We start from the raw sequence: 69,160 nt of genomic DNA, 5'->3' as shown, positions 1-69,160 counted from the left end.
TTCCCAGGGCTGGGTGTCTCTGCCCTGGGGACCATGACCTGCCCTCAGCCAGGTGTCATCTCAGGGGCTTTTACTGCAAGCTGCACCATTTTCTTATAGAAACACATTTTTAACAGAATCATGGAATTGTTTAGGTTGGAAGAGATGTCTAAAATCATCAGATCCAAATATTTCCCTAACGCTGACAACTGCACCACTAAACCATGTCCCCAGGTGCCACATCTCCACATCTTTCAGAATCCCTCCAGGGATGGGGACTCCACCACTGCCTTGGGCAGCTATGCCAGGGGCTGACAGCCCTTTCAGGGAAGAAATTATTTCCAAATATCCAACGTAAACCTCCCCTGGCACAGCTTGAGGCTGTTCCCTCTTGTCCCATCCCTGTTTCCTGGGACAGAGCCTGACTTCCCCGAGCTAGACCCTCCTTTTATTGCAGAGAACAAGAAGGTTCCCCCGAGCCTCCTCTTCTCCAGGCTTTGCTCTTCTCATGGCCAGAGAGCTCAGAGTCATGGGACTGTGAGAAGGGGAGGGATTGGAGTGCCAGACTTGCAGGGGTGAGTACAAGCAGAGCCCCGTGCTGGCTCCAAACCCACCAGCTCAGACCATGCCCATGGAATTCCCCACCTAAGGAATTGTGTGGCTGCTATTGGGACAGCACAAATCCACCCCCAGCACTCTCAGAGCACTGGGCTCTGCTCCAGGCTGCACCCAAGCTCTTGGGGCAGGGCTTGAATGTCTCAGTGCCCTTTGAAAAGGCTAAAGAACAAAGAACTCAAGTGGTTTGTTAATTCACTCATCAGTCTCTGTGCCTCCAGAGTGACCAATGTGACAGGAGATTCTGGACATCCCCCACAGCTGCAGACCCTCACTGTGGGCAGATGTTTGCTCTCTCTGTGCTTGGCATGACCTGCAGAAACACAGCCATGGGTGGGTACCTGGCATGGGAGTTGGGCTGTGCAGACAGCAACCTTTGCTGTTGTGCTCTTGGAGTAGCAGCTTCTGGACTTTCTGAGGCTGTGGCCACATCTGGGCCACCCTGGGGATGAACCTGTCATCCCAGTGCGTCACCACAGTGCTGAAGGCTGAGGTCCTGTTGGGCTGCACCAGCAGGAGCAAAGCCAGAACGCTGGGGTGAGGTCCTGTTCCCCGGTCTGGGGTGACATTTCTGGGGCCCTGTTTGGGACCCTCAGCAGAGGAGAGGTGGACAGAGCGGTCAGGGGGCTCAGGGGCCTTCAGAACATAACCCAGGATGGGGAACCAGGCTGGGCCAGCTGGCAGAAGACAGAACTTGCAAGAGGTGACCCATCTTCCACTGCTGGCAAGGGCCAGTTTGGAGCCAGGCTCCCACCAGAGGTGTGCAGGGACACTGCAGAGGCAAGGGACACATATTGCAAAAAGGGAAATCCCAAGTGGATGTGAGGAACGTGGTCCTCACCACAGGGGCAGCACAGAGCTGCAGCAGCTGCCCCAGGGAGATGGTGTCTCCATTTTGGGGGTTTTTAAAAACGGAGTGAGCCAGGCCCCAGCCAACCTTCTGAAGCTCTGCAGCTGCCACTGGACACTTGTGGCTGGACCAGAGGCCTCCAAATATCCCTTGCAGCCGAAATCTGCCTGTGATCCTGTGTTCCTCTGGTTCCTAATGCCAGTCTGAGCCCAAAGACCATTTCCAATTCCATGGACTGTGGCACAGGATGATTACAGGTGGGTTGCTTTGACCCCATCTGTCCATGGGGCAGTCTCAGCTCTGCAGTGTGAGAAATACCCACGCTCCCCTCCTGGGGCTGCTGGTGGGTTTACAGGGGACCTCATTTCTTTCCAGCTGGGTGGAGGTCATCCATGCCCTAATCCCAGCTCTGCCTTCTGGTGCTCTCCCCATTTTTGTTTCCCTTTCTGAGGGCAGGGCTCGCTGTGTGTATCACTTGCAGGAAGATGTGTTTGGTTTTGTTCTCTGGTCCTTTCCTTCACTTTGCCTCTGGGCCATGGCTGGGTTTTGCTCTGATGGTTTTGTTGCACTCTCTGCCTGTTTCCCTCAGAAATAGGAGCCAACTTAGAGTCACCACAAAATCATTGAATGATTTGCTTGGAGGAGACCTTAAAGCTCCTGTTGTTCCAATTCCCTGCCACAGGCAGGGACACCTTCCACCATCCCACATTACTCCAAGCCCCATCCAGCCTGGCCTGGGGCTCTTCCAGGGATCCAGGGGCAGCCACAACTTCTCCATCCTTGTTCCTATCCCACGTGCATTCCTATCCTTGCTCCTTCCCACGTGCATTCCTTGCATTCACTGGTGCTGAATTTAACCTGCAGTTGTATTTAACCTGCAGCTCATAGCTGGATTCATCCTCCAAATCCCAGCAGCTCTGTGATCTCTGGCCATCCAGGTTTCCCCAGGAGGAGAGGGAGGGCAGCACATCCAAGGCACAGCTCACCTCGTCCAGGGGGAAGCACCTCAGGCAGGGCAGCTGTGCCTCCCCAGGGCCTGAAGGGTCGTGAGCAGCTCGAGAAGAGGCTGTTCTGGCTGAGGAACTGGGAAGGGGCTGGCAGCACCTCCTCCTCCTCCTCCTCCTCCTCTGTGAGCAAGGCACGAGGCTCGGGTGGGTGTGATGGGAGCACAAGTGCTACAGTGCTGAGAGCAGATTTCCAGCTTTGTGTGCTGAAAACTCACTCCAATAGACTGATACTGCAAATCCCCCAAACCTTGCCCTCCCCACCAGCACAGGCCAGCCCTGCTCTTCCTGCCTGGGTCACCTCCCTGGCCTTTCTCAGGAGGTGCCACCTCTGCCCTCCCCAATCCTGTGGCACCACGGGCAGGCAGGGCTCAGTAGTTCAGTGCTTTCACCACTGGGTTCCTCAGACCTCCAGAGCTAAATCCGCCTGGTTCTGGTGATTCGCTCCTGCTTGTGATGGATGGTTCAGTTTGAAATGCTTCCCAGATCCCCATCCCCAAAGAACTGCTCTGGCACTGGGACCTCATGCAGCTCTCCCTGTGAACGATGATGCAGATAATTCATCTGTGTGACCTTTTCCTCACCGAGAGTTTCTCTTACATCTTCACCATCTCTTGGCCCTGCAGACTTTTTGGCAGGCTCTTTGCTTCTGATGTATTTGAAAAAGCTTTTATTACCAGCTTTTACACCATTAGCAAGCTGCTCCTCCAAGTCGTTCCTGGCAGGATCTGCCAGGCTTTAATTTTTAGCTCACTTGCCTTTGTGCCATCCCATTACATGCACGTGGAGGGGGGGAGCTGGTCCCAGCTAAGCTGCCTCCTGGGCCTGCTCTCTCCCCTCATCCCTGAACCACTGGTGCTCCTGGAGTAAAAAACACGGATGAAACCTTTTTATTCTGTTGCAACATTTGGTGCCTTTCTTAAAGATTCCATTTCTGGAATCAGGTAACTCCCTGGAAAATTCAGCTTTTGTTGTCACTTTTCCCAGCCCAGAACCGAGGAGACAGGGAGAGATGAAAGGTGAGGGTAACAGGAGCTGCCTGGAAGCTGGTGTGGGGAGCTGGTGACTGGGAGCAGGGGAGACAGGGATGCTCATCTATGGGGATCAGAGATCAGCAAGATTCAGCAGTGAAGTCCCCTGACAGGGGAGCTGGGATGTGTTATGGGAGCTGTGGGACCAACTGCAGCTTCACAACACTGGGCAAAATCCAGCTGCTGTGGGATCCCCTCTTCTCTCCAGGCAGGTGATCCCTGCTCTGTGTGTGGCTGGGTGATTTTTCATGATAAATCCCCTGTTTTGTGCAGCTTTCCTTGGTGCAGACCTGTTCACAAGTCCAGGGTGGAGTCCTAGCAGCTTTGGCCCTGCACACACAGCTTTGGGAAGCAGCTCATGGTGGTGGTGGTTTCCAGAGGAGCTTTCCCTTCCCTGGCCATGGGTAATGGGCACGGGGTGCCCGTGTCCCAAGCTGCCACCATGCCCACACTGCCTGCAGCACATCACCCTGCCCTTGAGCCCCTCAGACAGCACCACTGGATGAAACCCTGCAACATTTCAGCCCTGAGGGCTGAGCAAGTGGCCGAGGCTCCACAATCAGCAGGGAGGGACCCCTCCATGTCCCCTACAGCGCTGGGAATGGCTCCTGGCTCGGTGTGCCAGTGACATCCTCCCTGCTCTGCATCCCCTGCCACAGCCCCTGTGGAGGGAGGAGAAAGGCTTGGGAGTGCAGAGCTTGTCTGAATGGCTCTGGGGTGCAGATGGCTGCTGACAAGATGCTCGAGGCAGGCGCTGGCAGGAGCTGCCACCGGCGTTTGGCAGCACTTGTGTGACACTGCCCAGAGCCACCGGTCACCTGAGTCCTTCGGGGCGCTGGGGGGACACACTGCAGTCAATGAGCAGCTCTGGGTATTATTTAACAAGTCAACAGCAGCAGTTTTGGGAGTTCAGGACCCTCTGATCAGACTGCAGATAACAGCAGGGGGACAGGCAGGTGACAAGGCTCCCAGCAGCACAGCCCTGTGCTATCTGCTGAGCTGCTGCTGGGTAGCACTGTTGGTGTTTGAAGATTTTAATGACACAGCTCGTGAATGAAAATAACCCCTCCAACCCAAAATTTGCTGCTCTTTCCATTCTTAGAATTGAAATTTCCGCTATTGGCAAGGCATGGATCAATTTTTCACACAAGTGTAAAAATCTGGACTGGCTTGTGCTGGGATGTGGCTGAAGGCTCGGGCCTGCCAGGGCCTTTATGTAGCATCCAGCCTTGGGCTGGCAGCAGAAGAGATGTCTTGTAATGCAGTAATTTATCCCAAATTTGCTGCCCCCAAGACACTTTCTTCATTTACATTTCTCAGGGCCTGAGACAGTGAGGTGTCCTCAATTGCCAGGCCTAGATGGGAATTGCTGTGTCTGACCAAAATGGGAAAGCAGCAGCTCACACTGGATATGGAGTTTGGAGTTATACACTAAAGAACTGCAGGATTACAAATAGATGAAAAATATAAAAGCTGAAATCCTAAGGCATCAGCTTTGGGATGGAAACATGCCCCATGCTCAGAGCCACCTGCTCCTGTCGAGTGCTTGGGGCTCCTGGGATTGGAAACCCAGCACTGCTGGCAGCTTCTCCCGGTGCTTGTGGTAAACTCAGTGCTCATAAATCCCTGGGGTTGTGGTTAAACCTCCATGGTGTTATTTAGATGCATGTCAGGGGTTCACAGGGACATATCCAGGGAGATGAAGACACTGCCTCAATGCTCTCCAAGGGGAGCTGCTGATTTTGGACAGTGTTGTGAGCATTCTTTGTCTGAACAATTGAAATAAGGGATGTTAAATTCCAGAGCTCCTGATCCGTGTGAAGCTAAGTGAGCAATCACACACAGATATGTAATTTTTCCTTCTTTGGCCTTTTAGACCAATTTCCTCCATAAACCACCAAATGTTATCCCCTGACCGATGCAGACCCTCAAACCACCTGCTTTGCAATCTCTGGTGAACTTTTAACTGTGTCCTTGGTCCTGAAGAAGGTGGTGAATCCCCGCACACCCGCTTTGTCCATCACAATCACCCTTCCAACCTGTTTCCTCCCTCGTACCCTCTGCACTGCAGGTCTCTGGGGCTCCCAGGGCTGAGGTGAGCACACCTGGAGCTGCTCTCTGGGGTCTGGTGGTTCGTGCTCTTTGATACTGAACATTCTGCTCCAGCTTTGGCTGTGAGGTCTCAGGGAGCAGTAAATGAAAGGATGAACAGGATATTCCCAGGAGGAGAAGGAGATGAGCCTTCAGCATCCTCCTCCTGTCTTTTCCCAGCTTGCTTCCCCACCTCCTGCTGCTCAGCAGCTTTGGGTGAGGTCCCAGAGCCCGAATCCCTTCCCACCAGCTGTCCCTCCCTGGCTCAGGGGAACCAGCACGTGCAGGACTGGGAGAGGAGGGGGTGGCATGGGGGGATTTGGGACAGCACCATCCAGCTGGGGGACCCCTGACCACGACAGGACCCCCACCTTGGTTCAGACTGAGCCCTGCTTGGCCCAGGCAGCAGGGAGAGCCACGATCTGCAGGGCTGGAGGTGCCCAGCTCTCCCCCAGCTCCAGCAGCCCTCCAAGGAAGGACTAGAGCAGCTGAGCAGCCCCCACGGCCCGGCAGCAGCAGGAGAGGTCGGGGTTCGGCCCAAGAACAGCTCCAAGATCTGTGTTTAGATCTCCCTGGGGGAGAACACACGACCTTGAACATTTTGGTTTGATCTGAGGAAGGAGGAAGGTGAGAAACAGCATCTGAGCCAGCAGCAGGGTGAGCCTCCCCTGGGAAGGCAGGTGTGGAATTAACTCTCACCTTGCTGCCGTTCCCCTGCCAGGTGTTCCTGCCTGCTTGGGGTCTGGGGGGTGACAAGGCCCTCAGTTCAGAAAGGAGAATAATTAACAAGAAATAAAATACCAACGAGCCCTGAAAATCACCTGCAAGATAATAAAGAGAAAACAAATCTACCCTTTTTCATTGAGAGCTCTTCTTAGCTCAGCAGATTTATTGTTGCCTTTGTAAATTTTAAGAACTTGCAAGGCCACTGTGCTGGCTTCCATTACATTAAAACTTTTGCTTTTTATTCCCTAATTCAGAGCAGAGGAGAAACTAAATCAGCAGGCAATGAAAGGTTTGCAGTTGACAGGTGCTGCTGTGAGAGGAAATAGGTTTCTCTTGCAAGGTGTCCCACTGGGCACCAGGCAATGAGAGAGGGGCTGCCTCCCTCTGCTCCTCTGGGGAGTGGGGGGAGAAGGTTCCTGCAGTTTTTGGGGTCCCTGGAGTGAGACCGTGCTGTGAGGATCAGCTCCAGCATTCCCACATCAGACAATGTGCATTTTCCAGGGCACACTCTGGTGTTGGGGATGCAGCTGCTGAGTGCCTGTGGCTCAGTTTGTGGGCAGTGTTTGAGTGTTATCTGTGTGTGTGGTGAGGTGGCTCTGCATGAGACAAGAGCAGCGCTCTGTGCTCCCACAGCTGTGGGCTCTGATCCCTCCCAGGGGTGATGAGACCTCGGTCCAGCAAGGACAAGGTGGTGGAAGATGAGCTTGGCCACTCACCTGCCACAAGACACTTCTGCCAGGCTTCATCTACGAGATGGACCAGCAAAAATCCTTTCCCTTGAATGTCTTGCAAGCTTTCCCCACATGCCACTGTCTGGGAAGGACCTGGGTGGCCTCAGAAGGATGCTCGTGGTAGTTCCCACACCCTGCAGCAAACACAGGGCTACCACACTCCATCCCTGCTGTGTGACACCGCAGTCACTCTGCTTGTCCCTTACACACTCAGTGGTGACCCAGGGCCCTGTGGGCATGTCCAGCATCTTCCATGGCCTTCAGAAGACCTAGGCCATGGCAGTGCAGAGAGATATCTGGGCTGCTGGAGCAGGATGGGCTTTAAGGTCCTTTCTAACCCAGTCCACCCAGGGATTCCACAGTTCCATGCTCCAAGAGGCACGGCCATGCTCGGGGCAGCCAGAGCCATGCTGGGGCTCTGAGTCCTGGGCCTCTGTGTTGCTGGCTCTGTGCACTGGTTTTCTGTGGGTAATTCATGCAATTTGCTGATCCTGGTGGCAATCCAGTGACTTCTTCGTTCATGACAGATGAGGACCTGTCAGTCTGTGCTAGTCTTACAAGCAGGAGGCATCAGATCAGCAGCCTGGGGCTGGCAGATGTCCCTGCACACACACACAGGGGGCTAGCAGTGCTGTGCCCCCAGCCTGTCCTTGGGGCTGCCTCTCCCCACTGCCCATCTGACCAGGACACCTTGTTCCTGCCAGCTCTTTGCTTTGCAGGCCAGTCAGAGGTGTCCAAAGCAAGCAGAGATGTTCTCACCTCTGGCACCAATGAGGCTAATTCCTGTGAGATTATATTTGGCCAGGACTCAGGGGAAACTCCCAGCGGGGCAGGTTCTCCATCCTCCTACACCCCACACACTTTTTCCATGTGCCAGACACCAATGGGCATCCTGACACTGCCTTGTCCTCCTCCAGGCTCTCCTCCCCTTCCCAATAACCAACCTGCAGCCAAACAGCTCTGGGGCTCATCTGAGGGCTCTGCTGAGGAGTGTTCAGAGACAGCCCTTCTTTCTTTACAAAGGAAGGATATTTCACCTGGAAAACAGGTTTTCCTGACCTGGCAAAACTAGTGGCCCCAGTCCTGCAGGTGTCTTCAGTCTGGCATTACCCACATGCCGCGGGGACCTGCCAGCACCAGCCGAGGGTGATGCCCGGGCTTCGGGTTTCGTCAGGATGGAGAGGGAAGCGAGATGGCACAGGCAGGGGTTGTGCAACCTTGTGGAGTTACTCATGGTCAGATGCAGCATCAGGAACCTGCTTTGCACGAGGAACTTGACTTGCTAATGAGGCCTGAATCTGGGTCAGGCATTTCCCACACTGGGGATGGGTGGACACGGGCACCGGCAGCGCACCCGGGCACCTGGAGACAGGGCAGAGCACCTGGGCACCTGGAGACAGGGCAGAGCACCTGGAGACAGGGCAGTGTACCTGGGCACCTGGAGACAGGGGCAGAGCACCCGGGCACCTACAGACACAGGCAGAGCACCTGGATCATCTCTGGCTGCCACAGCCATGGGTGAATTTCTGCAAGGAGCCTCTTGGCTTCTGCCTCCTGCCAGTTTCAGCAGGCTGGGGTGTGTGTCTCTGCTGCTGCTGTGAATCTGGCCCTGAGATCATCACAGAAACTTGGCTTTCAGCTGGAGGTGGCTGATGGGGACAAGTCCCTTCAGGCCCTGGCTCCTCCTGGCGACCACGGCCGCCTTTCTCCTGGGAGCAAAGCGAAGTTGCTTTGGAGATGGTACATTATTTTCTTTAACACAGATCAGCCAGACAGGGCGCTGCCCTTCCCGAGGTCATCCTGGGGTGGGGAAGAGGTTGACACCAACCAGACCATGGTCCACACCCCAGAGGCCCTGCCAAGAGCAGGTCTTGCCCCAGGAGAATGGAGCTGACACCTCTGAGGTGGCTGCCTGGGTCACCCCAGTGCTGCCAGGGTGAGAAATCTTTCCCTGGCCCCTACAGATGGCTGCTTTCCACATGCTCCAGAGGATCCTGCCATGCTGTAGAGATGCTCCAGCACCCAGATTTGCTGAATCCCCAGTGCTGCACCACGGGGCAAAGAGGAGGCTCCTGTGCATGATGTGGTTTGGGTGTTTTATTCCAGTGTCGCTCTGTTCTTTGACCAAAATTTCCAAGATTGGGCCCAGCAGCCTGTTTCATTTGTATGCATGCCCGGGCTCTGGATGTGAATATGAAAATGGTGCAGCAAACAGAGGTTAAAGCAAGTGGTAATCAGATCTTATATCCCATGTGCCGATTGGGATGCCCTCGCCTGATTTGCAGGTTACCCTCGCCTTGTTGTCCTTTAATTCCTTGATCCAAGCAGCCCATTCCATGAAAATCAATGTAAATAACACTCCTGTGGTTCTGCCTCTCGCCATCAGAGCCCAGCACTTGAGTCAGAGGGTCCAAAAATTGCTCTCAGCCATTTATTTATTTTTTAAAATGAATCCAGCCTAGAGCAGGATTACATGGATTAGCAGCTGAGCATTTCCCTGCCTACAGAACATGGCCAGCCAGACGGAGACACGCTGACAGGAGTCCTGTCCTGCAAATGTGACATGTATTTCCATGGCCTCCTGGCTGCTGGCATCTGAGCCCATCTGCTTGGCTGATCCGGGCTGTGCCCAGCCAGCTTGGCCCTGGCCAGGAGCTCCAGGCTGGGCCAGAGGGTGCTGCCTGCAGGGGGGTTCTCCTTGCTGATGGTGTGGATGCTGATGGGGGTCATGGAGCAGAGAGGGAAACCTCCTTGGAGCAGGGGTGCAGGGAGGTGAGGGCTCTGGCAAGCAGCTGGTGCCTTTACTGGTCAAGGACATGGCCTTTTTCAGCAGGGAGGTTCCCCCTGCTGAAAACCCTGCAGGTTTGGGGTAGGGGATGAAGCAGGGAGCTACCAGGACAAATCCTAGGGCAGGAGTGATGGACTGGGCTACAAAATTGGGCTACAAAATGTGGGTACAGAATTGGGCTATAAAATTGCTATATAAAATTGGGCTACAAAATCTGGGTACAAAATTGGGCTATAAAATGTCTGTGTAAAATTGGGCTACAAAATTGGGCTACCAAAACTACACTAGTGTTTTTCCAGGCCTTAGAAGACACTGGAGCTCCCACCGCCTAGAGTGGGAGCATCCCCAGGACATGGTGTCCAGCATGAGGGACTGTGGGAATGATGGGTAGGGGACCCCCCCACGCACACAGAAAAACCCCAGTGGGTCCTGCATGGAGGGACACAGCCCAGCTGCTGTCGGTACAACCCAGTGACAATCCAGAGAAGAGCCTCAATCCTGAGCAGCCTGAAGGGCTGGGCTGGCTCTGAGCCCCCCAGAACAGAACAGGAGCTGGAGCCCTCCTCATGCTCACCCCATGCTGGGTGACCCATGTGTTGTCCTTGTTCCCTGGAAAGGACCTGTTATGTAACCAGGTTTGGGGGGGTCTGTGATTCTGGGGGCCAACCAGTGAGTGCTCTGGTTCCTGGTGGTGCTGGGAGCCTGTCACGGAGCTGGGCAGGGCAGGGTGGGCACACAGGGCAGGACAGGCAGGTGGGCAGGACTGGCAGGTGGGCAGGGCAGGGTGGGCACACAGGGCAGGACAGGCAGTGTGGCAGGCACATTCTTCTGTCTCTTAGGATTTTTTCATAGAGGAGCACAGAGAGAAGAGAAAACAATTTCTATTTCTTCTCTCTGTGCTCCTCTATGAAAAAATCCTGAGAGAGAGAAGAATGTGCCTGCCACACAGGCAGTGTGTGTGCACAGAGAGGGAGAAGCTCTTGGGAAGGGCCATCCCCTTCCTCCAATGCTGAGCACCAGGAAACACTTGTACTTAATAATAAATAAATAAAAATCGGTAAGTGGCAGAGTAGGCTGTCCTGGGGCCCTCTGTCCCTGTCCCTGCTGTGGGGAGCTGCCTGGATCCCACAGCTCTGCCAGTGCCAGCTCCCTCTGCTCCCTGCCTGTGCCCGCTCGCCTGGCACCGGCCGAGGACCACGGCAAGGCGGGGAGGTGCCCAGCCTCAGCCTCGTGCCAGGGAAGCCCGTTTGGCTAAACAAGTTTTCACTGACACCTTTTTTTTTTTTTTTTTTTTCCCTTCAGTGGAAGCCTTCCAGCGATTTTTCAGTTGCTCTCCGCCGAGTGGAGCGCGGCCAGCTCCCTGCCCGCTGCTCGCCCGGAGCAGACAGCTGGCTCCTGCCCTGAGCTGGCCTCCAGGCGCCGTGCCAGCCAGGCAGGACGTGTCTCCCACGCTCCCACGCATGCCCGTATGGCGAGCGGGTGCCAGGCAGCTGCACAGCCCTGGCACAGCCGCCAGCTCCAGCCCCGGGACGGGCACTGCTCTGCCCGGGGAACAGCAGGGTCTGGCCCAGCCCCTTGGCTGCAGCTGCCCTGGGTCCCCTCTGTGAGCCCAGAGGCAAAGAGATGGCAGTGCCAGGCTGTGCAGGTGCTGGTCACCTCCCTGCTCTGCAGTGCTGACCCAGCACTGGGGCTCTGCATCCCTCTGCCCACTCATCCACACCCCAGCACTGCCCTGCAGCCCTGGCCCTCTCTGCCAAGGAGCTTCCCAGGACGTGTCCCTGGGGTTAAAGACTCATTTTCTAGCGGGTGGAGCAGAGGTGAGATGAGCAGAGGCTGCATGGAGGAAGGCAGAAATAACTCTGACACGTTTGATGGTGTCCCTTGTCAGCACAGAGCTGGGGGTTCCTGCCTTGCTCCTGCCAAGAGTGACACAGGATGCTTCTGCTGGCTGAGCACAAGGATGGAATAGAAGTGGGCAGAAGGAATGGAGCATCCTGAAATGGAAAGGACTCCAAGGATCTTCCAGTCCATCCCAACAATCCTGTCCGTCGTGTCCCTGCCCAGACCCCCCAACAACCCCACCCTGGGCATCCCTGGAGCTCTGGCAGCTTCTGGGCTGTGCCCATTCCCTGGAGAGCCTGGGCAGTGCCCAGCACCCTCTGGGGGAAGAACCTTTCCCTGTTCTCCAGCCTGACCTGTCCTGGCCCAGCTCCAGCTCGGGTCCTATCAAGGTGTGGACGTGCAGGATCCTGTGATTCACTGAACGAGCACCAAGGAAAAGAAAGTGTTGAACAGCTTTGTCATTCCAGACACATCGTTCCTCCTCCACCGAACCAGGCAGGAGTGCGTGCTGATAATCTGGGATCTCGTAATTAAATACCCTGCAGCCTGAATATGGATAAGAAGGCACAGTTATGGTTTTGTGGACTGTGTCACTTGTGGCATTTCTGTGGGTTGCAGTTGCTTTGCTTTGCAACTTAAGTGCTCGTGTAGCTGCTGCATGTGGCACACTATCAATCATGGGTGTGAAAAATCCCCCAAGCCACCAGAAAATGGAAACAATCTTGAATGCTCCTGAAGTGAAAGCACAAAGCCATTCCCAAGACATTCCTTCAACAGTGAAATGGCTTTTTAAGGAATTCAGACAGAAGATATTATAAGGGGAAAACTATACAGAGAAAGAATACCACCCCACCTGCAGCAGCACAGTATGACAGGAAAATAGAGGGTGGAGGACTCTGAAGGTCTCTCGTTCAAGCAGGATCAGACCAGGCTGCTCAGGGATTTTTTTCCATGATCAGTCAGGTCCTGAAGGCCTCCAAGGACAGAGGCTGCACATCCTCTCTGGACAACTTGCTGCCAGGTTTGACCTTCCCCACGGTGAAACATTCCCACCATATCCAGTCCAAAGTTGTTCTGGTTCATGTCTGCTGCCTTTGTCCTCCTGCTGTGGACAGTTGTGGAGATCCTGGGTCTGCCTTCTTGCTGATCTCCTTGTAGATGGCTGTGGAGGTCCCCCCTTGATGCTTTCTCATCCTCAGTCTGAGCAAACCTCATTGCCTCAGCCTCTCCACACAGTGGAACACACGCCAGCCCATGTGGCTTCCTCTGGATTCCCCCTGCTCTGCTGAAAGCCCCAGGCCCAGGTGAGGTATCCAGCTGTACCAATGAGTGTGAGTGGAGGGAGGTGTGAACTCTGCTCAACACCTCCAGCCCTGCAGGCTGGGTCTCCAGGAGTGGCCTCTCACCGTGTGCAGGTGAGGACGTGGCCACAGCGAACCAAATGGGAGATCCTGAGGGCAACTGATGGAAATCCTGGCAGAGGAGAGCTAAAAGCACTGTCCTGGAGGCTGGATAGACAGAGCAGCAACCAAAAGTATCAATGCCACTTCCAGAGGAGGTGACAGCTTTCTTAGAGCTCCTCCTGAGGGGCATTGGAGGGGCAGCTCAGATCCCTGCTCTGGGACAGGGACAGCAGCCAGGAAACAGCTGGAGCTGGGCCAGGGCAGGTCAGGCTGGAGCTCAGGGCAAGGTTCTTCCCCCAGAGGGTGCTGGGCACTGCCCAGGCTCCCCAGGGAATGGGCACGGCCCCGAGGCTGCCAGAGCTCCAGGGATGCCCACGGTGGGGTTTTTTGGGGGTCTGGGCAGGGACAGGGGTTGCAATCTATGATCTCTGTGGGTCCTTTCCATCTCGGGGTGTTCTGTGGTTCTCTGGCAGTCCAGGGAGATCATTTGTCCTCTCTGGGACAGCACCAAAACCACAGCACCTGCCACCCCCCTGAAAAAACGCCCTGGGGAAGTGTGAGGTGGCAACACCATGCAGGGTGGAGATGCTCAGTGTGGGGAAATCAGCTTTGCTGCAGCTGCTCTGTGGTAGAGAAAGTGCAGCACCACCCTCCCGTCCCCAGGCGCGGGGCCAGCGCGTCCCAGCACGAACAGGCAGCTCCCAGCACATGCTGGGGGTGTTTACTGGGGGACACTGCTGAAAGACTGCTGAAAGAGCTTCTTGAAGAGCTTCCCAACCCTTTTGTGCCTCCTCAGAGGTGTCTGCCGCCACTGACATTGCACCCAAGGGACTGTGCCCACTGTGGTGGCCGGGGACTCAAACTGCAGTAGAAGTGCTTTGGGCAGTGCTGGCTCCACGGTCCCGCAGGTACTGCCAGGACTCTGCTTGCAGCAGCTGAAAGGGATGGTCCAGGGGGTCACTGAACAGCCCTTGTCATCAATTTAGGGCTAATTTAGAGCTAATTTAATGCTGAGATCTCAGCAGCAGCTGTAGGGGGTGAAGTGCTTGCCCCCTCCTCGCTGTGCCACATCCGTCGCTGTTATGGGAGCCCTGGTGCCGATGTTCCCCTGAGCCAGCACAAACTGGGCTGCTGCAACTCTGCTGAGCCCGTGAGCAAACCCCTGGGAGTGTAATGGCAGCTGGGCTGCAGACAGGGGGCTTGGGGAGGTCAGTGCAGAGCTCTGCAGGGTGGGGCACAGTACAGTGCTGGCACTGTCCCTGTCTGGGGCTTTGGATGCCACCTGCAGCAGGCACAACCCCTTGGTGCCTTCCTCTGGTGCTCTACAGCTGCTGAAGGCCTGTGGATAGCTGTGGAGATTCCCACTGCTCTCCTTCAGAGCCCTGTGTGCCTCTGTGCTCCCTGTAGCCCTCACACCATGCAGCAGATGATCTGCAGGACATCCTGCTCCCAGAGCTCGCCGTTTGGATCCATCAATGGGTTCCCTGGGATCCCCTGGGAGTGGGGCAGGTTCTGCTGTAGGGACATCACAGAGGTGTGAAATGCATTGCAAAGAAAGAGGACAGTACCTGTGGCATGGGGTTCTGCCCTGGCTGTGTCAGTAACCCTAAAAAGGCTGCACTGGCTCTGCCAGATCCATCCTATTGTGAGAAATAGGGGATTGGTGGGGTTTTCCTTTGCCTTTTGCGAGAGAAATGTGGCAGTTCTCAGGTCCTGCCAGAGGACATTCAGGTCGGATATTAGGAAAAGTTTCTCCACTGAAAGAGTGGTCAGAACTAGCACAGGATGACCAGGGTGGAGTCACCATCCCGGAAGAGCTCAAAAACCCAGCAGATGTGGCACTTTGTTACATGGTTCAGTGGGCATGGTGGGATTTGGTTGAAGGATGGACTTGACGGTCTTGGAGGATTTTTAAACCTTAAAGATTCTGTGGTTCTCCCCTGACAGGATGAGTGACCTCCTGGCACGTGCCACCAGCTGGGAGCTGCCCATGCTTGAGCCCTGCTTCCCCTGAGTGAGGACACGGCTCACAGCAACCCTGTTCACAGAGAGGGATTTTCCTGTGGATTCCCATCCTGAAGTCACCTGACACAAGCGAGGGAGCATGTGGGTGTTGGGGTGGAGGCACAGGACGTGCAGGAGTGGTTCAGCCCGTTTGCTGGCGAGAGTAGGAGTGGGGATGTTGCCCTGCTGTGGAAAGGCATGGCAAGATTTGGAATGAGAGGTTTTGCAGGATTTGTGACGTTCCTGTCCTGCTCCTGGCTGCTGTGGGACACAAAGGGCTCTCTTGGAGTGCAGGGACAGGAGGGCTCTGCTTCCAGTGGGGGCCTGATTCTGCTTCCAGAGGGAATCCAGGGCAAGATCACCTGCTGAGCAGGGGCTCAGTGCTGCTGGCCCAGGTGCTGGAGAGGGCAGGAAAGGCTGAGGGAGATGCTGGGACAGGAGTTCCGGCGTGTGCTTTCCCTGCCAGCTTCCCATCTCAACTGCTAAGCCAGTTTGGCCACAGTAGTCCAGTTCCTTCCTCTTTCTCCTGGGCCAGTGGTGCTGCAGTGTTTAAATCCAGATTTACCTGGAATAGAACAGTTCATCCCACACTCGCTGCGGCTTAAAGAGTTCATAGAATCACAGAATCTCAGACTGGTTTGGGTTGAAAGGGATCTCAAACGCCCTGCCATGGGCAGGGACACCTTCCAATAAATCAGACTGCTCCAAGCCCTGTCCAGCCTGGCCTTGGACACTTCCAGTGATGGAACAGCCACAGCTTCTCTGGGCAGCCTGTGCCAGGGCCTCTCCACCCTCACAATAAAGAATTTCCTGCCAATATCCCATCTAAACCTACTCTGTCAGTTGGAAGCCACTCCCCTCTGTCCTGTCACTCCAGGATGATCATGAGCACCTCAGCAGGGCAGTGACTCCATCACCTTTCCAAAGCAGGAAGGGTTTCCCCAGGGCTACACCCCTGGAAAGAGCCCCAGGCAGGGCAGGACATGGTGACCATGGCACCCACGTTTCCTGGCCCTTGGCTGGAGCCCATAACCCAGAAACAGCTGGCCACCAGCCCTGTGCGTGGGAGAAGGGCGGGTGGAAGGAGGAACACGGGCTCAAATCCAACAAGAAGGATTCCATCTGAGTCTGGCTGGAGGCAGCGCTTCCCAGAGGTTGGGTCAGGAATCCTGGATCCTCCTGACCCTTCCCTGGGCTGTGAGATGCTCAGGGCACATCTCCATGTGCCTTGGTGACAGGGACCCAGCAGGAGCTGCACGGGGCTGGTGCATGGGCAGCTGCAGGGCGGAGTGAGGAGGAGCTCCAGGGGTCCTGCACAAGGGGCTCTCCTGTCACCCCCCCGTGCTCCAGCAGAGCCCACCTTGCCATGGCCCCCTGCACTCTCTTGTAAACTACACCAGGCTTAGGGGAAACTGAGGCAAGAAGGAAAGGATGGACTTGGGATGGCAGAAGGTCTGAATTGCTGGAAGCAAGAAGCAACTAGCAGGAAGTGACCCGGCTGTCCCGTCCCCACAAGGCTGTCAGGGAGCAGGTGACCACATCCACCGTATCCCCCTGGGCAGGGCGGGACCGAGGGCCGAGGCCGGGCTGTTTGCAAGGCTGTGCAGAGGAGCTGGTGCTGAGCAGCTGGTGCTGAGCAGGGCTCCGGCTTTGAGCCACGTGTCGGCCGGGGCGGGGGCCAGGCTCGCTCCGGGCTGGCCTTTCGGGATGTCCAGGGAGCGGTGCCTTGTGCGCGGCTGAGCAGCCGCGGCGGAGGATGCTGCTGGGAGCGTCCGGGGAGCTGAGCTCTCCTCCGGCGCTCTTGGACAGCGCGGAGTTTCCTCCTCCCCGTGGGCAGAGGCCGGGAACGGCACGTCCTCGCTGGCCGACCTCTCCGGCCGGGTCAGCAGGTCCCCGCTGGCCAGAGCCGCAGGAATGCTGGAGCACAGGCCGTTCGGATCCCGCGCTGCTTGACTTCAACTCATTTAAAAATATCCTCTGACAAATACCTGCACAAACAAGGGAAAAAAACAAACCCACCTCACCCTTATTAAAAAAAAAAAAAAAAGAAAAAGAAAAAAAAAAAGGGAGCTGTAGTTTTCCACAGCACTGAGTCTTTGCCTCCCAGTGCCTTGCCCGGCAGCGCGGGGGTCGCAGCCCCCTGTGCCGGTGCCTTTGCCGGAGGCTGGAGCGGGAGCGTGTCCTGCCCAGCGGGGTGAGGCTCCGGAGGTGGGAGCACCCGCCTAAGGCTTCCCGGCAGGCTCTGGCACCCGGCTGCGCTGAGCTCAGCCTCGCCCCGCTCCTCGCTCCGGCTGCCCGTGCTCCAGCCGGGCCGGGCACCTCACCTCCCTCCCACCGGCTGCAGGGAGCACCTGGCTCCCCTGGGAAAGGTGGGCTCCCCTGGGAGGGGAGTCCCTGACCCCAGGCTGCGCCTTTGGCAGGTGAGGGATGCTCCCCGGCTTGAGCCTCAAGCCCAGGTGTGTGGTGTGGGAGCAAGAAATGCCTGCTGAAGCTCTGGCTGGGTTTCAGAGCGCTGGCAGATACGGAGGATAAACTCCCAAAGCACCCACGGGCTGCCCATCCGACGGGGAAAAGGAGGGGAAGGAGTGGCTCAGCACAGGGAGAGAGCAGCCCGGTGGGAGCTGGGCACGGGGTGCAGGGCTGGGAGCAGGCCGGGCACTGGGCACAAGGCTCGGCTCTGTTGGCTGAGCTGGAGGCAGCCCCAGTGGGCAGAACCCCCTCTCTGAATGGCCTGGGCTGCACACAGCAGCTCGGGAAGGGCCACAGGGCTGTCCCTGCCATGGTGTCCCTGCCATGGAACCTGTCGCTGCCATGGTGTCCCTGCCATGGAGTGTGTCCCTGCCATGGTGTCCTTGCCATGGAGTGTGTCCCTGCCATGGTGTCCTTGCCATGGAACCTGTCCCTGCCATGGAACCTGTCCCTGCCATGGTGTCCTTGCCATGGAGTGTGTCCCTGCCATGGAACCTGTCCCTGCCATGGTGTCCCTGCCATGGTGTCCCTGCCATGGAACCTGTCCCCGCCATGGAACCTGTCCCTGCCATGGTGTCCCTGCCATGGAGTGTGTCCCTGCCATGGTGTCCCTGCCATGGTGTCCCTGCCATGGAACCTGTCCCTGCCATGGAACCTGTCCCTGCCATGGTGTCCTTGCCATGGTGTCCCTGCCATGGAGTGTGTCCCTGCCATGGTGTCCCTGCCATGGTGTCCTCGCCATGGTGTCCCTGCCATGGAGTGTGTCCCTGCCATGGAACGTGTCCCTGCCATGGAACGTGTTCCTGCCATGGTGTCCCTGCCATGGTGTCCCTGTGATGGAATGTGTCCCTGCCATGGTGTCCCTGCCATGGAACTCAGCCCTCCACCTCACAGAGGAGTCCTGAGGCCCTGGGATACCCCCAGCCCTCTGTGCCCCCAGCTCAGGCCTGTCCCCACTGTGGGCTTTTCTCGGGCCATGGCCTCACTGACTGCATCCTTGCCTCTGGAAGGACTGCCCCATCCCTGCCCTGTCCTGCCAGGTGCTCCTGCTCTCCCAGCAGGGCTGCCCAGGGGAAGGGGGATGCTCAGCACCTGCTGGGGGGTGTGGGCATGGGCATGGGCATAAACCCACTGCAGGTCCCCAGGAGTGCAGGGCCCTGGCCAACCTCCCCTCTGGTTTCCTGGGTCCCGTGCAGTGCTGGTACAGGGATGCTGTCAGCTCTCTGTTGCCTCGGGCATGTCAGACCCACCTGGCTCTGGTGTTCTGGTAGGGCAAGACTCTCTGGGTCACTGCAGGAGCCAGGTTTGAGCCTCTGGTGGCAGTGATCTGCCCCTTGCAGCAACGTGTCACCAGGGAATGCCTGAAAGTGGCCATGCTCACGTTGTCCCCACAGCTTCCCCCACCCCTCACCCCACACACTGAGGACACCACATTCCCTGACCACAGAAAGTGGCAGCGCTGCCTTCTGCAGATGCTTCATCCCTGCCTGGAGCCTTTCTCTCCAAGGGGCACAGGGAGATGGCCGGGCTGTGGCTGGCACAATGTGGCAGTGCTGGGGAGGAGAGGCAGCCCAGTGCTCTCCTCCAGAGCTTTCCAGGGAAGCAAGAGGGAGCCTTGGTCCTGTCTGAGTGGCCTCAGGGCTGGCTGACCCTATCTAGTGGTCAGCATGGCTGGGAGAAGGTCCTGAGCACTGCACCTGGGTGCTGGGTGCTGGATCTCAGCTTGTGGCAGAGTAGGATGAGGCTGGATAGCTGCAGAAAGGCATGGCAAGATTTGGAATGAGGGGTCTCTGGGGGTCTTGAAGGATTTGGGGCATTCCTGTCCTGCTTCTGGCTGCTGTGGGACGCAAAGGGCTCTCTTGGAGCACAGGGACAGGAGGGCTCTGCTTCCAGAGGGAATCGTGCTCTTGTTAGAGCAGGGGTGCCTGGGGGTGACAAGCAGGTCATCCTGGCTGGGGACAAAGCCTGTCCCGGCTGGGAGAGCTCTGTCCTCAGTGCAGGTGTGTGTGAGTGCTTCATGGAGCACTGTGTGTGTGCACAGACAGGTACACGAGTGTGGGCACTCATGAACCCATGGATGTGGGTGTCAGCAAGTGTCCATGTGTGTTACACTTGTGTCTGTGCCTCTGCCTGTGCTCCTGTGTCCTGCTCTCCTCCCTTTTGGGCAGGGAGGGTGAGATTAACCTCCAGATCCTTCCTACCAGCATGTGCTCCCGCTCTCTCCTTTGGAAATGGGAAATTTTCTCATTATTTATATGAGAAAATATGGAAGCGCCTTCAGTCCCTGCTCAGTGACCTTCAAAACCATCCAGCAAATTGGGCTTGGACGCCGAGCCCGGCCAGATGGCCCTTCTCAAACACGCTGGCCGTGCAAACGGGGTTTTACTCCTGGATGCTGCTCCTGCTCCGAGGCAGCCTCGTGAAACGGCGCATTCAGTCTGTGCTCCGGGAAGGCAGCCACGCCGCCCTGCGCCGAGGAGGAGGCGCTGGGGCTCTGCCAAGCCGCCTGGGGAAGGACAGAGCTGGCAGCCCAGAGGCTTCAGGGTGGTAATTGAATTGTGAAGGCCGGAGTTAAGCAGGGGGGATCCCAAACTGGAGGGCAGAAGGCTGGATGTGGGCACGGGGGGCTGCCAGCGCTGGGTCCCACTGGGATGGCTGTGGAGGTGGAAGGTGCTGGAAGACACCTCTGGTGCTGGTGGAGAGGAGCCCTGGGATGGCAGGGAACGGGGCCAGGGCAGCAGGGACTCCTGGAGCCCAGGAGAGGAGAGAGAAAACCAAAATACAGCCAGGGAAGGGAATGGTAGGGAAGGGAAGGGAAGGGAAGGGAAGGGAAGGGAAGGGAAGGGAAGGGAAGGGAAGGGAAGGGAAGGGAAGGGAAGGGAAGGGAAGGGAAGGGAAGGGAAGGGAAGGGAAGGGAAGGGAAGGGAAGGGAAGGGAAGGGAAGGGAAGGGAAGGGAAGGGAAGGGAAGGGAAGGGAAGGGAAGGGAAGGGAAGGGAAGGGAAGGGAAGGGAAGGGAAGGGAAGGGAAGGGAAGGGAAGGGAAGGGAAGGGAAGGGAAGGGAAGGGAAGGGAAGGGAAGGGAAGGGAAGGGAAGGGAAGGGAAGGGAAGGGAAGGGAAGGGAAGGGAAGGGGTTAAAAGACCTGTCAGAGCTGAGCCTCTCTGGAAACATGGGAGACAGCTGGAAAAGATTTAAATATCTCTTTGCTGTGTGTCTGGGAGCTGCGGGTGCCAGAGAAAGGTAGTCTTATTTCTGATAATATCTGGTCTGACACACTCAATGTGTTTAACAGTTTTCAGTTCACTCAGGCAGATGAGCCTAACTAGGAAGCCACCACGCAGGGATTCCAGGATGCTTCATTAGCATGCAATCTGGAGAGGAGTGCTCTGCCTCTACATGCAAAGGGAGGCTGGAGGTACTGCAGAAGCTGTGACTGAGGGATCCATCCCCCAAATTCAGGGCTGACCAAGCCTCTGGCACGGATGCCATCCTGCAGGGATGTTGAGCACCCTGGTGCAGTGCCTGGAGGGCTGCTGGGGCTGAGGGCCCATTGTCACACCCCCACACTGGTGACCAACCTCCCCAGTGGCACTGACAGCACCACCTCCCCCAGGCACTCCTGCTCTCTCACCCGTCACCCCCCTCGTCTGTCCTTGGTCACCAGTGAGAGGCACTGGGGGAGGTGGATGATGCTGGTGGGTTTGCCTCCAGGTCAGCAGCACCAGGAACATGGGGAAACACTTCCATACAGACCTGGGAAGTGGAGGGGGGCCCTGAAGGAGCTCAGCTGCTGATAAATGCTTCCCAAAGGGATTGGCATGGCCCTGCTGGAAACCTGAGCCTCATGCCCTCACCTGTGGGACACCAGTGCGAGGAATCAGCAATATCCCCTAAGGTCTCTTGCCCAGAGGTCCTCCCTTGGCTACTGGGGGGCTCTGCCTGAGGTGACAAGGACTGTGACAAGTGCCTGTGAGGTGTCAGGGTGATGCTGAGCCCAGAGGAGCTGCTGCAGCCTGTTGCAGTGGAGACAGGGAATGGTGTGCTGGGCTGCAGATTTCCCTGCCCTCGTGCTTGGCCATGGTGGCTGTGCCAGAAGGGGAGATCAGAGGGTGAGTGAACTTGTGGCACGACATGCACCATTTTCTATGCAGCAAAGGGATGTTTAATCACATGGAATTGCTGCCAAGAATTAGCATTGAAAACTATTATTAGGCATTGCTATTATTAAAGAACAGATTTCTCCCTCCCTAAATGCTGTTCTGGAGCAAAATCCAATACCTGGAGTGGGCACCAAAGGGTGATCGGAAATTTTCTGCCAAAGGTTGGTCAGCAATTTCCCACCCAACCACATGAAAAATGAAGCCATCATCTACATAAGACTATTCTTAAAGTATCTATTGGTTTTCAACAAAACTCCAACCATTCAAAATGCAATTATTTGAGTTTTCAGCTAAAAAAAAAACCAACTCTTGAAATTTTCCCAAATAAATGTATGAAAATTTAATCCCAGTGTGACGTCCTTGCTTTGACACAATGTGACCTTGATCCTGTCCATGAAGAGGGGACAAACCCTGCTGCTGCTGGACACCTGTGCCTCGTGCATGGACTGAGGGTTCAGCATCAGTCCTTGTGTGACGGTGGAGAATCCAGCCCTGAGGTGCATCCATCCCAGCCCATCCCTCCGTTTCCCAGCAGGATAAAGGCAGATTGCCTTCCTGGTACACTTCTGGGGAGCGAGGCAGGTGCTGGTCTCACCTGGAAACCTGTTCTCTGCACGGGGCTGAGGGACTCCCTGGAATGGCTTTCCATCAGAAAACAGGGGTTTATTGGAATCAAATCTTTCCCTGGGAACTTGTCGATCTCGCTGCCATTTTCCTGGGAAGAAGCCTCGCAGAATCACTTTGACTTTCTTGTTTCAGCAGTGTCAAAATGTTTATTCCGCTCATGTCAAAACACGAAGTTCATTTCAGGAAAGTAAAAATATTTCATTTTGACTTTATCATTTCCTTCACTTAACTTCCACTTTATGTTCCATGAAAGTACTTTTTAATAGGCACTGCTTGAGATCTCCTCGCGCCACCACATCCCGGGGAGGAAGCGGCGCGGGAGCGTCACACGTGGCATTTCCACGGCCCAAATTAGCATCTGGGGGAATTTTCATTTCACAGGACGTGCTGCACGTGTGGCTCTGCCTCTCAAAGCAGAGCAGGCGCCTTGCACTCTGCTGGGGCTGTCTTGGTGCTTCCTCCCACTCAAGGACTGCTCAGCTGCTGCTTGTTGGGGCTCTGCCCTGGACCCCGGAGCTGCTGGGATGGTGAAGGGGATGGGGGCTTCAGGACAGCCCCCAGGTGTCAGTCTAGGGAGCTGGGAAGGATAGAGGGTGTCTGCATGGGATGTTGTGGGAATCGGATGGAGATCCTGCTGTTTTTCACGGCAAGAGTGATAAAGTTCTGGAATGGCTGCCCGGGGAGGTGGTGGAGTCACCATCCCTGGGTGTGTTTGAAACAAGCCTGGATGTGGCACTGGGTGCCAGGCTTGAGTTGAGGTGCTGGGACTGGGCTGGACTTGATGGTCTGGAAGGTCTCTTCCAACCCAGGGATTCTGTGAATTCTGTGGTTCTGTGATTCTGTGGTTCTGTGATTCTGTGGTTCTGTGATTCTGGCCTGGTGGCGTGGGATGGGAGGTGGCACCAGCACCAGGTGAGGACACCAAGCCTTGGCTGTGCCCAGAGGTGCTGGGGGAGATGGGGCTCAGCCTGAACTCTGTCAGGCCTGAGACTGCGACCCTTCCCAAGGATGTTGGAGATTTGTGTACTCAGACCCCGCAGCATCAACTGCCCATCACCTTCTTCACTGCTGCAGTGATTGCTGGGGTTGGACTGCTCTGCTCTGCTCTGATCTTTCATCTGGCCCTCTATGCCCATGCTCATCCCAGCCCTGGAAAAGCAGGGCTGGAGCAGCAGGTGAGAGGTGTAGGAGGGTATTGACTCAGAAAGATCCCTGAAATTCCAGGTGTTACCCCACAGAGCCCCCCCTGGCATCTGGGATCGGGCAGCTGGGAGCAGGGGGACCCTGGGGTGTGGGGGACAGAGGTGTCAGCTTGGTGCCCCCCAGCTCTGCCCCCTGGCCTGTCAGTGCCCACGGGGGGCATGGCTGAGCAGCGGGGCTGCAGCTCCAAGGGGCAGCTGGCTGATTGGAGATGCTCCTGCCCGCTGCCAGGAGGGTGAGTGATCATTACCCAGGTGCTCGGGAAGTGGGGCTGAGCCAGCCCCGTGTTTCTGCTGGGGGCAGAGGATTCACCCTCCCCCTCTGGGCATCCCAGAGCTGGGTGTGCCTTGCACGCAGGAATGGGGCCACCTGCACCCAGGAATGCGCTGCTCTGCATCCATGAGTGAGGAGGTCAGGGATGAGCCTTGGGCAAGCCAGGGATGGGATGGGAGCAGCTTTGGTTGAGAGGAGCCACAGAGCTGTCCAACCTGTCACCTTCCCCACCAGCAGCCATGCCTGCCTGGAGGGGCTGGCCCTGCTGTACAGGTAGGGAAACTGAGGCAGCAGGTGAGCAAGACCAGCGTGTTTCTGCAGCACTGGGAGCTGCTAAAGCTCCAGGGTGACCTGGCAGCATGGGCAGGGAGCTCTGAGCGCCATCCCCAAGGGGTGAGGAGGCTGAGGGTGAGGGCAGGAAGAGGCACCTGCTGCAGCAGAGGACGAACGGAGCAGCACCGGGAGGGAGAGGCACCCACGGGAAGGGCTCTGCAAGGCTGGGACCCTCTGCTCCGCTCGGCCCTGAGGAGCTGGGCTGGGAAAACAAGGCTGGGAGAGAGGGTGAGAAATGTGGGAGGGCTTTGACTAAGAAAGGCAAGAGTGAGGGAAAAAACATCGCTGGGCTCCAAGTGGGCAAAAGGCTGCAGAGAGAGGAGGGAACAGCAGAGGAGGGAGGTCATGGGTGTAAACCACAGCGAGGGAAATTTGGGATAGATCCCTGGAGGAATGCTCTGGGGAGGAGGGAGGCACAGGGCACTGTCAGTCAGGGGATTTTGGGGTCAGGTCTCTCCTGTGGGTTGCTCTGGTGCCAGCCTGGCTGAGCCTCCCCAGACCAGTGACACCAGGAGCTGTGGGGCTTGGCCAACAGGTCCCCAGCTGCCTGGCAGGGGGTCAGGGAACACAGCCCTCCAGGCCCCCAGCTGCTGGGATGTGCCTCCAGGGCCAGCTGGAGCCTCTGCAGCCGTCACTGTCACAACTGTGGGTTGTGACACAGAGCACTTGTCAAGTCCCGCCTGTATATTGTATTATATTTATTACATTATATTGTATCTATTAGATTATATTATACTTTATTATATTATTAGAGCTGTCAGGCCGAGCACTTCCAGGCTGGAACCATCAGCTCCTCAGTTGCTTGGGTAACCTCAGGCTGTCTCTTTGGGCCAGGAATGGGGCTGCAGGAACAGGATTGCACGTCACTGTGGTGTGGAAGAGCTGTTACAGGAACAACTGGTGGCACCAAGGGTGAGAAAGAGCAAAAGGATGCAGGGACCTCAGTGACAGCGTTACCCAGGCATGGCTGGTGGGCAGGGACGGGTCTGCAGTGGGGATGGGCAGAGCAGGCAGTGTGAGGCAGGAGGGTCCCGGAGGTGGTGGGGAAGGGACGAAGGCGGGGGACACAGTGCTGCTGCGGACACCTCTGTCCCCAGTGCGTGCAGTGCCAAGAGTGTGTCCCCAGCGGATGCGTGGGGAGGGGGATGTTGGGGTGCAGGCAGTGGGGTGGATGCAGGGGGCAGGGCTCAGGGGAGTGTCCCCATGGGTGCTGGGTGGGCGCACGACGAGGGGTTTGCACCCTCGTGGGTGTCGGGCTGTGCGTGGCTGGGCAGCGCCGGCAGCGCGCCCCAGCCGGAGGAAATAGCGCTGTCCTGCCGCCCTGCCGGGCCAGGGGGGTCCGAGCCCTGGGTCACCGCATGCCCGTGGGGACAGCACCGGGAAGGCACCCGGCTGATGGGCCCGCGGGCTGCGGGCACGACAGGCCCCGAGTAGACTGGGATCGGGATCGGGATCGGGATCGGGATCGGGATCGGGATCGGGATCGGCATCGGCATCGGCATCGGCATTGGGATCGGGATTGGCATCGGGGTCGGGATCGCCCCCAACGTGGGCGGGGGGCGTGGCCCGTGCGAAGGGGGCGTGTCCCCTCGGGGGGCGGGGCCCGCTCGGTGTCTCCCCGACAGCGCTGCGGGGGCGTGGCCGAGGCGGACGGGGGCGTGGCCCGTAGTAAAGGGGCGTGTCCCGCCGCGCGGCCGCGTTGCCCGGGGTGACGCGCGGATGCAGCCGGCACCCGTGACGTCACCCGAGGGGCGGGGCCGCGCCCCCCATTCATCCCCCCCGCGCGCGGAGCGTCCCGCCGGCGCCCATCCAATCAGCGGGCGGGGGGGCGTGGCCGCCGAGCCCCTCCAGCCAATGAGGCGGCGGCGGCGGCCCGGGGCAACAATGGGGGGCGCCCGGGGCGCACGTGGGGCCGCGGCGGGGCCGGGCGGGGGTCGCGGCCCGGGCCGGGCGGGGGCAGCGCGGTGCCGGAGCGCCGTGCCGGGGCTCTCCGCTCCGCTCCGTCCCGCCCCGCCGCTGCCCCGCGAGGCGCGGGGGCACTCCCCTCCCCCGCCTTTCCCCCGCCCCTCCGGGCCCTCCCCCTGTGTCACGGCGGCGCCCGCATTCGGGAACGGGCACGGCGGAGGGAGGGAAGGAAGGAGGGAGCGAGAGAGAGAACGAGAGAACGAGCGAGCGAGCCGCGGCCGCCCCAGCATGTGGCCCGCCCGCGCCGTGGCGGCAGCGCGGCGGCGGCGGCGGCGGCGGGCAGGTGCGCGGCCGCTGAAGCGGAGCGGGGGGGCGTAGGGGCGGGAGCCGCCCGCCGCCGCCCTCGCCGGCGCTGTCAGGTGCGTGCCGCCCGCCAGCATGGCTCCGCCGCGCCGCCGGACCTAGCGCCGGGCCGCCCGCGGGAGACTGCGCCCGCCGCGCCGAGGGCTCCCCACTATCTCCGTCCCGCTTCTCCCCGCTTAGGTGCCCCGCCGCCCGGCCCCGGAGCCCGCCTGTCCCCGGCCGAGGATGCCGCCCGCCGCCGCTCGCTCCGGTTCATCTGTTGCTGCCTGACCGCGCCGCCAGCCCGATGGATGCGGCCGCCCCCGCGCCCTGCCCGCCCGCAGCCGCCCCGCTGGCTACTGAGCCGGGAACCGCACCGGAGCTCCGCGGCTGGTAAAAACCAAACCAAAACCAAATCCGAACCAAAAAACACTCCCCCGCTTCGGCCCGAACTGGAAAGGCGGCCGAGGACCATGCAGCGTGTCCCCCGGCTGGGCGCTCCCGGCGCGGCGCCGGACGCAGCCGCCTCCTAAAGCCGCCGGACCCGGGGCTCCCCCGGACTCGGGGCTCCCCCCGCCAGGACCCGCGCACCGAGCGGCTCCTCCTTCCCTTCTCCCCTCCAGCCGGGCAGGGAGCCCGCCTTCGCACTCCTCTCCCTCTCGAGATTTTGGGTTTTTTGTTGTGTGTTTGGGGTTTTTTTGGGTGGAAACCGCCCGTAACTCCGAGGGGGGGCTGTGGGGTGGCAGCGGGGAGGCGACCATGGAAGAAAAGCTCCAGGCGCATCAGGTGGAGATCGACCCGGATTTCGAGCCGCAGAGCCGTCCCCGCTCCTGCACTTGGCCTCTCCCCCACCCCGACTTGGCGGCGGAGGAGGAAGATGGGGGCGCGGGGGGAACCCCGTCGCTGGCGGCCGGCGGGGACGGAGCCGAGAACGCGGCGGCCCCGGTGGAGCGCAGAGTCGCCGCCGCTCCACCGCCGCCCCCCGGCGCGGATGTGGGGCAGCTCCGCAAGGCCAAGACCTCCCGGCGCAACGCCTGGGGCAACCTCTCCTACGCCGACCTCATCACCAAAGCCATCGAGAGCTCGCCGGAGAAGCGCCTCACCCTCTCCCAGATCTACGACTGGATGGTGCGATACGTCCCCTACTTTAAGGATAAAGGAGACAGCAACAGCTCCGCCGGCTGGAAGGTACCTGACCCCCTGACCCCAACCCCGGCGCAACTTTGCCCTCTCTCCCGAAGGTGTGCCGGAGCTTGGCGCTTTCTCCCGGGGCAGCCGGAGCTTGGTCCTGGCGGGGAGGTTGGGGGGGATCCCCGCCGTCCTCACAGCTGGGGAGATAAGGGCTCGGTCAAGTTTTGGGGAGAGCCGGTGCTTCGTGGTGTTGTGTTTTGGAACCGGGGTGAGCTTGTCCCTGTGTCACCCGCCGGCCTCGGGCTGAGGGTCGGAGCGGTGCCGCCGTCGCCCCGGGAGGTCAGGGCGAGGGATGGCGACAGGCAGCGGGGTCGCGGGCGGCTCTCTCCGGTGAGCCAGCGAGTGCCAACCCCAACTACCGCGGTTCAGTGAGAGATAACCCCACCGCCACGGCTCTCCTGGCCCTGCCTGTGGGGACGCCGGCCGTGCCGGGTCCCCGCGTGCCGGTGGCGTGGCCGGCAGGACAGCCGGAGGGCGGGCTGTTCCCGAGCAGCTGTCTCCGCACTGGCTTTTACCCAGTGCGTCCCCGCTGGCTCAGCCCCCGCCTTCTCCGGGGCCGCGTCCCCCACCCGGGGGGCCAGGCAGGCAGCACACGGTCCCCGCGGCTCCAAGCTGGCATTCCCCGGCTCTGTGCTCGCCTGGCACTGTGGGCTCCTGAGGATTCCCTGGCGCAGGCAGTATTCCCTGCTTGTCGCTGCGAGCTGGGGATCCATGGCAGCGGCGAGGGCACAGAGGGTGCTGGGTCTGGGGTCACCCCGGCCCCTGCCCCTCTGCCTGGGCTCTGCACTGAAGAGGGAGAAGAGATCGGCTGTGTCCAGATGGTGTCAGTAAAAAGGAGCCAGTTTCTCTTAAGTCCTCCCCTAAGCCCTGTCACCTCCGGTGTGATTAGTGTGTTACCAGGCTCCGGGGGCTCCCACACCAGCCTAGTGGCCCTGGCACGCGTGTCCTGGCTCTGCTGGGGGCAGCTAGATCCAGCCCACCTCGGGGGTCGTTCTTGGGTGCAAACTGGGCTCTTTTGGGGCAGGAAGGCTGGATTATATGGCACCTGTATCCAGGAGCTGCTGTTGTGTGGAGGCTGGGCACCCACTCCTGATGAGTGGGCTGAGGGCAGCTGGTGTCCCCCTGGTGCGGGAAGGGTGCCAGGGCTGTGGAGGTGGCAGGAGGTGGTGCCTGTGTGGGGCCTCTCCAACCTCCACCTGGCCATTGAGAGACCCTTTTTGCGCAGCCTGGGCGGAAAGGGTCTCTCAGTGCTCGCACACCATGGGGACAGCAGGGGCCATGCACTGATGGGGTCTGGAGATGTGTCAGGGGGCTGGCAGGGCTGCGATGAGGAGTGAAGGGATTCCCAGGCAGTCACACGTGTCACTGGGGGCTTCACATTGCGTGGTGTGCAAGGGGGGAGGACAGGCTCAGAGTCCAGCTGCTGTTGGGCACCAGGGTCATTTTCAGGGGCTGCTTGCTCAGGTGGGCTCCCCTGTGTGCGCCCCATCATGGGGTGCTCTCCCCTTTCCTGGCCCCCTCTGGCTTGGAGCTCCTCTGCCGTGGCTCTGCCTGGGCTCTGGGCAGGTGGCTCTGCTGCCTGGGCTGCATTGCTGGGGCTGCTTCCCTCCTGGCAGCCTTCCTTGAGCCCTGGTTTGCACTGGGATTTGAACCCCCCAGCTGGACTGAGGGCTGTCCCCTGAAGTGCCCTGCCCACCCAGGGGTGCCCTGGAGCCTCTCCTGGTGTTGCAAGTGCCCAGTGCCCAGCTGGAGCTGGCACTGCGAGGACTGGCAACAGCCTGAGTGAGAAGCAGAGACCCTCTTTGCCTGGTGGTTTCATCAGACACCAGCATGTCAGGGGTTAAACACCTTCCCCACTGCCTGTGGTCCCTCCTGGCTGTTCCCTGCCCCAGTGCCCCCTCGGTGTCCCCTCCTCTGGGTGTCCCCAGGGTGCTGGGCAGTCGGTTTTCCCTGTGGCCCCAGGCGTGGGAGAAGCATGGCAGGGCTTCAGCTTTTCACTGCCAGAGTCGGAGGGAGGTCTTGGCTGCTTCTTTGGTTGGTTCCTTCACAGCCTCTCCGTGCTGGACACAGCAGGATGGTGGGGTCTGAGGGCCCAGCATGCCCACGGGCATCGGCTGTGCTGCTGCTCTGGCAGGACTTTATGGGATCATGAAATGCTTTGGGTGGAAGGGACCTTAAAGCTCATCTCGTCCCACCCCCTGCCATGGGCAGGGACACCTTCCACTAGACCAGGGTGCCCAGAGCTACGTTCAACCCGGCCTTGAACACTTCAAATCCCACTCTTGACTTCTCCAAACCCTCTCTGCCTTGTGCCAGCACTGGAGGGACCTTCACAGGTGGACCCCTCCCTGCATCCAGCTGGCAGTGGGGATGCTGAATGTGCAGCTGGCTGTGGTATCTGATGTGTCCATCAGGAATGTATGCCCCAGGCTGGTGGTTGTCTCTTGAAAGGGAAGTCTGTTGGCAGGAGTTGCATTTTGGGTCAGGCCTCTCCTTCCCCACCAGGCTGCGCATTGCATTACGTGGTTTCATAAAATCATAGACTCCCAGAATGGCTTGGGTTGGAAGGGACCCCAAAGCTCATCCTCATCCCATTCCACCCCCTGCCACGGCCAGGGACACCTTCCACTATCCCAGGTTGCTCCAAGCCCCATTCCACCTGGCCTTGGACACTTCCAGGGATCCAGGGGCAGCCACATCATTCATGGTGAGGCAGACTGAGGGACAGAACCCAAACACGTTGGCCGTGCCCAGCCTGGGACCAGGACCAGAACCTGTCTGGGTGTGATGGGGAGCACAGTGGGGATGCTCTGGCTGCTGATCCTCGGGAAGTGCATCCCCTACGGGCTGAGCTGGCTTGTTGGGCTTGTGCACCAGGAGCTGCTGCTGCTGCCGCTGCTCCCCGACGCAGGGCAGCGGGCGCCCGCTGACTGACAGTTCTGCTTAATTAGGGAGTTGTTATTTTATCAATTCTAAAGCGCTTGAAGTTTTCTGCTCCAGCTCACGCTTTCCTCTTGTTAATGGGAAACCAACACCCTCCGTCAGAAAGGCAGCGGCACTGATGCATTTTAAAGGGTTCGGCTTGCTCCGGTTTGACATCCAAAATATAACAATCAAGCCATCAGCTGGTGGATGCCTGTTTGATGCGGCTCTGACAAAGCTGAAAACCTTAATTTCTCAGCCTTCCCTCCACCTCCTCCTCGTTTATATTGCCGGGTCGGCCGTGCCTGGCATGGGGGCCAGGACTGCTGGGGGCTGCCATGCAGAGACACCCCCCTGCCAAGTGACACTGTCCTCCCGCAGGGCAGAACAGAAATGAATTGGGCAGAAAAAGGTGTGGAAATGGTGTGTGAGTGGCAGTGTGGTCAGAATTCTCATTGCTGCTTGAGGATTTGGGGGTCTGGGTACCAGGCTGCTTCCCCTCCCTGCAGCTCTGTGAACCCCTGAGCTATGGCCAAGGGGGAGGGTCCTGCCGGGCACCCCGGAGGATCCTTCCAGGGAGCAGCTCCTGGCTCTGTGCCTCTCTCACTGGTGCCACCCCCTGCCCTTCCCCTCTTGGATGGGGACAGTGTCTCTGGAGCCTTGCCCAGTGTGGCTGGCGAGGCTCCAACCCATCGCCTGGGACCGATGGGGATGGCTCTCCTCTCCGGGAGGGCAGCCCGAGAGCCACGAGGGCGTGGGTGCTGCCACTGGGGGTGGCACAGCAGTGAAGGGGGCAGTCACAGGGAGGATGGGGTGACCTGGCTCTGGGGGTGCACATCAGGATGGCTCCTGTTTGTGCTGCATTAGCAGTGTGGGTAGCGCCCAGCTCGGGGCGGGCACAGCCCCGGGAGCCCGGCTGAGTGCGGGCTGGCCGCTCAGGGCTCCCCTTGGGGCACTTTGGCCGGGCTCAGCTCTGTCACGGATCCCATCCTCGCCATATAAGGAGATTTTTCCAGCGGCACGGAGAGCCCGATGCTCCCCGTTGGGCTGCCCTGGGCTGGGAGTGCCCGGTCAGCCCCAGGAGCACGTATGGCTGGGGGAGCTGCTGGCTTCTTCACCTCGGGGAACCCCTCTGCTCCAGCTCCACACCACACTTGGAAAAGCCACCCTGGCTCTCCTGTCCCCACAGGTGCAACATCCCCGGGATGCCCTCGTGTGAGGGGACCCCCTCAACTCTTTCCCATTGCAGGCAGGGTCCCTCTGGATGCTGGGCTGGGGTCTCTGACCCTTCAGTACCACGGGGCTGCAGCGGGGTGTCCCCAGGCTTCACCCAGGGATGGTGGAGCCCACTCACATTCCCCGATGTGCTGCAGTGCTGCTGCTGCTGTGGCTGGGAAGAATCCCCTTTCCTCCTTCCCACCTCAGTTTGCTCTCTCCTTTTGGAGGTTTTCATCTTCTAATTTTTTCTTTTTTCTTTTCCCTCTCTCCCTTCTTCTGGAATCGCTTCTCATGCAGCGCTAACTGCTGAAGTAACACAAACCTGCTAAATGGTCCGGCTTTATGATAGCATAAAAATGATACTACAGAAGCGAGTGGGGCTTTATTAAACCCCAGGGAAAGGCTCCAAATGAACAGCTTGCTCTGCTCTTAGCTTCCTCCCCCTACTCCCCCCTTTATTTTTAATAACCACTGGAATATAAACTACAGTTAAGATCCTGTGGACTAGAAGAGCGCTTGCAGCCTGGCATTCTCACCATCCTTCCCCCTGGATCCCTGTGTGCATCCCTTCCTCTGTTTCCTGGTGCTGGGGTGGGAGGAGTACCAGCATCCTGGGCTTGAAAATGGATTTTGCGATTAAAAAGCCTTGTAAATATTTTTTTTGGGAGGCTGTGGGTCGGGCCAGGTGTGTTTTGGGAGTGAGCTGGGGCTCCTTGGCCAGGCTTCCTTCCCTGGAATGCTGCTGGCAGTGGGAGGTCCTTGGGACTGAAGGAGTGGTGTTGGACACCTGTCACCTCTGGGTCCTTGCAGGGAATTGACAGGAAGGGGATGAATGTCCCCTCCCCGTGCATCAACAGGGTCTGGGCATGGTTGGACCCCCATCCCCAGGCTGCCCCCTCCATCCCTGGGGTTCATCCCAGGCCTCACAGCCACCATGTCCTTGGGTCTCCCCAAGGGATGCTCTGGAGCTGGGTGTGGGTCTCCCCTCACCCTGACACCCCACTGCACCCCGACCCTGCCTGTAGGGAGGCAGCTGCCCCCCTGTCCCTGCACCCAGCACGGTGGGCTCCCTGCTCCCGGCTCCCATTACTTTTAATTATCCCGACACTTGCCGGCTCCCAGTGAAGGTGCCTGATTAGTGCCGAGGTGAAAGGCACTTTGGGTTACGGAAGGACACGCGGAGGCTCGCCTGGCTGCCGCTGAGGCTCATTTTGGACAGCATCTGTTCATTATTATGTGGTGCCTTGGCCGGGTGCCAGCCAGGGGAACTGAAAGCCCCGGCACAAAGCTCGCTTTCACCCGCTGCAGGGAGGAGGAGGAGGAGGAGGAGGAGGCACCCGGCGCTGGGCGGGGAGCCCGGGGACCCCCAAGGCAGGCTGGTTCCTTCCCTCCCAGTAGAGATGCTCCAGCATCCCGGGGCATCCCCGGCTGCTGCCTGCTGGGAGGTGTCACAGAATCACAATCAGACTGGTTTGGGCTTGAAGATCATATTGTTCCAACCCCCTGCCATGGGCAGGGACAACTTCCACGAGGAGATGTCCACCCCTGCGACTGCTGCTGTCCTGTGGGGTGGGTGTCAGCAGCAGAATGGGGCTGATATTGGGGTCTGTGTGGCTGGTGTCCACTTTGTCAGCAAGGGACTCATTCTTCCCCTCCCCAGGACCCCAGTGCCACTCTGTGCATCCCTCCATGCCCAGCAGGGCTTGGGGCGGGGTGGTCCTTGGTCTTTTCCACTGGGGTTGGTGGCACTTTGTATGCACTGAGCCAGGGATGCAGCCCAGGTCCTGCTCCCTGGGGCCTGTAGGGCCAAGGAGGTTTCCCAAACAGCCCAGGATGTTGGCAGTGGGATGGCTCCACCCGGTACCCTGGTGCTGACAGACACCTGTCCGTGGGGCTGGGCAGATCCCAGGGGGTGCAGGTAGCGATGCTGCCAGGCACCTGCAGTCTCTTTGGGCAAGTGTTCCCTCATGTGTTCCCTCATGTGTTCCCTCGTGTGTCCCTGTGCCTGTGCCCGGGCTGTGCCAGGCTCCCCACGCGCGCTCAGCCCACGTCCTGCGGGAAGATGCACGTCAGGTGTGCCAGGGCAGCACGGGAGGGACCCTCCAACACCTCGGGCTGGCTCCTGGTGACCGCTGCACCTCCCTCCTGGCAGCATGGACTGGTGGCAGTGTCCCCCTGTCCTCAGGGACCTTGGGGACAGTATGTCCTTGGGGACACAAGGTGACTGTGCTTCGGGGCGCAGGCACTGGGGGCTTTTGAAGGCTGTGTGTGGGTGGGTGGGGTGACCCAGGCTGGGGCACTGAGCAGCCACCTTTGATGTACTTGGGACGGGGGCAAGAAAAGCCCCACCGATTCAAAACCACACAAAACACCCCCCCAGAAATAAAAGAGGCAGTGGCACGGAGGAGAAGAAAGGCAAGGGTTGTTGGCAGGCGCCTGGCGCGGTGCCAGCGCGGGGACGCTCCAGAGCAGACATGCCAAGCTGTAATTGCAGACAGGCTCATTTCGAGAGACGAGACGGTTATTTTTAACTCGCGTTAAGGTAATGCACTGATCTCCTGCCTGTGGGTTCAAAAGTTCACCCCCCCTCTCCCCAAAATCCCCTTTGCTCGCCTGCCCCATGAGGGTAGCTCTGGTCAGGCTGTGGGCGACCCCTGGGAAGCACATCCTGGTTCCCACAGCCCCTCGGGGAACCCGGGCAGCCTGGCACTGCCCGCTGCCTTGCCCTCCTCGGGGCAGCCGCGGTGTCTCCCGGGGAGTCTGGCTCACCTCCTGCGGGATTGGGAGGAGGCTGCGGCCAGGCCAGCCCTGGGGTGTGGAGGAGATGGGCTTTCGTGGGGCTGTGCCAGCTCCGTGCCCAGCCCTGGAGCTGCTGGGGCCCGCAAGGAATGCACAGGGGATGGCTGCTGCGTGCCAGGGTGCCAGGTCTTGCTGGGAGCACCAAGGGAAGGCCTTGGACTGCTCTCAGTGGTGGCACTGCCCACGTTCCAGGTCCCCAAGCACTTTCCAGTCCTGGCCACATGCACTGGTGACTGTGCTGCCCCAGGGCTCGCTGGCATCCCCTCCAGCAGCCAGACTCGCAGGAGTGACAGGGCAATGTGGGGGTGGTAGGACGTGGGTCCCCCCACCCCGGGCCTCAGTGGGTGCCCCACAGGAGGGCTGAGCCTGCAGGCCACCCTCTGGCTGGAGCAGCCCATGAGCCCGATGCTCTCAGTGCATCCATCAGGCTGGGCTGATGATGTGTGCCCACCTCAGCCCTGTTTTTTTTTCCTTAAAATACATTGCACAGTGCCAGGAGGGCACTGGGGACAGCTTTCCTACCCTAGGACAGGGTGCCACTGGGACCCATGCAGTGCCAGGCTGGGAGCCTGCAGATGAGCCTGGCACCTGCTCCCCAACCCTCTGCCCAAACCATCTGAAGGGAAAGCGGAGCAGAAACGCCCCGAAATGTGTCAAGTTTGGACTTGTAATAGGTGTGATTAATCCTCTCCCCCCTCCCCAGCCTCTCCCAGGAGCTCAGCAGCTGGGAGCCGGCGGGGACGAGGCTCCGGGGTGCTCCCGAGCAGGAGCAGCGTGTCCGGCCCCCTGTCCCCAAACGCCCTCTCGCCCTGCTTGGTGGCGTCAGCAGTTTGCCAGACGGCCGGGAACTCCCTGCATGGCTGAGATGGCTTTTGTCCTCGGCTGTCGCATGGCTGGGGCCGCCAGCTGCCGGTGCTCGGCATTTCCCTCCCCTCGCACGGCGCTGCGCTCGGCAGGAGCACCGAGCTTCGGGGTCTGGGGGAACCCAGGGGGAGCTGAGGCTTTCTGACCGCCTTGCGTGGCATTTCGCCGCTCGTCCCGGCTCGCTGCTGGCCCCTGTGGCGATAAATCAGGGAGCGGAGCCCGGGTGGACGCCGGTGCCATTGTCCGTAACGAGTTCAGCGGGGATGGCACGGCGGGAGCCGTGGGAAGCCTGGCCAGGTCATTCCCGGACTGTGACCCTGGCAAAGCCCAGGGCATCTTCCAGCCCCGCAGCGATGTGCGGGAGCGCGCATGGCCACGCGCTTTTGGGCACTGCCAGCAGATGGGAAGGGCTGCCCGGCATCCCTGCACAGGGATGGGCAGTGGGGCGTGTGGGGACACCCCTGGCTCCAGACTGGCATCTGTGGATGCTGGGGGAGTGGGCACCACACCATGGCACCGTGAGGTTTGGGGCATGCCCGGAGCCCGGCCGGGCTGTTGGGTGTGTTTGATAGTGCAGGGTTAGAAACATCCAGCGACGGGAGAGCCAGGGAGAGCGGGAGTGCGACGTACTTAGGACCATGCCGTGACCTCCTTTAGCAGTGGCTGCTTCTTGCGGTGGCTGCAGGGCACTGGGAGTGGTCCCATCCCACGGCACAGCCGGCTGGAGCTCTGCTGGCTGCTGGGAGTGGGTTCCAGCAGGATGAAGATGGGCAGGTGCCCGTCCCTGCCCAGCCACACCAGGTTTGGGCAGCCAGGACACTGGCCATCATCTCCTCCCTGCATCCAGAGCTAGCCTCGCCTCCCTGCCTCAGGTGCAATGTGTGTGTGGGATGCAGGGGAGGAATTCACAACCTCGTGGAGCGACAGACTTATAAATTTTGGCTTTTTTTTCCAGACTGTCAAACCTATGCCTGTCCCAGGGATGTAAGACAGCATTTTATTGCTGCCTGCTTGATGGTTGTTCCCTTCTCCTCCAAGGCTGTGATTTATCTCTGCACTTTGCGCTGATTGGATTAGAAGTTTAAATGCTAAGGGTGCATAACAATATATTTTTCTTATTAATATTAAAAAATCATTATTGGATTTTTTATAGTTCTGTTTTGAATTGAATCCCCTTGCTTGATTTATTCTCTCTCCCAGAGTAGAATTTAATGCTAATAGGAACAATCATTGCTTTGTTTTGAATCTTTGACTGTTTGGAAAACTTTCCGTGCAAAGGGAAATTACAGCATTATTAAGAGTCCATTAAAAGAGGGTTTGCCCATTCTTGGCTATTACCTGTGTGCTGAAGGGAAAACAAAAAAAGCCAAGACAAGGAGTCTCTTTTTCAGGGTTTCTGTTCACACCCTTGCCGAGGTGTAACACAGTGATGGCGCTGCTTGTTAAAATCGGCTCTGTTCTGTCGCAGGGATTAATTTTGGGTCCTGTTGGGATGATTCCGTGTGGTGACAGTGTGTGTGGCAGTGGAGTTCACAGGTGAAAGTGGGAGCTGACTGTGGGACTGGGGGATAGCTCCTCTTCCCACCGAATTTCATGTTTTTAAGGAAAATAGGAGAAGCAGGACGGCAGGCAGCTCCTGGCTGACTCCTGTGGCAGCGTGTCCCCAGCACTGCGGGTACCAGGCAGAGGATGCTGAGTTCCTCCCTGTGCTACCCTTTCCCTGGGGATGCCAAACCTCTGCTCACATGTGGGGACCACCCAGTGCCCACCCAAGCCCTGGGACCCACCACTTCCTCGTGGTTGTGCCCATTGTGCCTCACGTTCTGGCAGCAGCGCTGGGCAGAGCCCCACGGGCAGCCCTGGGGAGCAGGGCCAGGCAGGTGGCACGGGGCAGGGGCTGGGGACAGGGTGCCAGGCAGGTGGCACGGGGCAGGGGCTGGAGACAGGGTGCCAGGCAGGTGGCACGGGGCAGGGGCTGGGGACAGGGTGCCAGGCAGCTGGAGACGTGGCTGGGGCAGGCGCAGCAGCAGCGGGGAGCTGTGCCAGGCTTGGCACGCAGCAGCAGGGCTGGCAGGGCACCACAGCCTGCCCCGGCACGGCGGGGCAGGCCTGGGCACCCACAGCCCTGCAGCAGTGGGGAGTGGGAGGGTGGGGTGTGGGGTGTGGGGGGCATAGCTGGGAGTGGCAGGAATGTCGGCCCCAGGCACGCAGGGGCTGCATTGTTGGCATGAGCTTCCCTGCAGGGCTGTGCTGTGCCAGGCCACCACCCTGCACCCCAAAAACTGCACCTAGCATCCCCCATTCTGCTCCCCAAAATCTGAACCCACTATCCTGCACCTGCTCCCCATGCCATGCACCCCCCACTCTGCTCCCCAAACCTGCAGCCCTAATCCTACACCCCGCGCTCCATGCCTTGCTTCCCACACTCCGCACCCCAGAACGTGCATCCTGCACCCCTCATTCTGCTCCCCAAAGCCTGCACCCAGTCCTGCACCTGCTCCCTATGCCATGCACCCCTCACTCTGCTCCCCAAACCTTCACTTGTGCACCCCAGAACTGCACTCTCCTCCTTTCAGCATGTATTGTGCTCCCTGATCTCTGCTCCGTGCTCCCCAAAACCTGCACACTCTACCCTGCATGCTGCCCCCAAACCCTGCAGCCTGCACCCCACCTGCCTGGACTCCCTCCCCCATGCCCTTCCTGCCATCCTGTGCACCCTGAACCCCCACACAGAGAAAACCCCCTGTGCTTGTCCCCATACCCGCACCCACTGCCTCTGCCCCACACATCTCCTCCTGGGAGAGCTCCACACCTTGGAGTCGAGACTGGGGCACTGCTACCTTCCCCTCGGGGGGTTTCCCAGTCAGCCCAGTGCACTCTGAGCACTGGGACGCTCTTTTGCTGGGACTCTGTGCCAATGCCCACAAGTCCTGATGTGCTTGGCTCTGCCTCCCGGTCCCTCAGTGCTCTCTGGGTTATGGGGTGTCACTCGTGTCACTGGGGGAAGCCCTGAGCCCCTGGCCCATGGCACACCAGCAGCAGTAGTTGGGATGGATCCCAGATGGCTCTGAGGGTGCAGTGCTGTTCCTTGCTGCCATGGGGTGAGGATTCCCGGATTCCCACATTCCCAGATTCCCAGCAGCATGTTCTCAGGTGTCCTCCCACGTGCCAGGACTTCCTGGCTGAGATTTCTCACTGCCCATTCCAGGCCAGGCAGTTCTGGGATCCCGGCAGGATCTGCTCACCCCCCATGCAGATTTTTTGGCTGACCCTCTCCTGTTTTCCCTCCATCCTGGAGCCTGAGTGCACCAGCCAAGGAACAGGAGGCTCCTGCCAGGTCCCTCTGCCAGTGCTGAGACTGTCACGGACTGGGGGGCTTTGAGGTGGGGATCCACTGTGGCGGGACATGGGGTTACCACCAGGATGGGGTCTGGACAGGTACCTCTGTGCCCATCCCCGTGGTCAGCGACACCTCTCTGTACCCATGTCGGTCTTGGGATGGCCCCACAGCTGGGGATTGGGCAGTGAGCTGGGGAGATGTGGGGTGCAGGGCTGTGGGAAGGCTGGAGTGCAGGGCTGGCAGATTTGGGGTGCAGGACTGTGCAGTGTGGGGTGCAGGGCTGGCAGATTTGGGGTGCAGGACTGTGCAGTGTGGGGCGCAGGGCTGGCAGATATGGGGTGCAGGACTGTGCAGTGTGGGGTGCAGAGCTGGCAGATTTGGGGTATGGACTGTGCAGTGTGGGGTGCAGGGCTGGCAGATTTGGGGTGCAGGACTGTGCAGTGTGGGGTGCAGAGCTGGCAGATTTGGGGTATGGACTGTGCAGTGTGGGGTGCAGGGCTGGCAGATTTGGGGTATGGACTGTGCAGTGTGGGGTGCAGAGCTGGCAGATTTGGGGTGCAGGACTGTGCAGTGTGGGGTGCAGAGCTGGCAGATTTGGGGTATGGACTGTGCAATGTGGGGTGCAGAGCTGGCAGATTTGGGGTGCAGGACTGTGCAGTGTGGGGTGCAGAGCTGGCAGATTTGGGGTATGGACTGTGCAGTGTGGGGTGCAGGGCTGGCAGATTTGGGGTATGGACTGTGCAGTGTGGGGTGCAGAGCTGGCAGATTTGGGGTATGGACTGGGCAGTGTGGGGTGCAGGGCTGGCAGATTTGGGGTATGGACTGGGCAGTGTGGGGTGCATAGCTGGCAGATTTGGGGTATGGACTGCGCAGTGTGGGGTGCAGAGCCGGGAAGGAGCTGCTTGCAGGGGGCCCAGTCGGGCTCCCCAAAGCTCCCAGTTTAACCAACAAGGTCCCAGTAAGGTACCCAGCTGCAGGGATCAGGGGCAGGACCCCCCCAGCCAAGATGCTGAGGTGGCTCCTCAGCAGGGGACAGATGCCTGGGGTCTCCTCCTGCCTCACTGAGGCACACCATGGTGACACAACCCTGGGGAGACAGGGCCAGCAGTGGTCCCTGGACCCCTCTCCCTGTCCCCAGCCCTCCCCACAGCCCAAATCCTGCTCCTGCGTGGGGAGAGTGAACTGGGGGCTCCAGCAATTGTCCTCGTGCCCTGAGTGATTCATGGCAGCAGACTCCAGCAGAGCCCCTCCCCACCCTGCTCCCCCCAGTTCCTCCCAGCATGGCTTTGGGGGTGCTGTGGGTGGGGCCATAGGTTGGCCGGGCCACTGGGGTGGGACAGAGGGGGGTTTGTCACCTGCAGTATTGCCAGGGGTTGGGGGTGGCACGGGCAGGGGATGGAGAGCGGCTACCCCTGCGACCACTGCCCTGCTGCTCCCCCACCCCTGTGCCTCAGTGTCCCCCTTGTCACTGTGCCAGGGATGGGGGACTGAGCTGGTTTTGCTGCCTGGCTCAGGACACCCCATTTTTTTAGGGGGTCTCTGCACAAGTGCAGCTCTTCCTGCAGAGCTGGATTTGCTCCCGGGCGGGTCCCATCCAGCCGGGATCTGGCTGCGGGGTCGGGAGCACCGAGGGGTTAAACGCACTAAAGCCGGTGTGAAACTTTTGGCTGGGGAGCTGCAGGCAGAAAGTGCATTTGTAGCCGCAAGTGGCTGCCTTGAAGACGATCCAGATTTGTCTGGGAGCCGTCTGCTGCTAAAACCCTTTGATCCACTTACTTCTCCCCGGGGAGCTCCCTGCAGCTCTGGTGCTAATGCCCCCGTGGCGACAGGGGCTGAGCTGCCAGACGGATGCAGGGGAGACCCCCCTCCCGCTGCCAGGGAAGAGAGCAGCCGCAAAAAAATGGGGGGGGGGGGGGCAAAAATAGAGGGGTTTGGGGATACAGGAGTAATACCACCAGGCTTAATCCATGGGGTGAAGGGAGTGGGAGAGGGTTTGGCTGTTCCTGGGCTGTGGGGAGGGATGGAGGATAGAGGGGTGGGGGCATGGAGAGTGAAGGGATTCAGGGATGGAGGAGGTTTGGCTGTTCCTGGGCTGTGGGGAGGGATGGAGGATAGAGGGATGAGGGCGTGGAGAGTGAAGGGATTCAGGGATGGAGGGATGGAGGAGGTTTGGCTGTTCCTGGGCTGTGGGCAGGGATGGAGGGAGCATTGCCGGGTGATTCCCTATTGCCAAGGCTTGGGGGGATGGTGGTGGTGTTGTGGGCAGGGTTTGCATCGTTGGTGTCTCCCAGGAGTGCTGATCTGAGGGGTCCCAGCCCCAAGGATGACTGCCCCAGTGCTCAGTGGGCAGATCATACTCAGCAGCCAGACCTGCTGGCTCACAGGACTCAGTGGGTAAAGTGGCTGAAAGGGGAAGCAGGAGAAGGGCAGGCAGGAGGCAAATCCAGGGGGTTAAATGGGATACTGGCAGTCTGGAATCATAGGGACTCTTTTGCTTTTACCACAGGAAATGTTTAAAGGTCGGGAAGGTGAAATCAGCTTCTATGCTGGACCTCAAATCACAGAATCTCAAACTGGTTGGGGTTGGAAGGAGCCTTAAAGCTCATCCTGTCCCACCTCCTGCCATGGGCAGGGACACCTTCCATTATTCCAGGCTGCTCCAAGCCCCATCCAACCCGGCCTTGGGCACCTCCAGGGATCCAGGGGCAGCCACAGCTGCTCTGGCATCCTGTGCCAGGGCCTACCCACCCTCACAGGGAGGAATTTCTTCCCAATATCCCATCTAACCCTGCCCTCTGGCAGTTAAGTGGAAAATTCCCATTTTCCAATGCGTGTCAGGGTTGCAGGTTGTGCTCAGCTCTCCCACCCTCCCCAGATCCCCAGTGTGGATGGGTGTCACCCTGCGGGGTCCTGGCAGGGCAGCAGTGCTGGGGCTGGCACCGGGCGGGGGACATCCCCCTGCAGCCCCATAACACCCGTGGGCGAGTTATGGATGGAACGTCACCACAGGCTGCCAGTGTGTGCCCAGAGCAGGACAGTGTCCCTGGGGGTGGCATGAAGGGACAGTGTCCCTGGGGGTGGCATGAAGGGACAGTGTCCCTGGGGGCGGCATGAGGGGACAGTGACCCTGGGGGCAGCATGAGAGGGACAGTGTCCCTGGGGGTGGCATGAGAGGGACAGTGTCCCTGGGGGCAGCATGAGAGGGACAGTGACCCTGGGGGTGGCATGAAGGGACAGTGTCCCTGGGGGCAGCATGAGGGGACAGTGTCCCTGGGGGTGGCATGAGAGGGACAGTGTCCCTGGGGGCAGCATGAGGGGACAGTGTCCCTGGGGGTGGCATGAAGGGACAGTGACCCTGGGGGCAGCATGAGAGGGACAGTGTCCCTGGGGGTGTCATGAAGGGACAGTGACCCTGGGGGTGGCATGAAGGGACAGTGTCCCTGGGGGCAGCATGAGAGGGACAGTGTCCCTGGGGGCGGCATGAAGGGACAGTGTCCCTGGGGGTGGCATGAGAGGGACAGTGACCCTGGGGGTGGCATGAAGGGACAGTGATCATGTGGGCAGCATGAGGGGACAGTGTCCCTGGGCGCAGGAGGAGGAGGACAGTGACCTCCTCCCTCCTGGGGGTTGGCACTGGGATCTGTGCTCAGGAGGGGTTCGGGAGGCGCTGCCATCAGCCGTGACCACGCTCGTGGGGAGGGGAAAATCCCATCGAGGCGCCGGTGGAGCCGCAGGAGAGGCCAGGGGACGGTCACGGCCGGGGACAGCCAGGGCTGGGGACGGTCACGGCGGGGTCCCGAGGGCTCTGGGAGGGCTGCAGGGGTGGGACGGAGGTGTGAAGGGAGGCGAGCGGGGAGCGAACAAAAGCTGCATTGAGTGACAGAGCCCGGCCGCCAGCGGAGCAGGAGCCCGGCCAGGAAAAACAGGGCCTGGAGCGGGGAGCACATCGTGTCCCTGGCCGCGGCCGCGGGGCTCGGTACATTCTGTAGCGGAGGAAGCTGGCGCAGGCAGCGGCTGGCTCGGGCTGCCGCGGCGCCGCTGACCCCGGGGGCAGCCCGGGGGGCTCCCCGGCAGCGCTGCCCCGGCCCGGCGCTCGGGGCTGCCCCGGGACCGAGCCCACCGGCGCTCGGAGCCTCCCGGCTCGGGGTCGGCGCTGGAGGAGGCGCGGGCTGGTGGGGGGATGCAGACGGCGAGCGGGCGCCGTGCCCAGGAATTCGAGGATGGTTTGCAGGCGGCGCTGCCCGGGCAGCAGCGGCTAATTCAGGCTAATTCAATTACAGCTCCGTGTCACGAAGCCGGGGGCCGGCGGCTGGGGGCCCCGCGGGCAGGGGTGGCCTCTGAAGGGCTGCCAGGTCCCCCGGGCATCGGTGGGATGGGGTGTCCTGTCACCCTCAGCTCTTCAGGGAGACCCTCGGGCTGTTGTACCCAGACTGGCACCACAGGCAGGTGCCCACAGCCTGGGGACCCCCAGCTGGAGGGTGCTGAGGTGTGACCCCGGGTGCTCAGACCCCTCAGGGTGGGCTTCCAGAGGGAAAGAGTCGTGAGGAGCTGCTGTCCTGCAGGGATGTGTGACTTCTCGTTGCTTCCACACCTCCTCCCTGTGCCTTCTCATCCTGGCATCCGCCCCAGCCCTGCTGCAACCCCCACCTCCCAGGAACACCCTAAAATTAACATCCAGGGGGGCTTTGGATGGGTTCAAGCCCCTGGGCCCAGGTTCAGGGTGCTGTCACTGTAGTCCAGAGCTGCTTTGTTCTGGTGCTCTGAGCACTGGTTACTTCTGCCCGTTTTTGGGCATTTTGTGACACCCTCCCGCCCAGACACCTTTTTTTGGTAGTTTTATTTCCAAGTGTCTGATTCCTCTGACTGACACACAAACCCCACTGGCAGCGTGGACCTGGGGGAGGTGCTGGGGCTGATCCCACAGCCCAAGGCATCGCTGCCAGTTTGTAGGGGACAGGTTACTGGGGGCTCTTGCTCCAGAGAGACCTCTCAGCAATAAAAAACAGTCCTGAGGGTGCTGCAGGGCCTGGCCCAGAGCATCTCCTCTTCCTCCTCGCTGCAGGAGGAAGAGGAGATGCTCTGGGGGGCCGTGGCAGTGTGGGGTGGATCCCGATCCTCCCTCGAGCAGCACTGGGACCGGCTGCCTCGGCAGCTCTGGCTGATGTAATTTTTGCCATTACAGATAAAACTGCTCCGCCTCGAGTGGCAAACTCCCCCAAGGCAGGCAGGAGGGGGTTGTTGTGTTCCCGTTGCTTTGCAGCAGCCTTCAGGGATCCTGCTGCCTCCCCAGGGTGGCTGCCTTCTTCCCTTCGTCCTCCTCCTCCTCCTCCTCAGACTGCCTGTGCTGCCTGAATCCTTCCCAGAGCCATGCTGGATGGGCAGAGGCTGCACCACGAATTGCCCGTGCCTCAGCAGCCCCCTGGCTCGTTGTTAGCCCTGGTGCTGCTGGTTTGGGCCTGCTCTGGCAGCATTCCCTCATCCTGCTGCCTGCCCGTGGGGAGCATCCCTGTGTCCTGCCTCAGCCAGTGCAGGTGCAGCCCAGGGACCCCTGCAGTGGCTGTGGCTTTCCTGCCACCCCGTGTGATCAAACAGTGCTCAGATCTGGGGGACAACCTGCTGGGGGAATGGTGCATCCCTGGTGGCAGAGTTTGGGACGCTGGGAAAAAACTTGAGGCGTTTCTGGTGCTTCCGAGGCCTCGGAGGGAAAAGCAGAGGCTGTGATTGAGCTGCAGGTGGCACGGGGATGCAGAGCTCCCCAGGGTGTTGTGTGTGGAGAGCCAGGAGTGAGGGGCAGGGAGAGAGTGCCCAGCCAGAGCTGGGGCATGGTGGCGCCTCTGTCCCTGCTCCAGCAGCCCAGGCTGGGTGGCAGTGCCCCCAAGGTGAAAGTCCCCTCCTCATCGCCTCCCCAGTGCCCCAGGGGGATGGCATGGGAGAGCCAACCTCAGTGCCCCCAGGCCGTGTGCCACAGGGCACCAACCCTGCTGGACTGCAGGCTGGGCTGCACTTCCAGTCCCCCACCCCAGCACCCACCTTACCTGCAGGATGTCGCCTGCTGTTTCCCTGGCAACGGCGATGGCATCCCACACACCTCGGGCAGAGTTTCCCTGCATGCCCTGCGATGTCATCGCTGTTTCCCGGGTAACCCAGCATCCGGGAGCTCGGGCCGGCAGGTAGTGGGGGTCCCCAGCTGCCTTCTGCTGTGCCCAGCCTCTCGCCACCTGACAGCCCTGCTGGAGGGGCCACGCTGCTGTGGGGTGGCCTTGGGTGCTGGGGACAGGCTGGCAAGTCCCAGAGCTGCTCTTGCCAAGGCAGGGATGGAAGGATGAGGCATGAGCCTGGCAGATTTGGGAGCCCTGCCTGTGACAGAGCTCAGCCCCCACTCTGCTCACTGCAGGTGCCTTGTGGGTCTGCTGAGTGTGGGGAGCCATGGGCAGCTCGGGATGGAGGAAAGGCAAGGCTTGGACACCCTGTACCTGCACACAGGGCTGGGCACTGTGTCTGGGCTTGTGGGCAGTCGGTGTTCCCGAGGGAAGAGCAGCCAAGGGACGCTGGCAAGAGTTCAGGACAGCTGGTCATTCCTGGTCACCTCGGGGTTACTGGTTTGGGCAGGAGGGCACTGGTGAGGTGGGTAAAGCATCCCAGGACAGGCTGGAGCTGGGGTGTTTGCCTACAGCTGATGATGCCCTTCATGCCATGAGCCTATCCCAGTGCAGTGGGCAGCAAGTGTGCCTTGTGACCAGCTTTGCCCTGTTCCACTCCAAGTGGCATGTCCCCCGCTCCCAGTGCACATCTCGAGGGGACCAGACACCCCCTAAACCCTACGGCATCAGCGTTCAGAGCCCCGGGCTGGGCAGGCTGGGAGGCTCCCAGGAGGGGCAGCTCCAAGTGCTTTCTCCAGCCGTGGGTGCAGAGCCAGGAAATTCCCGTGCTGAGGCGCAGCGCTCAGCCCTGCCCAGGGAATGTGTTTGGATGAAATCAGAGCCTGCAGTGCGGCGCTGGCCAGGATTTCCCCGTGGATCCTCTGCTGTGCCCCGTGTGCTGGGCTGGAAGCTGCTTTGGGGTGTTTTTGGGGGGGCACAACCCTGCTGGCAGCCAGCCCCTCTCCTGCATCGACCCCCTTGGGAGCAGCACCTCTGCCAGCACCGAGGGGATCCAGCCAGGCCGTCCTGCCAAGCCCCTGGGGCAGGGGGTACCCCCGGGGGTCCCCCTTTTCCCACCCATCAGTGGGGCTGGGCCCACGAGCACAAATGAGCTTGGTGCCTTGTGGCACACGGCCTGGGGGCACTGAGGTTGGCTCTGCCATGCCATCCCCCTGGGGCACTGGGGAGGCGATGAGGAGGGGATTTTCCCTTTGGGGGCATTGCCACCCCGCCTGGGCTGCTGGAGCAGGGACAGAGAAGTCACCATGCCCCCGCTCTGGCTGGGCACTCTCTCCCTGCCCCTCACTCCTGGCTCTCCACACACAACACCCGGGACACGTTCCCCTGCTGCCATCAGTGGGGCTGTGCTCACGAGCACAAATGAGCTTGTCGGTGATATCAGGGCTCTGTGGGGTGATACCAGGGGTCCAGGTGACAGCAGGGATCTGTGGGGTGACCCCAGAGATCCATGAGGGGACAGCAGGGCTCAGCCACTGGAGTCGTGGGCAGAGCAGTGCCCAGTGGGTGCCTGGAGGCTGCTGGGACCTGGCAGTTCCTGGGGGGCATTGGGGTGTGTGGGAGAGCTTTATCCCTGGCACAAGGCCCTGCACATCCTGGGGCACAGGGGGGCTTCGAGCCCACCCTTGGGCAGCTGCTGAGCAGGGGGGAAGCCTCCCCTCCTCCTCCTCCTGCCCTCCTCCGCTCCTGGCTCGCTGTGCTGTGAGTAAGCACAGGCTGCAGGGGGTGGGGGTCTGTCATTAGCAGGTGCAGAGCAAATGGAAAAAAAGGGTCAGCCGAGCCAGCAGGGGTGGCAGGGGACACGGGAGGGGCTGTGACTGTAGCTGCCCGTGTGCAGGGTGGTGCACGTTGTGCCATGAGGGTGTGACTGCAGTGTGTGACACCCCACGGCAGTCTGGGGACATCCCGGGCAGGGCTGTGACCCACCCGGGCTACTGCAGGGCCGGGGGCTGTTCTTTCAGCCCCCTGGGATGGTTTTTACACGTCCCCTACCATACCTTTGCCTTTGGCTCCTGCCCGGCACCCAGAGGGGGCTGAGAACCCCCTGGGCTGTGGCTGCCACCCTGGGGCACAGCAGGGATGGACTCTCCATCCCTATTCACCCCCTGCACCCTACACAGGAGCCACCCCAGCTGTGAACTCCTCACCCTGCCTGCCATGCCAGCGACCCCTAAGAGCATCCCCCTTGGGGAGACCCCCAGGGCACCCCAGGGTTATGTGGGGTTTTCACAGAATCATGGTTTGGGGTGGAAGGGACCTCAAAGCCCATCCAGCGCCACCCCTGCCATGGCAGGGACACCTTCCACTAAACCAGGCTGCTCCGAGCCCTGTCCAGCCTGGCCTTGGACACTTCCAGGGATGATTTGCAGGATTTTGGAGGGTTTCAGTGTGTGCTGGCATGGGGGGCTCTGGCTCGAGGGCTGGTTGGTGACAGCAGTGCACTGAACAACAGCTTGGGGACAGCAGGCACAGCCCAGAGCCTGCCGGGGTGCCATGGGCTCGACCAGAGGGACTCAACCCCACCATTGGCTGGAAACTGCTCCCTATTTTCAGATATGTTTTTAAAATAGTGCTTCTTGCCACGTTTCTGCACAGCAAGTCCCCGTGGTGAGGATTTTCTCCCTTAGAGGCATGGCTGAACCCTCCCCTGCTCCACCCTCTGGGCCTGAAACCTGCAAACTGGTATAAACATTTGTTTGCTTGAGCAACTGGGATTTTTTTTTTTTTTCTTTTTGGAATAAAACTGTTCCATGAAGAATCTCTCAGCCAAGGCCAGTTGGTGGCAAGGATGTCCCTGCTGTCCTGGCCACCTCTCTTGTCCCCATCCCCATCAGGGCTGAGAGCCCTGAGTTCTCCCAAGCTTTTGCCATCTGTGCTTGCTGGTGGTGGGATGAAATCTCTTGCAGGATGAAATTCCTCCCTGGGAGGATGATGAGGCCCTGGCACAGAGCAGCTGCGGCCGCCCCTGGATCCCTGGAAGTGTCCAAGGCCAGGCTGGACAGGGCTGGGAGAGTCCTGGGACAGTGAGAGGTGTCCCTGCCATGGCAGGGGGTGGAAAGGGATGTGCTTTAAGGTCCCTCCACACCCAGGGAGGGATTCTCTGACTCTATTTGAGAAGCAAAAGGCACCTTTCCATGCAGGGCCAGAGCAGCTCTCATCTCCAGGAGCTGCCCTGAGGGCACGGGGAGCCTGTGGGAGTCCTGCTGGGACACAGCAGTGCTGGAGAGGGCTTGGCTTTGCTCCGTGGCCCCTTGAGAGCCCCGTGGCTGCTGGCCACAGCACAGAGGGACTCGGGGCACCCCCGTGGGGCTGCTCTGCAGGGGTGACCTGAGGATGTGGGGCAAGAGAGGAACCCCTGGAGCAGAGCGTGGGGAACAGGGGGGAACACGGGGAGAACGGGGTGGGGACATGGGGAAATGGGGGGAACACCAGGGAATGGGGGTGAACGGGGGGGAACACGGGGAGAACGGGGTGGGGACATGGGGGAACAGGGGGAACACCAGGGAATGGGGGTGAACGGGGGGGGGAACACGGGGAGAACGGGGTGGGGACATGGGGGAACAGGGGGAACACCAGGGAATGGGGATGAACAGGGGGGGAACAGGGGGGAACACGGGGAGAACGGGGTGGGGACATGGGGGAACAGGGGGAACACCAGGGAATGGGGATGAACAGGGGGGGAACAGGGGGGAACACGGGGAGAACGGGGTGGGGACGTGGGGAAATGGGGGGAACACCAGGGAATGGGGGGGAACACGGGGAGAACGGAGGGGAACACGGGGGGAACACGGAGGGAGTGGGGGGGACATGGGGGAACATGGGGAGACATGGGAGGAACACGGGGACAACAGGGGGTGCGCCCCGGTGCTGGGCTCCCTGCCCAGCCCTCCCCGGCTCGCTGGGAACAGCCCCGCTCCGAGGCAGCTCCCAGGCTGGAAATCAGGCCAGCCCTCGTGGCACAGGCGGGGGAGGATGGGGCTGGACTCACCGCCCCGGCCCCGGGGCTCCTGCTGCTGCCCAGCTCGGGGGGCTGCGGTGCTCCGTGAGCTGGGCGGGACGGTGACACGAGGGTGACATGTGGCCGTGTCCCTCCCAGGTAGCCAAGTGACCCAGAGGCAATGTTTCATGGCACCGCACCCTCCCATGGGTGTCTGAGCATCGCTGTGGGTCACGGGGTGGTGCGGGCTGAGCCCTGCTGCTTCCCCCTTCCTCCCGCAGGCGGTGAGGAGGAGGAGTGGGCGATTTCCCTCATGGGAACAGCCAGCTCCTCTGCCTGCTGGGGCTGGAACCCCCCACGGGGGCTCAGCATCCTGCTTGGGGCACCTCCTGCATCCCTGGTGGCTGCTGGGTGTCCCCGGCGTCTCTGGGCAGGATTTGATGTGCCTTGCCTAGGGTTGGGAGCAGCTCCGGGCGCTCTCAGTGTGGTACAGAACTGCCTGGGGCACTGGGGCACCCGCTGTCCCCAGCCAGCCCCGGTGCCAGCAGGGACATAAAGTGGTACCCGAGGAAAAGGGAGTGCGGCTTCTTTAATGATTTGGCTGCGGTGAGAACTTGGTGTGGAGGAAATTGAACCCAGGGGAAAAAATCCTGTAATTTCATGCAAAAATTACACGGCAGCTGCGGGTGATTTACTGCAGCTATTTTGGTGGCCAGCTCTGGGGTGTCATTAGAGCGTTATGGGGTAAGAGGCTGCTGGTGGAGAGGCTCCCTCAGGGGTCTGACCTGGCCTCACCTGCTGGAGGGGGGTCTGGGCGGGCAGGGAGTGCTCAGGGTGGGTTCTGTCCCCAAAAGCAGGGGGCTGATGTCCCTTAGCTGGATGTGGGCACCTTGCAGAGCATCCCTGGCTGTGGTGGCACCTCAGGCGAGCTGGGCTGCTGGGGCTGGAGCCCAACCCCGGAGAGTCCAAGCCTGTGCTCCCCCCTTGCTCAGCACCCCCTGCCCCACAGCATCCCCACAGGGCTGGCTGAGAGCTGGGCAGGCAGTGGGAGCTGGCACAGGCCCCAGGGCAGTGCTGTGCCCAGTGGCACTATAAGGTCCCCTGGCCAGCTGCCCAGGGCAGGTGGCTCAGCTGCTTCCAGCTCTGAGGGTGAGCGGGTGCCCGTGCCAGGGCCACAGAGCTGAGATGGTCAGCACAGCAGCTCAGCTGGTCCCCAAGCCCCTTCCCTCTGGCAGCGGCCCAGGCAGGGATACAGGACATGCAGGAGGTGGGCGGGGGTCCTGGCTGTCCCCTGCCAGCCCTGCAGTGGCACCTGCAGCCTGCAGGCAGCGACCCCACAGCCAGGGAGGGCGTGGGGCCGGCCCAGCACCGTGCCACTGGGAGGTACCCGGTGCCAGGGTGAGCTGCAGCTGGGTCCTGTGTGCCCACAGCTCTGTGGGGCTCCTGCAGGAAGTGGGGAAAGGCTGGGCTCTCCCCAAGCATCCCCCAGTCCCATAGGGGGGTCCCCAGCTCCCCAGCCCTGCCCGTGTCCCCAGAGGGGACCGTGTGCCTGCTCGTTATCCTCAGCCCTGCTCTGATCTAATGAGCCCTCTGGGGAGCGTGTGGGGCACGAGGGGGTGCTGGGGGCTTGGCAGAGGTGTGGTTCTGCAGGCAGGCTGCACAGGGATCACTGCCTTCCTTCATCACCCCCGGGCTCCTCTTCTGCCCCTCAGGGCACCCCTTCGAGGGTGGGCAGCACAGACCCTCGGGGTGGTGGGGAAGGACAGGGCTTGGGGAGACACCGTGGGGTGTTGGGACCTCTCCTAGCTGTGCTGGGACCAGCTCGTGTGGTCCCTCCTGTCCTGAAGCAGCTTGGGGACGGCTGTGGCTGGAGGAGAGGGTGTCACACCGAGCCCCAGCACTGCCAGGGCGGGTCTGGGGCTGTTCTGGCCCCATCAGGAGAAGCCCAGGGCAGGGCATGTCTTTGTGCAGGCTGTGGTAGCTGGATTGACCGGGCAGGTGTTCCCCCAGCACTGAAATCACTCAATACCAGTCCTAACTCTGTCTCCATCCATCCATCCATCCATCCATCCATCCATCCATCCATCCATCCATCCATCCATCCATCCATCCTCTTCCCCCCGGGCTGCGGTGCCCAGAGCTCTGGGAGCGTTTGGACAACGCTCTGAGGCACAGGTTGGGGTTGTTGGGGTGTCTGTGCAGGGCCAGGAGCCGGACTCGATGATCTTGGTGGGTCCCTCCCAGCTTGGCAGATTCCGTGGTTCTCTGATCCTCTCTGGGACCTGGTGGCCGAGCTGGTGTGACCCCAGTGACCACAGAGAAGATGCTGGTGCTGTGTCTGTCCCCCTCTGGAAACAGGAAAAGTCATTCCACAGGGCTGGGCTCTGCAGGGGCTCCCTGGGCCCTGCCCAGGGCGGGCAGGATGCTCCTGGTTCTGAAGGGGACATGGAGTGATGGCAGCTGGCTAAAATAAAGCGGCTGCCATGGCAACAGCAACAGTCCCAGGGCTGGGAGAGGCAGGCTGGGCCGTGTGTGCCACCTCTGCCACACACACTGGCACTCTGGTTCCAGCCTGGGCATGAGCGGTGTCCCCATGGGGCCAGTGTGCCCTCCTGGCTGGGGGTGCAGGGGGTCTCACCCCCGAGTGCTGATCCAGACACCCCCGTGGGGTGTCCCCTTGGCACTCTGTGCCAGGCCGGGGGCACACAGGCTGCGGTGTGGGGCGCCCTGGTGTCCCTGGGCAAGGGCTGTGGAGCCAGTGCTGGGCACGGGGGGCTGCTGGGGGGCGTGGGGAGTTGTGGGGGGTTTGATGGGTGTCAGTCATGTCTCTGGTGGGTTTGGGAGCTGCTTATGGTCAACAGGGGAAGGGAGGCACTGGGGCAGCTGTGGGAGAACCTCAGCGGCCAAGTGCACAGCGGGGGTAAGGGGCAGCTCCGTGCCAGGGGGTGCATGGGGGCTGCACTGGGGGGTGCAGGGGGGCTGCACTGGGGCTTCAGTGGAGCCAGACCCACTGAGAACCAGCAGGATGTGTGGTGGAGATGGGCCAGGACCAGCACAGGCTCAGGCAGGGAATGGACATCACCCCAGGGACCCATCCAGTTCCACAGCACCTCCACTGGATCTGAAACCAGCCTGGAGCCCGGGCAGCCACAGCCAGGCTGGTTTTGGGGGGTGGGATGGGGCTGCTGAGTCCTGGCAGAGGGTCAGGGTGGTGCTTTCCTCCCTGGGCCTTCTCTTCCCAGGGGAGGCTGGTGTGGGGCACGCCACCCCCAGCCCCGGAATGGCAGAAGGACGTGGGCAGCGGGTGGCACAGCCTGGCCCCATGATGCGGGATTCCAGCCCCGCATTCCCGAGTGTGGAGCTTGTCTGGAGCCGCACGGCACCGTGGGTCTGTGTGCCCCACAGGGGCAAGGCTGGAGCCCTGCCCGGTCCCTGACGGGGGTGGCACGGGGGTGGCACACCGAGGGGCCGGGGGGGATGCTCAGGGAGGGTGCTCAGGGAGGGTTCAGGCTGCAGCACGCCAGCCCCAGCTGTCCCTGGGCTGTGCGCGCTCCTCGGGGGTGATTAGCGGTCCCTAATGAGCTGTCGCGGCGCGGGGAGCGCGGGGGGCAGGCGGGGATGCTCCGGCCGTGCCGCCCTGGGCTCCTCGCGTGTCAGCCACCTGCGCCGGGGCCGGGCGGCCGCGGCCCCTCGCGCCTCTAATGGGCATTTGGTTCAATTAGCAGCACGTCAGCCCCGCTCTGCTCAGCCGGAGCGCTGACCCGAACGCGCTGCCTCCGCTCGCCGCCGCCGGCGAGACCCCCGCGGCGGGGGGCGGCTGCCTCCCCCCGCCCCTGCCCCTGCCCCTGCCGTGCCCTTTCCGCAGGCACCGGGCGGCCCCTGGCCGGCTCCAGCCCCGGGCAAGGACGAGCCGGGCAGGGGGCACAGCGCCGGCTCCCGAGGGGGACGTGGCAGACGGGACCTGGGCATCAGCTGCTGCTGGGGGCTGAGACACAGCGAGGGGATGGGGAGGCTTATGGGGCATTGAGGGGGGCTGGAGGGGCTTATGGGGCATTGAGGGGGGCTGGAGGGGTTTATGGGGGCATTGAGGGGGCAGGATGGGCTTATGGGGGCATTGAGGGGGGCTGGAGGGGTTTATGGGGGCATTGAGGGGGCAGGATGGGCTTATGGGGGCATTGAGGGGGGCTGGAGGGGTTTATGGGGCATTGAGGGGGGCTGGAGGGGTTTATGGGGCATTGAGGGGGGCTGGGGAGGCTTATAGGGGCATTGAGGGGGGCTGGAGGGGTTTATGGAGCATTGAGAGGGGGTTGGAGGGGTTTATGGGGCACTGTGGGGGAATGGAGGGGTTTGCGGGGGCTGGAGGGGCTTATGGGGTTTTGAGGGGGGATGGAGGGGCTTATGGGGCATTGAGGGGGACTGGAGTGGCTTATGGGGCACTGTGGGGGGCTGGAGGGGTTTATGGGGCATTGAGGGGGGCTGGAGGGGCTTATGGGGCATTGAGGAGGGGTTGGAGGGATTTATGGGGCATTGAGGGGGGCAGGATGGGCTTATGGGGGCATTGAGGAGGGGTTGGAGGGATTTATGGGGCATTGAGGGGGGCTGGGGAGGCTTATGGGGGCATTGAGGGGGGCTGGAGGGGTTTATGGGGCATTGAGGGGGGCTGGAGGGGCTTATGGGGCATTGAGGGGGGCTGGGGAGGCTTATGGGGCATTGAGGGGGGCTGGAGGGCCTTATGGGGGCATTGAGGAGGGGTTGGAGGGATTTATGGGGCATTGAGGGGGGCCGGAAGGGTTTATGGAGCATTGAGAGGGGGTTGGAGGGGTTTATGGGGCACTGTGGGGGAATGGAGGGGTTTGCGGGGGCTGGAGGGGCTTATGGGGTTTTGAGGGGGGATGGAGGGGCTTATGGGGCATTGTGGGGGGCTGGAGGGGCTTATGGGGCATTGAGGGGGACTGGAGTGGCTTATGGGGCACTGTGGGGGGCTGGAGGGGTTTATGGGGCATTGAGGGGGCAGGATGGGCTTATGGGGGCATTGAGGGGAGGTTGGAGGGATTTATGGGGCACAGTGGGGGGCTGGAGGGGCTTATGGGGCACTGCAGAGGGCCTGGAGGGGCTTATGGGGGTACTGTGGGGGGCTGGAGGGGCTTGTGGGGCATGGAGAGGTTTGGAGGCTTTATGGGGCATTGAGCTTTATGGGGCTTGTGGGGCATTGAAGGGGTCGGGGGGCTTATGGGGCATTCAGGGGGCCTAGGGGGCTTGTGGGGCACTGAGCAGGTGTGGCTGTGGGCTGGCACAGGGCACCAAGGAGCTGATGAAGCCGTGCAGGGGGGCTGCTGTGAGGAGCTGTGGGGCACAGCGTGGGTGCTGCAGAGGGCTGGTGTGGGGCTTGTGTGTGGGGCAGTGCCAAGGGCTGGCTGTGGGGTGGCTGTGTGGGGCAGGGCACCGTGGAGGGCAGCATGGGGGCTGCTGTGGGGCAGTAACACCCTGACAAGCTGTGGGGCTGCACAGGAGCAGCTCCTGCCCAGCAGGGCACCGTGTGCCTCGGGGCACAGGGACGTGGGGAGCTCCCAAGGCTGCTCACAGCAGGCAGGCTGGTGGGATTCTGTGGGGCTGGGTCCCGCTGTGGGGCTGGAGGAGCCCTGGCACACGTTGGGCTGGATTTACAGCCACTCCCTGCCACCCCCTGCCTGGCTCCGTGGGCTACCCCTTGCCGGGTTCACCCACCCATGCAGGGAGAACTGGTGTGGGCCAGGATGGTGTGGGGCTGATGTGGATGGGAACAGTGTGGGGCTCATGTGGGTCACGATTCTGTGGGTCAGGCTGATGTGGGGTGGGCTGATATAGGGTGGACTGATTTGGGGTGGGCTGATATGGGTCAGGAATGTGTGGGGCTGATGTGGGTCAGGCTGATGTGGGGTGGGCTGATATAGGGTGGACTGATTTGGGGTGGGCTGATGCCCCTGCAGGCACAGGGTGGTGAGGTCTCCTGCAGCCGCCTGCCTGTGGCACAGCACGGGGGTTTCCTCCTGTCCTCACGGGCCATCCATCCCTGTCACGAGCATCCAGGGTGCCTGCCATCCCCAGCCGCCACCTGCTCGCCGGTCAGGCCTGGGCCCCCTCAGGGTGGCCGTGCCAGGGCTGGGGGGCTGTGCTGAGCCACCGGCTGCTCCGGGCAGGATGGTGACACCAATGCAGGGAGCACGGCTGCCCATGCCCAGGGGACGGTGCCAGGAGGTGGCTGAGCCATTTTTTGGGTGAAGATGATGTTTTTGGCGGTGTCACCATTGAGTGTCCCATGCCACCACCTTCCTTGTCCATCATCCCCAGGGATGAAGCCCCGTTGAGGCTGTTGGCAGCCTCTGCCCTCTGGAATATTTCCTCCAGCAGTGGCAATTTTGATGTGCAAGAAGTGAATAAGGATCAGTGAACCCCTGGAGCCGTCCTTGTGCTGCTGGCAGAGCTCTTGTTAGCGTCCCTGTCCCTGTCCCTGCTTCCTCCTGTCGACCGTGTTGAGCCCGAAGCAGGTAACAACCAACGGGCTCCTTGGCTGGGTGTGGACAGACAGACAGACAGCCTGACTCTGAGGGGAGGGCTGGCAGGTGTGGGGGGCAGCTGGGGTTGGGGGTTTGCTTGGTGCTGGGCAGACAGCAGCGAGGGGTGACAGCTCAGGGACAGCGGTGGGGACAGCAGAGGGGCGCAGGGGATGTGACAGGGATGGGCAGGACCACAGAGCGCCTTGTTTGCTCTCCCCACTCTGGCCACGGCCTGCTCTTGCTCTTGCACTCGTTTCCCCCCACCCCACTCTCCTCCGGGCACGCAGAGGGGAGTTCAGCCCCACTCCCTGCACCCCGACACTCGTGGGCACCCCAAGGCTGGGGATGGCAGCCTGGCATCTGCTGCTGGGGTGGGGATGGGCAGCGCTGCCCGAATTGGGGGCGGTACCCGTGTGGGTGGCTCATTTCGGGGTCCGTCGTTCATCTCGGGGGTCGATGCTCATTTCGGGAGTCCGGCCTCGGGGAATGGCTTCCGGCTCCTCCGCACCATCGTCATCATCGTCACCATCGCTGCCAGCTGCCCATTGACAGTCAAGTCACTCTCCCAAACAATGGGTCCGGCTAATCCTTTTACAATGGCACTAATTGCTAATCAGACCGATTTCACACTGCCTGTTCCCCTGACAATGCGGCTCGCCGGAGGAGGGCTCCTGGCGGGGGTGAGGGGCTCTGTGGGTGCCCACAGCCCCCCCTCAGGCCCCGCAGCAGGACCAGCCCGCGGCAGACGGGCACCGGCATGGCACTGGGGTCTTCCAGCTTGGCAAAGCCTCCGGCAGCTGGTGGCTGGCACGGGCTCAGCCTCATCCTGCCCTGGTGCCAGCCAGGGCTGAGCAGGGGGTCCGGTGCACCTGCAGCCCTGGTGCCACCTCCAGCCCGCCCTTGTGCTCCCCCAGAGCATCCCCGTCCCCTCGGCAGAGCTGCAGGGGTGTGCTGGGGCCCGCGGTGCGGCTGTCACCCCCGGCACGGGCTGGCTGTCACCCCTGGCACGGGCTGGCTGTCACCCCCGGCACGGGCTGGCTGTCACCCCTGGCACGGGCTGGCTGTCACCCCTGGCACGGGGAGCCGGGGACCGAGCACTGTGGGGCCCTGTGGGGTTACCAGTGCGGGGCTGAGCCATCTGAGCGGGCGGGACAGACGGGGGGACAGGGGTGACACGGGGACAGAGGGGACGGGCAGGGAGGCACAGCGCAGGCACTGGGCACGGCCAGCCCCGCAGTGGGGCTGTAAGAAGTGGTGCAGGGCAGGGAGTGGTGTCAGAGGCGTCGTGGGCGCCCTGGGGCTGGCACCATCCTTTCCTGACCGCAGGGCACCCCCTGCCAAGGCAGCTGCTGTCCCCTGTGTATCAGGGGGACGCTGCCAGGGGGCTGCGGGATGCTGGATGCCCGGGGGCTGCCCGCTGGCCGCGGGTGAGGCAGGTCCTGCCTGCCCGCTGTTAATCAGCTCCCGGCCCGCCCCAGCGCAGCCCCCGCCCTGCTCCGTGCGCCCCGAGCCGCGGGCAGCCGAGCGTGTCGGGGTGCTAATGAGGAGAGAGCCGGGTGTGCTGCACCTTGCACTTAATTGCTGCTGTCTTCTGGCTCTTAATGAAGCTGGGCTGAAGGAGACGCGGCAGCCTCTCCTTGTCTCCTCTCCCTCGGGCAGCCTGACCCTGCCAGCCCCGTCCCCTGCCTCGGGGGGTGCAGGGTGCCCTGTGCTCCCTCTGGGGTGGGAGGGAGCCGTGGAGAGGATGCTGAATGTCACCCCTATCCAGCTGTGACATGCCCAAAGCCCATCCCCTCTCCTCGTGCTCTGCATGGCAGCTCCAGCCCTGTGCACAGGCTGCAGCATCTCCTGCCTCCTGTGCTGGGCAGTGCTGGCAGCGCTGGCAGGGAGGGACTGTGGCCGTGGGGGGGTCCCCACTCCTGCCAGGGGCCCAGCACTGACTGGGCATCACTCCAGCAAGCCCAGCTTTGGCATCCCCAGCTCCCCACTGTCTGTGGGCACAGGGCAGCGCCGTGGGGCTGAGCTGGCTGGTGGCCCTGGCCCTGCCAGGCAGTGACAACCACGTGCTGTGCTTCTGTCCCTGCTGCTTGACCGGTGGCTGGGTCCTGGATGGGAGTTTAGATCATCCTCTGGCTTAAGGAGAGGTGCTGGAAGGGTCAGGGGGGCTCTCCCTGCCAGGAAGGCTGGCCAGGTCTTGACTTGCTCTGCTTGAAGGTGGTGAGCATTGGTTGGGCAGCTGTGTCCCAACCACCCCCTGGGCCCCCTCCCCAGCCGTGCAGGAAGGGGTTAATGGCTGGCCCATACCTGCAGTTGCATTTTAAAGATGTGAAATTAAAGCCCGTAATTTATTCTCCCCACACACGAAGGAGCAATTAGTTCTAAACACGGCTTAATCAGTCAGTGCGAGATTGATTTCTGTAGACTTGGATTTGGTGGCTGCTGGCGAGGAGCCAGCCTGGGAGCAATCTCCAAATAAATGAAGTGCAGAGAAGTAAGCCATTACATAATATGATAGATGAGGCTGGAGCTCACTTGCCTCTTCATTAGTATTCCACTGTACACCACAACAGCACCAAACTTTCTCCCCTCTACCAAGGGTTCCTCCCTCTCCTCGTCCTTCTGCCCCTCCTGGAACTGGGAAGTGGCTGGGGAGGTGCCTCTCCTCTCCAGCAGCCCCCCCTGGCCAGCCCCGAGTCTTTGGGCACAGCTGGGGAAGGGTCTCTGTGCTGCAGACTGAGGCTCTTCCCTGGATTCTGCATCTTGCCTTTTTCCTCTGGGGAAACTGAGGCACAGGGAGCTGGGGTGGCATCCCTTGAGCTGCATGTCAGCAGGGAGAGGCAGGTGTCAGAGAATCCCACTCTTGTTTGGGTTGAGAGGGACCTCAAAGCTCATCCCACCCCACCCCTGCCATGGCAGGAACAACTCCCACTGTCCCAGGTGCTCCAAGCCCCAGTGTCCAGCCTGGCCTTGGGCACTGCCAGGGATCCAGGGGCAGCCCCAGCTGCTCTGGGAATTCCAGCCCAGCCCCTCCCCACCCTCCCAGGGAACAATTCCCAATTCCCCAGATCCCATCCATCCCTGCCCTCTGGCAGTGGGAGCCATTCCCTGGGTCCTGTCCCTGCAGGCCTTGTCCCCAGTCCCTCTCCAGCTCTCCTGGAGCCCCTTCAGGCCCTGCAAGGGCTCTGAGCTCTGCCTGGAGCCTTCTCCTCTCCAGGGGAGCACCCCCAGCTCTCCCAGCCTGGCTCCAGAGGGGCTCCAGCCCTGCAGCAGCTCCAGGGGCTGCTCTGGACTGGCTTTAACAGGTCCATGCCCTTGGTGTGCTAGGGATCACAGGGCTGGAGGCAACTCTGCAGATGGGGTCTCACAAGAGCCAAGGGGAAGAATCCCCTCCCTTGCCCTGCTGGCCTGACAAGCATCTAGGGACAAGGTCTCACATGGTGCCAACAGGTTGTTTTGGGCTGTGGTGGTGCTGATGTGCCCTGCACAGGGCATGTGTCGCTGCTGAGGGTGGACGGGAGCACATCCCGAATGATGCCAGGCAGGGCAAGGGGCTTGGAGCCCCCTCCAAAGGGATCCCCTCTGCCTGTGGTGCTGGTGGGGAGTGAGCCGGGATCTCCACAGAGGTGCTGGCTGTGCTGGGAGCATCCTGTGGGATGGGCTGGGTACGTGGCGGGCTTGGGCTGGGAGGGATGGATGGAGAAGCCCTGGGCCTGTGCGTGGTCCTGACTCTGCCACTACATTTGTTGCCTCTTCACCCTGTCCCTCCTGCCAGGGAAGCAAGGTCCCCTGAGAGCTGGCCCTGGCTGCTGAGGCTCCCTGGGACGTGTGCTAAAGAGGCTCCCTGTCCCTACTGTGGCAGGAATTATGCCAAAGACAGAGCTGGGGGGGCGCAGTAAAGGGCTGTGACCCACGGCATGTGGGAGGGCCCTGCCAGCCGAGCTCCCCCAGCCCCAAACCCTCTGCTCAGACACCCCAGGGGATGGAGCCCAGGTATCCCACGGTGCCCCATGTACCCCCCAGCCCCGCGGGCGTCCCTTTCCTTCGGGGGTGCTGTCCCTGCTGCTGACCGTCCCCCTGTCCTTGCTGTCTCCGCAGAACTCCATCCGGCACAACCTGTCCCTGCACACCCGCTTCATCCGCGTGCAGAACGAGGGCACCGGCAAGAGCTCCTGGTGGATGCTGAACCCCGAGGGCGGCAAGACGGGCAAGACGCCGCGGCGGCGCGCGGTGTCCATGGACAACAACAGCAAGTTCCTGCGCATCAAGGGCAAGGCCAGCAAGAAGAAGCAGCTGCAGGTGACGCAGGAGCGCGGGGAGGACAGCCCGTCCTCCCAGCAAGCCAAGTGGTCGGAGAGCCCCGCGTCCCACGCCAGCGACGAGTACGACGCCTGGGCGGACTTCCGGACGCGGGCCAACTCCACGGCCAGCACGCTGAGCGGGCGCCTCTCGCCCATCATGGCCAACCATGAGCCGGACGAGCTGGAGGAGGACGATGGTACCCCCTCGTCCCCGCTGATGTACCCCAGCCCTTCCAGCACCATGTCTCCTTCCCTCAGCACCCGCTGCTCTGTGGAGCTGCCCCGGCTGACCGACCTGACCGGCACCATCAGCCTGAACGAGAGCCTGGGGGAGAGCATGCTGGAGGACCTGCAGGACGGCTACAGCATGAGCCCCTCCCAGCAGCTCCCCCCGGCCGCCCTGCGTCAGCGGAGCTCCAGTTTCACCTTCAACTCCAAGTGCTCCAGCATGGGGGCCGCCTCCAACACCTACTGTGGGACCATCTACAGCCAGCCGGCCATGAGCCTCATGCGCCGCCTGCCCATGCAGACCATCCAGGAGAACAAGCAGGCCACCTTCTCGCCCGTCAGCTCCTACAGGAACGCCTCGCTTCAGGACCTGCTCTCCTCCATCTCCTACGCGCACAAGGAGAGCATGGTCCCGGGGGACCTGCCCCTGCCGCAGGCCAGCCCCATGGTGCCGGCCCGTGGCCACAGACACAACCCGCTGCTGTGCGGGGGCGGGGAGCAGGGCTTGTCCTCCTACCCGCCCCACCCGGGCTCTCTCATGAAGAGCAATGCGTTGTACCACCCGTCACCAGCTGGCCACCACCCTGCGGTCAACACCAGTGCCTTAGCCAATCCTGTCAGCCTTATGAGCCTGCCCAGTGACTCGTGCAGCATGACGGCCATGCCGCACCACGGGCACCTGCATTCCTACGCTAATAACCAAGGGGCACACATGAGCTTGCTGGATTCGCTGCAGGGCCCCTACCCGGGGGCCGTCCACCCCCCCGTGTTGGGCCAAGACAGGTTCCCAGCAGACCTGGACCTGGACATGTTCAACGGGAGCCTGGAGTGCGACGTGGAGTCGATCATCCTGAATGACTTTATGGACAGCGACGAGATGGACTTCAACTTCGACTCGGCCCTCCCGCCGCAGAACGGGCTCAACGTGCCCGCGCTGCCCGGGGGGCCGCAGCCCACGAACCAGAGCTGGGTGCCCGGGTGACACCTGACCCGGCGTGGGCTTGCCACCGGGAAGCCACGAGGGGAACATTGAGACTAACTTTTTTTTTTCCTTTCTCTTCTGCCTTTGTTTGTTAAGATAGGCGAGAGCCATCAGTCTGAGCTTAAGGTCGAACACGAAACACAAACCGGAGGGTCAAATATTGAGATGGGCGAGGACCCCCAGCCCCACGTGTGCCCGGTCTGCAGGTCCTGCCAGCATCCTCTGGAGGACACAGGGCAGGTGGGTGGGAGAGGCAGCCGGAGCCAGGCAGATCCAGGGGGGGAGCAGGAAGGGAAAGCCTTTCCAGACGGTCCCAGTGCCCCACGGTAATGGTGCCAGTTTGATTTGCCCTTGCGCTGGGGGACAGAGTGGTGATGGCTGGTGGTGTGGGACCCCCCCCAGCATGGGCATCCCCCCTGGGAAAGGACTCTTCTCTGAGCCACCTTGGGAAATGAGTCCTCTGGGTAGAAGTGTCAGGAGTGGGGGCCCTGCCCCAGGGCAAGGGGGGGCTCATGACCCCTCAGTCCTGGTGGAGATGGGAGCTCTGCTGAGCCCACACCCCCAGGCCACCTCCGCTGCGGTGTCCTCGTGTGGCTCCAGGCAGGTTTCCTTACCGAGCAGTGAGAAGGGGGTGGTGATGGTGTGCAGTCAGCAGCCCTGGGAGCAGCATCTCGGCAGCCCCCAGGGCCTGAGGGTGACAGGGGAAGGCTGCAGCCCCTTCCTGGAGCAGGCTGGGCTCCGGGGGGGTCCTGCTGGGAGTGAGGGTCCCCTGAGCTGCAGGCTCAGGGGCAGCTCACAGGGGCAGGGAGGGGGGTGTATTTATTTGATTTCATGCACTCTTTTGCCATTGAGTTTTTGCATTGGAAGGAAGAAAGGGTCGAGCTTAGGGAGAGGAGAGAGAGGCCATGGGCAATGCTGGTGGCTGTGTCCCATCACATGGCTCATCCTGGCTTGGCCATAGGGGGTGTTGGATGTTGGGGTGAATGCTGGGGGGCTGTGATGTGGGCCATCCTCGAGGAGGGGCTGTGTGTGTGTGAGAGGAGGGGAGGGGTGTGGTGGCCAGGCCTCTGGATGCAGCGTGGGGTACATCCTGCTCCAAGCTTGGGTGACCCACATTGCTCAGGGAGGTGCCACAGGGGCCCCAGCCAGGGCTGTGGGGCTCCTGGGGGGTCAGTGCCACCATGCCTGTGCCAGTGTCTCACTGCTCACCCCTGGGGTGCCAGGAGAGCTGATTCAGGAGCTGTCAGCAAGAGGGGTGCACCTGCCTGCCAGGGGCTGGGGCTCCATGGGGGTGGGGACCACAATTCACACATGGTCCTGCTGTGTGTCAGGACCCCAAACTGACCCCAGTGCTCTGTGGGGCAGGAGAGGGACAGGGATGTCCCGGCCATTCTGCACAGCTGCCAGGAGCAGCAGGGTTTGAGGGGTTCAGGCTGGTGGCCAGCAGGAGCAACTGGTCTGGAGATGATGGAGGGGCTGGGAGGAGGTGGTGGGATCTGCTGCTCTGTCCTGTCCTGTCTGTTCAGCCATTCTTCCTCCTGGGCAGCACAGGCTGTCTGTGACCCCCAGTCCCTGGCTTGCAGCAGGGTCAGTGCACTGAACCAGCGCATTTTCCCAGGCCAGCTCTTCCCTTCCTGCCCCAGCACCAGCTCCTCTGCCATGGAGCAGGCGCTGGGTCCCAGCCAGCCACAGGGGCAGCGTGGCTGCCCCAAGTCAGGGCAGGATGAGCCGTGGGTGGCACCTCCTGCTCCTCTCCTGACCCACACAGCTGTGGCAGAGCGTGACAGAGGAGCCCCATGTGCTCACCTTCACCCGGGGCACATGGCAGGCACGGTCTCTAAAGACATTCTTACAAGTTAATTAATTATGTTTACATTATTTGATCATGTACAGAATTTAATATATTCTATTATATATAATCTTTCTTGAATGCTTTTTTAAAAAGGATTATTCTTTGGTCAGGTTCATTACCGCATTCCTTTTATACACCACCTCTCGTTTCAGGCATCTTTCAAATCCTTGGAAACCGATTGCAAATGGCTATTTAATCCCCAACCCCCCAGTTCAGCACGTGGGTGTGAGGGACCCAGAGGCAGGAGGAGAGGGGGCAGCCCTGGCTGCCCTGGAGCAAACGGGGGCCTCTGCCCCCCAGGAATGGGAGAAAGGGAAGGAGTCCTGGCTCTTCCAAGCATCTGACCTCCAGGCACAGACCCAGCAGCACACCAGCATGCTGGGCAGCACTCAGGCTGCTGGAGATGGGATTCTCCCACGCAGGGGTCCCCGAGCCCCCTTCGGTGTCACAGACGCTGGCCGGCCATCACCGTGGCGGGGGAGCCTCCCCAGCAGCAGGAGGGAAGTGTCCCCTTGTCCCGTGCCCGCCCTGCCGCCCCCGCGCCCCTGCCCCGCTGCGTGGGCACGGCCCCTGGCCAAGCTGTCGTCGTGGTTCGTGACCGTGGGGTTGTCGTGTGTGCGGTGCAGTCGTGTTGGTAACGTCGTGTGTTCAGTCGTCCTGCGGGGCGAGGGGCGGCGGGGGTGGGCACGGGCACCCCCAGGGCGGCTGGGAGCCCGGGGGACGGGCTGGCTGCAGGGGTGGGTGGCACAGCTGGCTCTGCCAGGGGACCAAAGGACCTGGGCAGGTGGGGCCGTTGGTGTCCAGGTGGGTGGTGGTGATGGATTGGGGGTGTTGGGGCTGTGCCTGTGGGGCTGGCGTGGCTGTGCCTCCTCGTGACTCTCAGTGTGGGGAGGTGACACCAGGGCTTTGTGTCACTGGCTGAGGCTCCGGGCTCCCTCTCTGGAATCAGCGAGGCCACCTCACGTCCCACCTCACTGAGCTTCATCCTCCCCTCTCCATCACCCCATCCCCCCACCCCACAGTGCCCCTCTGGGGACCAGGAGCTCCCGCTCTGCTCCTGCCCTGCCCTGCCTGGAGCTGGTGTGGGGGGACACCCAGGGCCCCCCCCGGTTTGCTTCCCCCGGCGGTTTTGGGTCTGTTTCCCTCGTATTTATAACTGTACAGACTGGGGGGGAGGGTCTCATCTCTCACACGCATCTATCGTAGGCAATGGTAACTTTCTTGGTTGTGCTATTAGAGTTTGTGTATGTGGCAATGTAAAGAACTGTGTATAGTGCATTGTACAGCATATTTTCATGAATAAAATTGTTTTAAATATTACAAGGTGGGGCTGCTGCTGCCGTCAGTGCTTGTGTGTCTGGGCTGAGAGGGGGGTGGTGCCCCCAGGGAAGCTGAGAAAGGGGGGATGGTGCCCCCAGGGAAGCTGGGGAACATGGGAGAGTTACCAAGGGGGAGGTGGGATGTTTGGTGAAACTGAGCTTGTGGTTGGGATGTGGAGGTCATAGAACCATAGAATCATCTTAGAAAAGGAGACTCAGGGTGACCTTATCACTCCCTACAGCTCCTGAGAGGTGGCTGTGCTCAGGTGGGGTTGGGCTCTTTCTCCAGGAACTGACAGAACCAGAGGACACAGTCTCAGCTGCCCCAAGGGAAATCCAGGTTGGATATTAGGAAAAAGTGTTTTACAGAAAGGGTGATAAAGTTGTGGAATGGGCTGCCTGTGGAGGTGGTGGAGTCCCCATACAAAAACCTTCCAGACCATCGAGTCCAGCCCAGCCCCAGCACCTCAACTCAACCCTGGCACCCAGTGCCACATCCAGGCTTGTTTCAAACACACCCAGGGATGGTGACTCCACCACCTCCCCGGGCAGCCATTCCAGAATTTATCACTCTTGCCATGAAAAACTTTTTCCTGATATCCAACCTGGATTTCCCTTGGGGCAGCTGAGGCTGTGTGCTCTGGGTCTGTCAGTTCCTGTCCCACCTGGCCACAGCCACCTTTCAGGAGCTGCAGAGAGTGATGAGGTCACCCTGAGTCCCCTTTTCTCCAGGCTGAGCACCCCCAGCTCCCTCAGCCGTTCCTCACAGGGTTTGTGTTCCCAGCCCCTGTCCAGCCTTGTTGCCTCCTCTGGATGCTCTTGAGTGTCTCGATGTCCTTCCCAAACCGAGGGGCCAGAACTGGGCACAGCCCTCCAGGATGATCTCCCGGTTCTCCTGGTTCTCCTCCCTGCACTGCAGCCCCCCTGTGCCGGGCATCTCCAGACAGCTCCCGAGCACAGCCCCATTCTGCATCCGTGGTTGTCCTCCTTGCAGAGGCTCAGCAGAGCCGAGTGCTGACAGCCTGTGCCTGCTCTGCACGCACTGACCTTCTCCCAGTGCCATCTCTGAATGCCACCACGTCACCAGCAGCCCACAGCTCTCATGCGAGCCCGGCTGGCAGCCTGCTGCGAGGGTGGGATTTGATTTGTGCCAAGAGGTTGGGCAGGAGAGGTCAGAGGCTGGTCTGGTCTGAGCTGTGGTGGGAATGAAGCCTGTATCAGGGACACCCTTCCAAAGAGGGGCTGCTCTCCTGCACTGGGGCTTGGAGCAATCTGGTTCAGTGGAAGGTGTCCCTGCCTGTTGTCTTTAGGGCCCTTCCAACCCAAACCATTCTGTGCTGCTCTGATTTGCATCCCACAGTCAGCCGTGGTACACGGATAGCCAGGATACAACCAGCCTGTCATGCAAATTTAGGAATCCTGGCTGCTGGGGAAGCCCTGCTGTCCTGCCCTTTGGAAATGCCTTCCCAGGCACGAGCCCAAAGCCACGCTGCAAACGGCCAAGCCAGCAGCCAGACACAGCCCCAGCAGGGCTGATTTCATGTGGCTGCAAGGATGGCCTGCTCTGCACATGTCCCCCCTGAGTCCTGCTCTGCACATGTCATCCCCCCCCCGCCCCGAGTCCTGCTCTGGGCTTTGGCAGGAAAAGGGGGAGCAGCTGCAAGGTCCTGAGGCAGGAACAGCTGCACACAAGGTGCTGGCAGTGCCCCATGGCCACAGAGGTGCTGGTGACTGCCACTCTGCCAGCTCTGCTCATGTCCCACTCTGCCAGGATGTGCTGGGAGGTGCTCAGGGGATGGACACCAGCTGGAGCTGGCTGAGCTGGGCAGAGACCTGGGTTCCAGGTCAGCTCAGGTCCTCAAGAGGAAACTCTGGAGGTGCAAAAAGAGGCTGAGACACCAGGAGCAGATCCAGTTGTTTTGTCGGGGCTACACAGGACTGCCCTGACTGCACAGTGAACCCTTCAAGAGGTTGCACAAAGCCCATGAGGGACTTCCCTCCCTGGCCCAGCTGTCCAAGTGAGCTGAGTGAAGCCAGCAGGGCTGAGCTGGCTCAACCCACACCTGGGAGATTCTGATTAATGGCACTGGAAGGGGATGCCCAGGACCTGTGTTCCAAAGGATGTCCCAAACATCCCATTGAGGAGGCCTCCCCAAAGAGCAGGAGGTACCTCCTGTGCACCCCAGAGCACCCACACAGAGCTCAGGGATGTGGGAGGTGCTGTGAGGCAGCAGGAGAGGGACTGGACCAGGTTGGGGCAGAAGGAGTTTGGAGAGTTCCTGGTGACCTCCTCAGAAGAGAAATTCCCTGGCATGGAGAGCTCTGCGGTGTGAGGAGCTGGGGGAAGGGGCAGCCCAGACAAGGAGCCCCTGGTTCCCAGTGACCCTGGAGCCCTGCCCACAACTGGCCTGCACTGGGCTGCTCTGGGTGCCCCAGGGGAAGGGCAGGGGAAGCCAAGCACCCCCTGTGTTCACAGCCCGCTGCAAGGCCCCGTTACCCCATCCCATTCCCACCGACAGAGCTGGCCCAGCACAGCAGCACGGGGAAGGAGGATCTGGGGGCTGAGGGAGGCTGGGGACACTCAAGCAGAGCCCCAGGAGGGTTCTGCCTGTTGGTGGGAGTGGGGCAGTGCCTGGTGAGATGCTCTGGGCTGAGCAAGAGGGACAGGCTCACCCCACAGCAAAGCTGAGCCCCCCAGGCACTGCCTGTGACCTGTCCCACCCCAGGAGGAGGACAGGGAGCTCAGCATCTCCAACAGGAGCCAGGAAATGGGGAGAGGTGGAGATCCAGCATCTCCCCTGCTGTCCCCACTCTCCTGCCCCGTGCCAGCTCCGCTCTGCCTGCACGGGGGGAACATCCCTGAGGGACAAGGGACACATCTGGAGCCACAGAGATTTGTCTTCATTGACAGGAGGGACTCTGGCAGCTGGCGCTGTGCCACTGACCCTTCACACCCCATCCCTCTGGGACACAGCTGGCTCGTCTCAGGGGCTGTGGGCTGGTCCTGAGAGCATCCTCTGACATTTCACTGTTCTGGGAGATCACACTGAAGAGGCTTAACTGCAGAGCTGCAGAGTGTGCAGCTTTCTGTCCCTTTGAAGATGTATGGCCACCAATGCTCTCTGTGCTGCACCAGCTCCCTCTGCACTTCCCCTTTGTTTCTTCAGCTCTGGGGTGAGTGGAGGGATCCAGCCCACAGGCACTGTGTTATCCCTGAGCTGCAGCCAGGCCCTGAAGGGGATGATGCCTTGGGAAGGCTGACCTAGAACAGAGAGTGGATGGAGTTAAATAATAAAGCAGGGATTTATTAAAAGGATCTCCTCAATGGATCCACCTTGGGCAGAACAAGAGCCCAGCCAGGGCTACACCCAAGATGAACCAAAATGGCCACAAAAAATGAACACCAGGTCATGGGGTCTCACACTTTGATCAGTTCTGCTCCATTTGCACATTGGAGTTCATTATCCCATTCCAGCTTTAGCCCATGCATTCCCATCCTGCTTGTTTTTCTCTCTTCAGCCCATGGTGTTTGTGCTCTTGGGCTGAGATTTGGATCGTTTGTCCTTGGTCCCCAGCTGGAGCAGGAATTGTTTTGTCTCCCTGCTCTGTGCAGAGAGCTCACCATCCCATAATGTGAAGCTCAGACCCACACACCAAAGCAGCACAGAACCTGAAAAACAGAAAAGCTAAACCTGAGGCATCAGGGACAGGAGCTGCCTGGGCCGGGAGCCAAGGCAGGGTGCAACATCCCCCTCCCAACACCCCATGGGCAGATGTCCCCACAGCTGCCCCTGGAGCATGCGGAAGGGGACAGGGACAGAAGGGTGCAGACAAATCAGGAGGAAAGCCTTCAGGAGCATGTGTCTGTCATAAGATAGTCCCTTGCAGAAATCTTGGAAACCTTAGAAAGAGTTTTTGCTCAATGTTATTAATTAAGGCAAAAGAATCCCCATATGGAAAGAGAAACAGTCAAGTTATATTTTTGCTAAATACGCGGCACCATATGGTAACATACAGAGAATTGGCCACATAGGCAGCCTGGAATATATGTTACCATATGTTCATATGTGCTTTATAATTTCTTTGTTTTTGAAGAAGGGCATTGTCTTATGGGGCAAAAAAGAGCAGCCCACCCCAGGGAGGAGGAGAAACAGCACAAGCTGCTTGTGCTGAATGAAGCCCAAGGAAGCAACCCAGCCACCTGGCCTGGGGGCTGCCAGGAGGAGCCAGCACGAGGGCATGCAGAGCTCCTTGCCTGCTCCTCATCCTCCACGGCACCCCTCGGCATGGGCTGCATGGCTGACACACCGTCTGCAGGCTGGGGACAGCCGGAGCAGGAGCAGGAGGAGCTGTCCCCAGGAAAACTTCACTTCCTGCAGCAAAAAGAGAGGGAAGGGTCTGCTGGGGAAGCGTGCAAACCTTGGGGAAGTGCCAACATCCTCCCTCCCCAGCCTGCGAGCGCAGCACTGCACCCGTGGGTGTGCCAGGGGTGTGCCAGGGTGTGCAAAGCCCGGTGTCCCCGGGAGGTGGCTGTGTGTGTGTTCTGCACAGGTGTGGCTGAATGTGCACCACGCACACCCTGGGTGATTCCACATCGCTCTGCTGCTCCTCCCAGCCCCCGAGGGGCTTGGTGAGCCGCCAGCTCAGGAGGAGCTCACAGGGAATGCAGCTCCAGCTGGAGCCCCTGGCACCAGGTGCTGGCGACTGAGCGTGCCACAGCTGCAGGGGTGGGCACAGGGGGCTCTGGGGCTGTGCCCAGCTCCGCTGAGCTCTCACTGAGCTTGTCCCCCAAAATAATTGGGCAGAGGGTCTCTGTGGTGTGTCATTTCCTGCTCAGGGAGGTTGGCAGGATGTCCCCAGGGAACAGGTCCCGATAGAACAGAGTCCCAGGTGTCCCCGGAGGTGGAGGGCCAGGTGCTGCCTCCCTCCAAGGGCAGAGTGCTGGCACTGGGGGCAGCTGGGCAAAGGTGTCCCTGCGTTTGGCCCTGCTCAGGACAGCCCTAATCATTGAACTGGGGAATGGTCTGGGTTGGGAGGGACCTTAAAGATCATCCCATTCCATCCCCATGCCATGGCAGGGACAGCTTCCACTGTCCCAGGCTGCTCCCAGCCCTGTCCAGCCTGGCCTTGGGCGCTGCCAGGGATCC

General features: G+C 60.8%; 1 protein-coding gene across 1 annotated transcript; it reads left to right on the top strand.

The window, feature by feature from the left end:
* Window positions 1-26,081: 26,081 nt before the first annotated feature.
* Window positions 26,082-60,987, top strand: FOXO6 (forkhead box O6). The gene is made up of 3 exons (XM_068172700.1): window positions 26,082-26,449; window positions 26,574-27,560; window positions 59,430-60,987. Exons 2-3 carry the CDS (start codon window positions 27,132-27,134, stop codon window positions 60,840-60,842), a joined length of 1,842 nt encoding a protein of 613 aa, XP_068028801.1. The 5' UTR covers window positions 26,082-26,449; window positions 26,574-27,131; the 3' UTR covers window positions 60,843-60,987.
* The last annotated feature ends 8,173 nt before the right edge of the window (window positions 60,988-69,160 follow it).

This window comes from Anomalospiza imberbis, chromosome 25 (assembly GCF_031753505.1).
Source record: "Anomalospiza imberbis isolate Cuckoo-Finch-1a 21T00152 chromosome 25, ASM3175350v1, whole genome shotgun sequence".
In the NCBI taxonomy this organism is placed as follows: Eukaryota; Metazoa; Chordata; class Aves; order Passeriformes; family Viduidae; genus Anomalospiza; species Anomalospiza imberbis.
This window is presented reverse-complemented; position numbering and strand designations above follow the sequence as displayed.

Coding starts and splice junctions, on each gene's coding strand:
- FOXO6 (XM_068172700.1), top strand. CDS start 27,132: ATGGAAGAAAAGCTCCAGGCGCATCAGGTGGAGATCGACCCGGATTTC. Junction 27,561..59,429: donor ACAGCTCCGCCGGCTGGAAG/GTACCTGACCCC, acceptor CTGTCTCCGCAG/AACTCCATCCGGCACAACCT.